This window comes from Microcebus murinus, chromosome 10, assembly GCF_040939455.1.
Source record: "Microcebus murinus isolate Inina chromosome 10, M.murinus_Inina_mat1.0, whole genome shotgun sequence".
NCBI lineage: Eukaryota > Metazoa > Chordata > Mammalia > Primates > Cheirogaleidae > Microcebus > Microcebus murinus.
In genome coordinates, this window is record NC_134113.1 from 90770469 (window position 1) to 90842557 (window position 72089).

Consider the following 72089-nt stretch of genomic DNA (forward strand, 5'->3'; position numbering starts at 1 on the left):
GGCTTACCATGTTTATCTTAGAAAAATTTTGTGACCGTCTATTCTTGTAGACAGAATTAGGTAAGGGTCCCTTGAAACCTTTGGGGAGCCTTGAAACCTCAACGAATGAGCTTAGACACATTTTTAACCCAGGAGTACTGCTTGCTGTAAAAATAAATACTGATGTGGAATTTCACTCAGGGCCTCACAGCTCATGGGCATGCTGGAGGCCCCCTGACTCTGGCACTTCATCCCTGTCTTTGTTATTTCTCTGTCTCTATTATTTCCAAATCTTTTGCAATAATCCTGCCTGGTTGCTGGGAGAGTAGGTAACTCCTGGCTTTAATGCTGGCGATTGTAGGATACAACTATAAACAAATGGCAAAAAACACTTCCCCATTCTAATCATGAAATCACTACCTAAGTGTCTTCATACTGGGAGCTGAACACTTCACTTCCGAGCAGGACTTACTGGGAGGGAGCAGACCCATGCCTATCAATCACCCCACAAGTGTGGGGTGATGCTAAAAACAATTTGGGAAGAGTGAGGTTGTTAAAGAGGTCAGATGGACAGTGAATGATTGGAGTTGGAAGGCATTTCTTTCTCTGCCTCTCTGGACGTATTCCCATTATGAGAACTAATGAGGGAGACTCTTAGAGAATCGCTTGGAAGGAAGGCATCTCCATAGGACAACTTCATGTGGCAGTTGGGTTTTCCCAAAGCAAATTATGAGAAAGGGAGAGAAAGAGAGAGAGAGAGTGTTAAAGTGAAAGATAAAAGATGAAGCCACAGTTTCTTGTATACTCTAATCTCAGAGGTGACATACCAACATTTCTGCTGTATTCTATTGGTCACACAGAACCATCCTGATAGAATGTGGTAGGGACTACACGAGGGTGTGCATACCAGGACGTAGGAATCTTGGCTGTTGGCTAACGCACAATGACAAGTATTGTGATACAAAAATAAAGCAGGCTAAGAAGATTGAGGGGTTTTGGGTAAAGAAAGCTTCAAGGTGGTGACATTTGAGCAGATTTGAATAAGGAGCCAAAGCATTCTTGTTGAAGGTAGGAACAATCTTGGTGTATCGCAGGCGTATAAGACAGCCAGTGTGGCTAGAGCTGAGTCAATTAGGTATAGAAAGGCCAATAAGTTCGGATAGAGGTACAGGCCAATTATGTAGAGTTTTGGCCACAATGACTATAGAGACAGTCTTTTCAAGGACTTGTGAAATGAAGATGACAGAAAAATAGTATCTTAGACAGAGAGGCATTAAGGGTGTAGAGAGAGCTTTGTAAAACGGAGAGATACTCCAGAATATTTGTGCTGATTGTTTCACTCTTATAAAGAAGCACAAATTGAAGATGTAGGGGAGTACCCGGACATAGTTCCAGAAGCAAAATCCTTGATTGGGCGATGTGGTGTGGGGTTCAGTGTGAAGGTAAAGGACAGGAGCAAGGAAGCTTCACCTCTGCTGGCAGAAGAAAAGCCAGGGAACAGGCTGGCTGTATGTGGGTTGGCCCCCTCCGTGGTAGTTATAGTGAGATTGTTCTTTTTTATTTCTTTGAACTTCTCAGTAAAATTTCTGAGGACATGGGTGTGTGTGTGTGTGTGGAAATTTACTAATATTGAGCCATCCTTTCCATCCTCTTTCAACATGATATATTATCTTTTATCAGAGTGTTGACTTGTTTATGTACTAATGAGTATTTTTAGAATGGAATATCTGGGAGGTTTATGTATTTTGTTTAATGAACCTCATAATATAAATTCAGAAACTTGCTAATCATTCCTATATTTGAGAAAAATTTAAACAGTATAGGAATTATGTTTTCTTTATGCATATATAAAATTAGATATTCAATTTGCTGTGTCCTTTTATGTTGGAGATGATAATGAGATGTATTTGGAGACAGTTTCCTGTCAACTTCTTCCATTTCTTTCAAGGTTAATTTTTTTTTTTTTTTTTTTTTTTTGAGATAGAGTCTCCCTTTGTTGCCCAGGTTAGAGTGAGTGCCATGGCATCAGCCTAGCTCACAGCAACCTCAAACTCCTGGGCTCAAGCAATCCTGCTGCCTCAGCCTCCCAAGTAGCTGGGACTACAGGCATGCACCACCATGCCCGGCTCATTTTTTCTACATATATTAGTTGGCCAATTAATTTCTTTCTATTTATAGTAGAGACGGGGTCTCGCTCTTGCTCAGCTGGTTTCGAACTCCTGACCTGGAGCAATCTGCCCGCCTCAGCCACCCAGAGTGCTAGGATTACAGTCGCGAGCCCAAGGTTATTTTCTATTCAACTTGTCATAGCCTTCCTCAGTCAAATTTAGTAGTTTACATTATCTTACAATAATGTGAATTTCGTTGAATATTTTACATTGGAATAGAATTTTACATTGTATTAGGCTACTCTTTTAAAAATCCATCTATCTATGGTAAATTTCCCCTTCACATTTCTGAAGTTTGGTATTTCTGAAGTTAGCATTTTTTCCCTCCCTCCCTCCTTTCTCTCTCTCTTTTTCTCTTTCTCTCTTTCTTTTCTTTCTCTTTCTTTCTTTCTTTCTTTCTTTCTTTCTTTCTTTCTTTCTTTCTTTCTTTCTTTCTTTCTTTCTTTCTTTCTTTCTTCTTTCTTTCTTTCCTCTATCTTTCTTTTTTTTTTCTCAGAGACAGGGTCTTGGTATGTTACCCTGGCTAGAGTGCAATAGTATAATCATAGCACAGTGCAGCCTTGAACTCCTGAGCTCAAGCAATCCTTCTGTTCAGCCTCCCAAGTAGCTGGGACTACAGGCCTACAGGCATGTGCCACCACACCCAGCTAATTTTTTTCAATTTTTTTGTAGAGATGGAGTCTCACTATGTTGCCCATAATGGTCTCGAATTCCTGGCCTCAAGTAATTCTCTTGCCTTGGCGTTTCATAGAGCTGGAATACAGGTATGAGCTATAGCATCTGGTCTGTTTTTCCCTTGATTTGTATTGCAAGAAGCTTTCTTCTTTTGTGATAGTCTAAGCAACAGCTATTGAATCTTTTATAAATTTGGTTGTTGTTCTGTTTTCTCATGCAAGATAGTTGATTCTAATTTGAGTGGTAGACTGACAAACTTTGATATTGTGTAGGTAATATGTCACTATATGAACTAACTAACTATACATGATCTAGGAGAAGTTTAAGATAACTTTCCATTTCAAATTCAAAATGTCATGATTTCAAACTTCCATATTATGTTTATCAGCATACACAGCACACTAGCATGTTTCCCCATAAAAATGCTAATAAGAAATGTAAAAAAAAAATCTAAGAAGACTGGTAAGATGGAAAATGATAAAACTATAGACAAAGTGATGCATTTTTTTTTTTTTTTAACATCTGGAAGAAATGTTGTCAGGGGATATTTTAATGAGAACTTATGGCAAAGCTATCTTAAAAATTTTAATTTGGAAGCATTTAATTCCTTACAATTTTAGTCTACTGTTCTTCCTGAAAATAAATATTAGAAAGTTATGTATGTGATCAAATTACTCTTCATCTTTTTTGGTAGTCATTGTTATTATTGTCATTTGAGATAAGGAAACTGAGGGTCTTAGAGTTTAAGTTAGCTTACTGAGAAGCCAGAGCTAGCAAGCAAAAGAGGACTTAACCTCAAGTCTGAAGGACTCCAGATTTCTTTTCCCTTAACATACATCATGTTGCCTCCTTTATGAAATCCACTCAAGTTTTCTTAAGGAATGATGGGGGAACATAGGAAGGGAGAAAACTGAGCGATGATAAGAGAGGAGAACATGGGCACAGTGGATTTTAGGGAGAAGAGGCCTAGAACCACATTGATTTCTCTAGAAACCAGGGTTAATTATTTTGAAAAATTTAAGAATTTCCTCAGTCTCTGAAACTTCCTCACATTTGTTATATTTTTCTTATTTCCTAGAAACTATAGAATATCGTTAAAAATCTAAACATAATAAGAAACTAGCATGTGTGCTACAGAAGCCAGAGAAGGGGAGGAATAATGGCACTTTTTCCCCTGGCAGTGGCTCAATCAGGATAAAGGAGGGGGGCTTGCTGGCAGCATCAGTAGGAAGAGTTCCTCCAAGTTCTTAAATGGTATCCATACCCCTCAAATCCAGCCTCACAAACACCCAGAAATAAAGATGGCAATCAGAAATTGCATAGTGATTATTTAATTGGTATATCCAAGTTAGAGTTGTGATCACATTGTTCCAGTGTCAGAGCTTCTTGAAAGACTGTTGTCTTCTTATTCACTCTATGAAACAAACAAACAAACAAGAAAGTTTAGAGAGAAGACACATCATGGCAGGAAGTGTCCAATGCCTTGCTGGTATCACTGCAGTGTGGTAGGTGCACGGCTGCCTTCTCTCTCTCTTTCCCTTCTTCCTCTCTCCTTTCCTTCCTAATTTCTCTTCATTCACTCGGTTATTCATTCACTCCTAATTTCTCTTCATTCACTCTCTTCATTCACTCGGTGCACTTTAGTGCACACTATCAGCAAGGTCACTTGCTGATAGTGTGCACTAAATTGCTGCTTACAAGATGAACAGAAAACATTATTCTCGGGGAGTTTATGTTTTGGTTGCTGGTGAATATGTTCAGTGATATGCAGATGGTCACTGCAACACATCCGGTGACAGTGAGAAACTGAAACCAGCCTCAATGTCCAGTGACAGGGGTTGATCAAAGAAATCATGAAAGAAGTATGCAATGGACTAGTATATAATTGTAAAAATAAGTCAATCCAAATCAAACAAATGACAACCAAAATATGAAAATACAGAAGTGATCTACATATCTCTCTGAACTGATATGTCAGTTTTCTAAGAAATATGATTTTAAGTGGGCATCATACAGAACTGCGTTTAAAGTATGATATGATTTATGGAAAAAAAAGAGTTATATATGTTAATCACACATTTGCAAGAGGATTTCTCACAGCAAATGGTTAATGGTGTTGGCTTTTAGGGAGAAGGTGGGGAGCTAGGATGAGGTATGCCTTTAATATTTAGCTTCATGCCTTTCCATTGATCATGTATTAATCGAAAAGCAAGTTTATGAAAAGCTAGATAACAATTAGCAGCATCAAGTTCAAGACTAGTTTAGCTGAAATACTGCACCACAGTGTCATTGTGTGTGGCAGGACTGCAGAAAAAGTGCTCTGGTGGAAACCTGAGAGGGCAAATTATTGACTTTCAGCACAGCAGGCAGAGGACCACAAGGAGAACATGGCTCTACTTCCTCACTACCAAGTCAACTTTAGACACATAATCTTTGAATGAAAACAAGTTTTGGGGCAGTATTTCTCAAAATCAGAATTATCTTGGCAAGCTTGTTATGAATACAGGGTCTTGCTACCCTATCCCAGAATATCAAACAGAAATCTTTAAAATCGGGTGTAGGAATATTCAATTTCAATATGTTTACAGTTGATTCACTGACACAATAAAGTTTGAGCAATGTAGCAGTTAGGGCCTTTGATGAAAAATGAACTAGAAGCATACCTGTCACTGAAATTTAGATTATTGGGATGGCTGGTTTTAGGCAGTGTTTTCTGAAGGAGGTGGTGGTGGTGGCCCTTCAGGTGCTCCAGAAGGAGGTGGTGGTGGTGGTCCTTGGGGCGCTCCAGAAGGAGGAGGGCCAGGAGGATGGTGGTGTCCTCCATGTGCAGGTGGTCCCTGATGGTTTCCATGATGAGGTGGAGGAGGATGGTGATGGCCTCCATGTGCAGGTGGTCCCTGATGGTTTCCATGATGAGGTGGGTGAGGGTGGTGATGGCCTCCATGTGCAGGTGGTCCCTGATGGTTTCCATGATGAGGTGGGTGAGGGTGGTGATGGCCTCCATGTGCAGGTGGTCCCTGATGGTTTCCATGATGAGGTGGGTGAGGGTGGTGATGGCCTCCATGTGCAGGTGGTTTCTGGGGAGGCCCACCAGAGGGAGGGGGTCCAGTTGGGTGTCCTTCAGGAGGTGGTCCCTGGAGTTTGTCTAACTCCTGCTTTAGTTTCTCTTCCTCTGTAAAAGTAATCCCCAAGAATAGCTGAACTCAGTGATGAAAAACTCCCCTCTCATTTCACTTCTCTGACCCTATCACACAGCCCCTTTTCCCCACAACCTGCCTCTCAACGGCCACCCTCCCTTCTATCCACTGCTTCCTTATGCAGATCTCCTCTTAATTTGTACACTTGATATTAAATGTCTTTCTCTTCTTTTTTTTTGCTTGTGAGAAAAGAATGGGTCCTTAAAATTGGTATAAAAGTAGATCTTGAACAACTTAGAATCCCCAGAGGATGTTGCCAAGGTCAGGAGAGAAGCAGAGCGCTCATGAATATGAGTTGTCAGTTACATTTCAGGCTACTGCAATTACTTGCTAACTGTGACTCTAACTCTGGGCACCTGAGCTCGATGGGAAAATCTAGAGCTGGTTCCCCAAGTTCGAAGATCCAAGTAAAGAAACAGAGAAGAGAAAGACAAGGTGATGGCCCACACTGATTCACTTGATAGCTGTGGCACATTTTCACCAGGAACAGGGACACAGCTCAGTGTGTCAATGCAGAGAAAAGAGAACCAGACACTGATTTATTTGCATTTCTCCCTGAAGTCAAGAACCATGAGAGGAACTCTCTGGAGGAAGGAAGCAACTGAGGCTCTCGGGAGGATGGAGGAGTCAGAGTGAGGACATTTCCCCTTCCTCCACCCTCTCTCAGTAGTCAGCCCTGGCCTGGGGTATTAGGCAACACCTATTGTCATCTCAGCCAGGGGATCTGTCACTCAAGTTGGTTGCCCTGCTCATGGTCCTCAGGGTCATGGTTGGGTGAAGTTTGACTGAGTCTGTAGAAGAACTAACAGTAATCAATTCCTGATGAGGAAACGATGGTGAGATGACCCTGGAGAGCTGGAAAATCCTAAGGGAAACTAGGAACAGAGAGTTGATTGAGGATTATTGGAATTTACCTGATGATCCCAGAGAAGACTCTTCAGACTGGACATCTGGGTAAACAAGCACAGGATGAGATTAAAGTCACATCACAAATCTATCAGGGCTATCAAGTATTTCATAGGAAAGGGGACTTCTGTCCATACTCCATGTATCCCCTAAGTTAACTCTCCTCCCCTGTGTGGTGCTGCTAGAAAGGGAGAAGTCATGAGGAGGAAGCAGGGTTGTCACTGTGCAGAGTGTCAACTATGAATTCAAAATAGAAGAGTACCTTTTATCCTCCCTGGGATCATAAACCTAGTGGTAATTTAGGGTGAGTGCTCTGTGTATTTCAATGTGATATTTTAGTATTCTTCTGCTCTCTTTCTTCTCTAATTACTTTCCTTTATTAACACACTTCCTCAAGGAGGTAATCAGGGAGTAGATATTTGGATATGATATTACACAGACTCAGATTGAAATTTTAAATGTGAGTGGGAGAACACTGATAATAATAGGCCCTGATATTTGTGTATCCCTATGGAGAGAGAGACAAATTTGTTATCTGAATGTCCATCTCTGAACTAGCTTGGATGTTTGTTCATCTTCTTCATTGATTCTGCAGCCAATGTACAGGAAGGCCACTGTCCCCACTGTCAACTTTGAATACTATGGTAAGTTACAACGGGACTTCCCTGGATCAGTCTTTTCATCCTCCACAGCACAGTCACAGAGATCTTTCTAGAAATGCAAATCTCAGTTTGTCATTCCTTTGGTCAATGTTCTCCATTGGACTCTAATGTACTTTATTTATTTATTTATTTTTTTGAGTCAGAGTCTCGCTTTGTTGCCCAGGCTACAGTGAGTGCCATGGCGTCAGCCTAGCTCACAGCAACCTCAAACTCCTGGGCTCAAGCGATCCTTCTGCCTCAGCCTCCCGAGTAGCTGGGACTACAGGCATGCGCCACCATGACTGGCTCATCATTTCTATATATATTAGTTGGCCAATTAATTTCTTTCTATTTATAGTAGAGACGGGGACTCGCTCTTGCTCAGAGCGAGCAAGTTTCGAACTCCTGACCTCGAGCAATCTGCCTGCCTCGGCCTCCTGGAGTGCTAGGATTACCGGCGTGAACCACTGCGCCCGGCCTAATGTACTTTAAATAAATTACAAATCCTTCGCGTAGATTGACGACATAATAGCGCTTATCTTTGGCATGACAACACGGTAGCACCTTCCTATCCCCCTGCCCCCTTGCCTTCCTCCCCCTCTGCAGTGTGGTCTCCTAAGCCATAAGCCAAGTCACAGTGCCTCCCCTACTACCTACGTCCCACTTTTTCTCTCTCTTTTGTGCCATTATCTGTGCTCTTAGCTGAGGTCAGGGCCAGCAAGGCCATTGAGATCTCCTAAGCCCCACGCACAGAGACAGGACCTTCTCTCCCCGTTGCTTTACCTTCATTCAGGTTCTGAGCTGCGGTGAGGGCCAGCAAGGCCGCTGAGAGCAGGACCAGCAGCATCTTGGAGGAGGCTCAGGGTTTGCTCCCAACTCTGTGCTGGGAGAAATGGGGCAGCTCCCTTTATGAAGACGACCAGAACAATGGCACCTTTGAGCTCCCTGCTGGGTGGACCTCACCATTGGACAGCCTGAGTTTACTTTTTTCACATCAAGTCAACTGCATCCTTTATTTCTCACTGGGACTTTCTCCAAGCAGGATGGGGTGGGTAGGATGTTTCATTTCTGAAAGGTACAACTTGTGACTTGGGCAAAGTTTTTGAAGGAACAGAATCCCAGCAATCAGCACAGATATCAGAATTGAAGTGGTCATTGTTTTATTTCCACTGTGTTTGTAGGGACTGAGTACTCCCATCGTGTTGTGCTGTGCGTGCGTGTGTGTGTGTGTGTGTTTGTGTGAATGTGTGTGTCAGCAGGGATCCTATAGGAGAAATGAACATGATCATCATCTCTGCCTATTATTGAAGTCCAAACTCCATCATTCATGGTGTGTATGTACATATGTGTGTGATATTTAGCTACTTTTTTTTAAGATATAGGGATCATCTCTGTTTAACTGTAAGACATGTGAGGGCAACATATACTTGGGTATGCATGGATGACAGAACTTTGGCCCTCACCCTGTGAGTTAGTCTGTTTTGTCTTGCTATAAAGTAATACCTGAGGCTTGGTAATTAACAAATTTGTTTAACAATTTAAACAAAAAGAGGTTTATTTGGCTCATGATTGAGCAGAATGTGCATAAGGAGGATGGCACCAGCATCTGTGTCTACTTAGGGCTTTGGGGAGCTGCCAATCAAGGCAGAAGGCAAAGGGGGACCAGGCTTGTCACACAGCAAGAGCTGCAGCAAGAGAATGAGGAGGTGATTCCAGGCTCCTTTAAGCAACCAGTTTTTGTGTGAACCTGTAAAATGAGAACTCACTCATTGTCCCTGGGAAGGCACTGAGATATTCATGAGGGATTCACTGCCATGACCCAAACACCTCCCACCAGGCCCCAAATTAGACACTGGGATCAAATTTCAACTTGAGATTTGGAGGGGACAAATATCCAGACCACATCACCCTGTTCAGACCCTGAAGAATTGTCCAAGACCCTCTCAATCTGAGTACAACCAGGGAAGACTTGGTGTTGTAGGACATAGATGGCCTAAAATACTCTAGGTTTCTTGATATCTTCAGGGCTGGTTAAACCAAAGGGGCCATGCAAACCACCAGGGGATTTCCATAGGTGAACAAAATGAGGATGCAGTGTCTTGAATGACCCATGCTATTTCATGTCGTTAAAGCTTCTTCCAGGCCCTTCCCATTTTCTAGAATGTCCTATAAGATTCACTTAAGGCCTTATTTCTTCTAGGGCATGCTTTAAATCACTACCACTGATTATTATATTCTCCAGTTAGGTAGTCTGATTCTCTGTTCAAAGTCTCAAATGCATTGTGGTGACTTTCTCTTTTCCAGTGTCTATGCTATCTGTTTTCTCAAATTTTTCTTCAACGGGGGATTTTCTCTGTAATATTCTGATACTCATTCCTCCCCACTCTCCTTCTGAAACTCATATGTAGATATTTTATCTTCTGATTTAATCAATCTTGTGTTTATTTTTCCTCTTATATCTAGCTTTTATTTGGTTACACATTTTGGAAGAATTTCTTTACTTAATCTGTTAAATCAGAGCTATAGTATCCTTTACTAGTTTTATTTTTATTTTTTTAACTTTGAAAACAAGGTATTATACCTCCAAAGATCTATTTTTAGCCCAGCTGAACTGGTAACTCTCTTTTTAGCTGACATTTTTGTTGTATCTAGTAGTTGACGGCTCATCGATTCATGAAAGACCTGGATGAGTCAGTATCACTACTGCCACTTACCATTTCAGACATTCTTATGACTTGTGTAATTATTCATTTTTTGTGCAGGGTTGATGGTAATTTGAGGGTAGTTTGGTTAGAGATATGGCAGGAAAGGTCATGTGATGGGAAACCCTAAAGACAGGTCCCTTGACCAGTATACATCAGTGGAATCTACGCTGTGCACATGAGGGTCTCCTTTGGCCCTTCCCAGGGGTTGCAGGTAACCTGACAGCAAGGCTTGCAACAAAATGGGGTTTGTTCCAGATAGCCTTGTCCTTGTACCAGGCAGATTGTTTTTTTTCTCCTGGCATAATCATGGATGTCTCCTGAAGGGGTTTTATATGATCAGTTCTCAAGTCTTCTCTGGTTATGTGAGAAAGGAGAACAGTTCTAGGTGGGCTTTCTGTGCTTTATGGGAGTCAGGGAATAGCTTCTTGGTCCAAGCAAGCCCCACCATGTAATTGGGATGACTGTCTCTACCTTCGCTGGACACTATTTTAAAGGAGGATTGAACATGAGTGGTCCTGCCCAGGTGGCCTATGGCTGATAATCAGGTGGGAAAGGAGGGTCAGAGAGGAGGAGCAGGGAGCAGTGCCAGGCAGACTTGCCTCATTGTGTGGGTGGCTGCAGAGGCGTCAGTCCTGGTGGAAGGCAAGCTTAACTTGGCTTGCTGAATACAGGAAGAGAAGATGTGACACTTCAAATATCACTAAGTGCAGGCCATTTCCCTGACCTTCTCTAATGTCAGCAATATGTGAAAGAGATTAGTGAATCATTAAAGAATAAATATCAGGTGCGAACTCATCAGAGAAAGGCAAAACAGAAGTTACGGAACATTGAAAGAGACACTGTGAGTGAGGCAGGTGGGGTGAGAGTGAGTTGCAGGATTGTAGCAGGAGCTGAGGCTCCTTTGGGTGAGTTGGAGCCCTCAAGCCATCCACTGCCTTCCAATAAGGATGTTCAACTTCAAATGTCCCAACAGGAGTATTTCCACATCCTAATATCTGCTCTCTCAGATATTATTTTGCTATAGATGCCCTTACACAATGCCACAGACTCGATGTCTTAAACAATAGAAATTGATTTTCTTACAGTTCTAGAACCCTGAAATCCAAGATCAAGGTGTCAGCAGGTTCTATGTCTCCTGAGGCCTCTCTCTTTGTCTTGGGATGGGCGATATCTTGCTGTGTCCTCAGGCGGAGTTTCTCTTGTGCACATGACTCCTGTGTCTCTCTTTGTGTCCAAATGTTCTCTTTGCATGGAGACACCCAACAGATGGAATTAGGGCCCAACCTAACAGCCTCATTTTAACTTCAATGACTCTTTAAAGGCCCTGTATCCAAACACTAGAGGTCAGTTAGGGCTACAACGTATGAATTGAGGGTACACAATTCAGCACATCACACCTGCCAAACTTTTCTTGGTTAATGACTGTTGTTTCACCCAGTTATTTAAAAATATAGGAATCCTTTTACCTTTCACTCTCCCCAGGCACTGCCATTAGCAAATCCAGTTGGCTGTACTTTCAAAATACTTCCTAAGTATGACCACTACCTAATCTCTACTTCAAGGCCCTGGTTCAGGCCATAATTCGCTGCTCAGAGGAGCTTCACAGCCTCTGACTGTTCTTGGTAATATTCTTGCCCCATCACATCCCATATCAATTCTCCTCACAACAGCCAGAATGATCTTTTAAAAAGGAAATCAGGTTGTGTCAGTAATTTACTTTAAATCTTGGCAGTTTTCCCACTGCCCTTGTATAAGATATAAATTTCATACCTTTGCTATTTTCACCACCACTTGTTTTCTTCTTTCTTGAAGAATAGGAAGCACTCTGAGTAGGACAGTAAGCAGAATATTCTTCAACCTTCCATGCACTATTTGCCTGGAACACTAAAGGGGAGTTTATCAGGAAAGACGAACTTTGTCAATGGGAAAGAAGAAAAACTCTGTAAAATAATTTAAGGATGTTTGTTCTGAGCCAAATTTGAGGACCATGGCCCAGAGGCATGCCCAAGAAGCCTTGAGCAAGTGGACTCCTGTGGTTGGGTTGCAGTTTGGTTTTATACATTTCAGGGAGATAGGGGTTATAGGTAAAGTCATAAATCAATATTTGGGAGGCATACATTGGTTTGGCCCCAAAAGGCAGGACATCTTGAAGCAGGGGCTTATAAGTCATAGGTGGGTTTAGGGATTCTTTAGTTGACTATTGACTGAAAGAGCAAGACTTTGTCTAAAAGACCAAGAGTCCTTTTAAAGAATGCTTGAGTTAAGGTAAGGGTCTTCTATCTTTTATGTGATCTTATATGGTAATTGGGTTGGGAAGTAAACTACATTATATTGGGCTAAGAAAACCTGTTTAGTGAGATTTAATCATTTGTAGGTGTAACTCACCAGGCCCCCTTAGAAAGGAATTTGGGCAAAAGAAAAAGTTCAGAGTTTGGTTCTCAAAGACTTGAACACATGGACTCAGCTGTGGTTGGGTTACAGTTTGGTTTTATACATTTCAGAGAGACAGGAATTACAGGTAAAGTCATAAGTCAATACATGGAAGGCATACATTAGTTCACTCAGAAAATATGGGACATCTCAAAGTGGGGTGGAGGGGCAGCCTTGATAGACTCTTTGATTTGTAATTGGTTAAAGAAATAAAGTTTTGTCTAAAGGCTTGGGATGTTTTAAGATAAGGAAGTCTGTTAATCAGAGATAAGCCACAGAACATATACCCAGACTCAGTGGTTTGTTATGTAAATCACGGACCTGTAGGTTTGCCTTGTGTAGCCTTAGGCCTGTTAATGAGTTACAAAGAATATCTGCAAGAAGGGAGGGGGCATGATGTGGCTTGTCTGACCTTCCCTTTCATGGCCAGCTACTCAGTTTTAAGGTATCTACTTGGCCAAGAGGGGGGTCCATTCAGTCAGCTGGTGGAGGGAAGCCTTAAGATTTTATTTTTGTTCACAACTTTGACAGAGTGTGAAACTTATGGTGAGAGTGAATGAATTGCACTGGGTCCCTGTGGTCTGGGAGGACTGCAAGTGCATTGGAGGAATTGTGCCCACTGAATCAACTAAGCATTCCAAAGATATAGTTAGCAAATAAACACAATTGTTGCTAGACAAGAGGATTTTGAATGCTCACAATACAAAGAAATGATAAATAGATGAGCTGATGGATATGCTAATTACCAATTTGATAATTACACAATGTACAGAGGTATTGAAATATCACTGTGTCCCACAAATATGTACCAACTAAATTATTATGTATCAACTAAAAATAAAAGTAAAAAAAAGTAAAAAAATCAATTGTTTCTGAGAATTAAACTTTGCTTAGATTTTCCTAAAAATTCTGGCTGCGCTATTATTATGATGCTGATCCAAGTAATTTAATTTGATGTTGGCTCCATAAATATGCATTTCACAATTATTTTACCTTTTATACATTCTATCAACCTTTCCCAGCCTAGACCCTAGACTGTTTATAATAGGAAACATTAAGCATTTACTACATGTCATTTAATCTTTAGAACCATCTTATTAAATAGGTATGATTATTATCATTATCTCAGTTTAATAGATGAGATGGTTAAGGCGCATGCCTTGATTGCCATCAAGTAGTAAGTGGTGTAGATGGCAGGCAGTCTCCAGAGCCAATGTTCTCGCTTACTGTGTTGCAATGCTGTCTGTTAGGGTGGAAAACTTAGTAGGTGCTCAACGCCCAGGCGGAGAAAGATTTCTCACACAGAGATTAAGATATAAAAAGTTAGAAAGTTTATTTTATCCTTTAGAAGGACAGAGAAAAAGAGAGAGAGAGGAAAAGAGAGAGAGAAAGAGAAAGAGAGAGAGAAAGAGAGAGGGGGGAGAGAGAGAGAGAGAGAGAGAAGCAGGGTTGGGGAGAAGAGGGCAGGGAGACAGTGTGGCATCCAAAGGAAAGAGAAGGGCGATGCCAGCAGTGAGGCCAAGTGGCTTGCTGCTGTTATGAGGACAAAGAGAAAAATAGTAATTGTTGTGCAGTAATTAGTAGGCAATCAAGTTGTCAGTCTTTCTTGTTTCTTCGGTTCCTGGAGACTTAGTTATCTCTGAGATGTAGTCAGGCCTATCACCAAGGATGTGATTTTTGCCCCTGAGATACGGTTTTGGGCAGGGAAGGAAGGCCTGGAGTTTATCCCCCAGCTGCCTGGTCTGGGAGCTTCTTTAGGCTATAGAAACAAATCCTAAAAGCTGTTAACAGGGGAAATGTAAAGAGAAAGATTTGCATTTCCTTCCTGGGCTTTTTTTCAGGTGTTTGTGAAAAGACTCCCAGCAGGTTGCCTGCTAGCTTGGGAGAGAAACTAGCAGCAAAGGGTAGGGAGAGCTCAAGGTTGATCTTTGGCTGTTTTTAGAAAATTGGGAGATTCAAGGCCTCCCTAACACTTTCCTGCTATTTACCTATATATGTATATATATATTTGTTTATTTACAAGAAAGTGAGAGGCTTCTTAGTTTAATCATGTCCCATTTATTCTTGTTGCTGTATTTGCTTTTGGCATGTTACTCATAAATTCTTTGCCTAGGCCAACGTCTAGGAGAATTTTTCCTACATTTTCTTGTAGCATTTTTTATCGTTTTAGGCCTTATATTTAACAGAGTAAATAGACAATCTACAGAATGGGAGAAAATATTCGTAAACTATACATCCAACAAAGGGCTAATGTCCAGAATCTGCAAAGAACCTAAACAAATCAGCAAGAAAACAAAATACCCCACCAGAAAGTGGGCAAAAGACATGAACAGATTTTTCTCAAAGGAAGATAGACAAGGGTCCACAAACCGCAGCAAAGGGTAGGGAGAGAGAAAAAAGTGCTCAACATCACTAATTATGCATATGCAAGTTAAAAACACAATGAGGTCTGGCAGGCGGGTCTGGGCATTTGGTAGCAGGAGAGGAGGGGTCGTGGTGACCTGCAGAGATGCGCACACCTGCAGAGCTGGACCCGGGAGCGCGCCTCGCCTGCAGAGCGGGACCCGGGAGCGCGCCTCGCCTGCAGAGCGGGACCGGGAGCGCGCCTCACCTGCAGAGCCCCCCTCACCTGCAGAGCCCCCACACGCGGTCCCCCAAAGGAGCCAGGCGGTCCAAGTGCAGAGACAGCAGGGAGCCAGTGGGGAGCGCCTGGCCGGCAGCTACGACACTGAAGGCGCCCGGCGAGGGTGATCAGGGTCGCGGTGCAACAATTGAGTCCTCAGGCTGGCAGGGCCGACCCTCCCGCGCGGCGCCAAGCCGGAGCCACCGTGTGGTTCGCGCTGGAGGAGACTGTCGAGTAGGACTGGGTGGCTCCATGTGTTCGACGAGCGCGAGAAGCACGAGTTCGACTTTACTGTGGCCTGGGACCAGGTTGAGAGCAAGTTCGCTGTCACCTGTCGCAGCCGACGGCCCAGAGGCTCCCGGAGCGGGCGGTCAGGAGCCCAGGGCCCAGCGGAACCCGGCCTGGGCAGAGGGCGGCTCTCCGGGGAGAACGCGAAGCCTTCGGGGAGACCCGCTGCTGCTGCAAAGCGGGGAGAGTTGTTTCTGAAGCCCATCCCGGCCCCAGGGCACCTGAAGCCAGGCATGCAGCCCGGCTGGCACCCAGAGCGGCTCCCGTGTCCTCCGCGCGGGCAGTGAGCGCCTCCGGGGCTGTGTCCTAGGAGACCGGGGTGCTGGAAATGGCGAGGAAGGACGAGATACCCTGGCGGACACGGAACAGCTGCCCAGCTGCCAGACAGCGCAGGTGCTTCCTGCTGCGCGCGTGCGCCAGCAGCGGCGCTCCGTGAACTTGCCGCTGGAGCCGGGCCTGCAGGGTTCCCGGAGGAACCCTCAGGCGTGTGGCCTGGCTGTTCGGGGGCGCCCTGGAGATGACGAGCAGGAGATCGACACCTTGTGCCACCAGTTCCAGGTCTACGTGGGCCACGGCCTGGACACCTGTAGCTGGAAGATCCTTTCCCAGGTGCCCTTCACAGAGACCACCGACCCCGAGGAGTGGTATGGAAGCCTCAGCGAGCTGCGGCAGAAGGGCTACGAACAAGTGCATCAGCCGGCTAGGAAGCGCATCCAGGAGCTCTTGGATAAGCACAAGTGCCCATCAATTCATGAGTGGATTAATAAAATGTGGTCTATGTATACCATGGAGTACTATTCAGCTCTAAGAAACAGTGGTGATATAGCACCTCTTGTATTTTCCTGGATAGAGCTGGAACCCATTCTACTAAGTGAAGTATCTCAAGAATGGGAAAACAAGCACCACATGTACTCACCAGCAAATTGGTATTAACTGATCGACACCTAAGTGGATATATAGAAGTAACATTTATCGGGTGTCGGGAGGGTGGGAGGGGGGAGGAAGGGGTGGGTATATACAAACATAATGAGTGAAATGTGCAACGTTTGGGGGATGGGCACGCTTGAAGCTCTTACTCGAGGGGGGAGAGGAGCATGGGCAATATATGTAACCTTAACACTTGTACCCCCATAATACGCTCACAAAAGAATACAGAGCAGGGTGGAGCTGATGGACTTGCATCAGGTGGAGGATGAAGCCTACAGCAGCTTCACAGAAGACACAACTGAACTCCAACAATATTTACTATGAGACATGAGAGAACTTGCCATGCCAGGAAGACAGCAGACCAAGATTTCCATGGAGAAGATTCCCTGGGATCCCAAAGAATTGAGAGTCTACAAAAAGAAGATTCTGATTGGCAGCGGAGAGGTCACATGGCTGTACTGTCCATTCAAGATCTTACTGTCAAATACTAATATTTTGAAATAACAGCTGAAGCTCAACAAGCTGTGTATGATGGAATGCAAGCAGATCAGAAGAAATTTGTAAAGCATGATTGGCAGCAGTTGCTGAACGTATGAAAAACTCCAGTATATAATTTCTAAGGAGACACTGCAGATGATGAGAACTAAAGAGATCTGCTTGGAATAGAGGAAACATGCACTGAAGGAAAAGATTCAGTGTTTGCAGCATAGTACAGAAGCTATAGACTGATCGGATCAGTTAGAGGCTGATTATTATGATCTGCAACTTCAGTTGTATAAACTACAGTTTGAAATCTTGAATGTGGAGAGCTACTATTGACAACACAACTAAAAACCATCAAAAGACTTATATTGGAAAAGAGAGATGGAGGCCATGCTGGAGAAGGAAGAGATTGGCAGCATCTGTATACTTCCAGGGAGAAGAGCTGCAAAAACTTCAGCAGAAAGCATGCCAGCTGGAACCAAGATGTGGACAGGTTTCAGCTAAAAAAGCATACCTCATAAATAAAAAGGAAATTTATATTGCAAAACACAATGAAAAATTCCAACAGTGCACTTGGAGTGAAGATGAATATGAACTCTTTACCCAGTACAACTAAAGAGACAAAAATTACATGATGAAGAAGAAATAAAAAGCACCTTGGTTAGCCAAGAGAGATAGAGAATGCTGGATAGACTTTGAATGTTTAAACAGAGGTATCCCAGGCAAGATATACTTAAATCAACTAGATTATGACTGCTTCATGCAAGAAGAAAACGTGTAGTAAGTCCTGTTCCCCAAGAGCATCAGTGTGACTCTTTACCAGAAGTGCTACAAGTAGAAGAGAAAACTAGTAAGGTGGGAAAAGGAAGGAGGAAGCTGGGGCTGCCACGAACAACAAAACTCCAGAGCCTTACACAACTTGAAGACATTTCATTAGCACAACTTGAAGCCACTTCATTACCTCTCAGTGGTGTTACCTCTGAACTGCCTCCGACTGTAACTCTTCCACTTGTGAATAACAACCTTGAACCATGTTGTTACCATAGATCCACTCCCACCACCTCTGCATCCAACATCACCTCCTTCCCCATCACCCTCCTCTTCCTCCACCAACCCCCACCTCTTCCCTTTGCTAAGGACCATGTTCCAGAGACACTGGAGAAAGATCTGCCTAGAAAGGAGGGTAACGAGAAGAGGATCCCGAAGTCTGCCAGGTGCCCCTTCAGCACACCTGTTAGATAGCAGACAGCTTCAGTGCCCAGAAGAAGCTCAGAAAGACAGCTGAAGGTTTGCAAAGGAGGAGGGTGAGCTCACCCATGGATGAAGTGCTAGCTTCCTTGAAGTGTGGTAGTTTTCATCTGAAAAAGGTTGAACAGAGAACTCTGCCTCCTTTTCCTGATGAAGATGATAGTAATAATGTAATATCTTGGCACAGATAAGGAGAGAGGGGTAAAACTGAAGAAGGTACACAAGGAAGCGTGGAGAGAATCATTCACACTTCTGCCTGACATAGACCCTCTCACACGCAGCATCCATGAAGCTCTTAAAAGAATTAAGGAAATGTCCCCGAATCAGAGGATGAAGAGGAGACTCTGCCTTGCACAGACTGGGAGAACTAAGAAGCAACAGAAAGAAGAAAAATATCTACAGCTGAAGATTGGCTCTGGTTCTTTTTGAAAGCAACAGCTTAAGCACTTCGTTCCATAGTTGGATTACATTAGCTCCAAATTGTATTGACGCATTGGTGTGGGAAAAAAGAGGCACGATTGGCAAGTTATCACTTCCCAGTCATTGCGTTAGATGGTGGTTAACATGAGTTTTAAATGTGCAGTGTTCCTGACTGCAAGGAAAAGAAAGGCCTTCTGGGGATTTCTGGGGGTTTTCTTGTTTTTTGTTTTTTAAATGCACCTTCTCCTTCAGTCTACCTGTTTACATCGTTATAGTGGCCAGTTAAGATAGGAGGAACACTGGGTTGACTGGGACTGCTTTGAGAGCCATCTTTTACTGTGCTGAAAGTCATCTAAAAATACAGAGCTTCTTCCATATTAGCTATGCAAATAGTGTGACACTCTGAAAAAGTTTATCATGGTAGCTATATATCAGGAATTAAACTGAGATGGAAATGCACTTAAAATCTCCACATTATTTGTCTCTAAAGGAAGATGATCAACAACATCTGAAAAGCTGCGCAATGTTGGAGATACATCTATTAATGTGTTCACTATAACATGATGCATTTAACATCACATGTTTTTAGAAGATCACAGAGTCTTGTACTTCATAAAGTTTTGGAGTAAAAATTTCCATGCTTTTAAATTGCTTTTAATAATTCTGAATTTATAATAGCTTGAGTTTTATGTGCACCCTTGTTTATGAGAAGCAATACTTTGTAATTTGATATTTCCAATTACTTTTAGTCTTTTTTTGACCTATTGCTTGATTACTGTGACTCACATGACTGAGCTGGAACCCATTCTACTAAGTGAAGTACCTCAAGAATGGAAAAACAAGCACCACATGTACTCACCAGCAAATTGGTATTAATGGATCAACACCTCAGTGGACATGTAGGAATAACATTTATTGGGTGTCGGGCAGGTGGGACGGGGAAGGAGGGGATAGATATATACAAACACAATGAGTGAGATGTGCAACATTTGGGGGATGGCCACGCTTGAAGCTCTGACTCGAGGGAGCAGGGGGTGGGGGGGCATGGGCAATATATGTAACCTTAACACTTGTACCCCCATAATACGCTAAAATAAAAAAATAAATAAATTATGCAAATGAAAAAAAGAATAAAAAAATCAAGATTCAGTAATAGGGATGCAGTGCCCACTTCGGCATCACATATACTAAAATTGGAAGGATACGGAGATTAGCATGGCCCCTATACAAGGATGACATGCAAATTCATGAAGCATTCCATAAAAGAAATAATAATAGGGATGCAGATCTTAACTCTTTTTATCAGCCACCATTTTAATTTTTTTATTTTATGCTTCACAGTGAAAAGCATGTGCTTGATAAAGTAGGCAAGCAGAAAATTCTCCTTGGCTTCAAATGCTTTGAGAATTTTGGGAGAGAGCCGTTGTTATTGTCACTAATATTTTAAACTTATATATGTAGCTGTAGGTGCTGATACATTTGCTATAATTGCGTCCTTAAAGGATACATTTATATGAATGAGGCCATTAAGGATTTTCAGCAGTGACTGTTAATGGGCTTGAATGAAGAAGGTAGACATATTGGATCCAGTTTATGGCACTTTGTAGAGTGTAATTCTGCATAAGTAATATCTTGGCTGTTATATGGAGAGAGTTAAAAACTGAAATAACCAAAAAGAACTTAATTTCTTATAAGGCAGTTCTCTGGTCTAAACCCAGAAAATAGTACTGCAGCAAAAGCCCTCCAATTTATATGAGCTGGCATTCCTGGAGAAAAGAGGAAATGCTCACACCCTTATCATTTTAAAATGTTATTTTCTTTAAAACAATTATAGAGAAAATCTTCTGCCTATAGGTGATATAAAACAACATCTTTTTGTGTAAATGTTGGCAGTATCTTTACTGATAAGACTGGGAGCTTCTGTGCAGCATTTTCATCATACACTGGTGTTAGTCCCAGCACTATTTCCACATCTTGTTTGGAAAGATTAGAAACACAGATCTGAAATAGAGACTTCATCCCGACACAGGGTAGGGGAGGGTGGTGTTGGTGTCCCATATTAATGGATTAAAGCATGTTTTTTCAATCCCCTTCCCCCAAACAAAAGCAAAACAAAAAGCACAATGAGATACCAACTTACCCCTGTCAGAATGGCCATTATTAAAAAGTCAGTACAACAATAGATGTTAGTGTAGATGCAGTGAAAAGGGAAGGCTTATTCACTGTTGGTGGGGATGTAAACTAGTACTTCTATACTCCATACTCTGAAACACAGTATGGAGACTCCTCAAAGAACTAAAAGTAGACCTACCATTCAATCCAGCAATCCCACTGCTTTGTATCTACCCAAAGGAAAAGATGTCATTTTATAAAAAAGACACCTACACCTGAATGTTTATTGCAGCACAATTCACAATTGCAAAGATATGAAAGCAACCTAAAATTCGCATCAACTGATGAGTGGATAAAGAAAATGTGGTGTACATACACCATGGAGTCCTACTCAGCCATAAAAAAAGAATGAAATAATGTCTTTTGCAGCAACTTGTATGAAACTGGAGACCATTATGCTTTGTGAAGTATCTCAGGAATGGAAAAATAAACACTAACATATTCTTACTAATGGGAGCTAAATGAGGGATATATATGGTCATAAAGGGGTGTAATGGACATTGAAAACTAAGAAGGGGAAGGATGTCAGGGAGATGAAGAATAAACGTCTACCTGTTGGGTACGATGAGCACTATTGTGGTGATGGGTCCACTGAAGCCCTGACTTCAGCATGACAAAATCCATCCATGTAATAAAAAATACTCTACCCACTAAATTTTTGAAAAAAAAAAAAAAAAAAGAAAAGAAAAGAAAATGAGAGGGGAATGAAGTCCAGAGAACAAACTCAAGTATTTACATTAGGAGATTGTTAAGGTAAAACATTTCCTGGCATCTAAATAGATAAGGCGAATCTAAACACATTTACCGGGTGTCCATTGTCTTGTTTTACCCTCCTCTTCATATAAAGGTACTCAAATAGATTAATTCCCTTTTTTGGCCTGCAATTATAAAAACCCTGGAAATGAAGATCATGCATGTTCTTCTTTATGCACTTTTATCTGCATTTTTGGGGAGGGAGGCACATTAGCATTGGCAAAATTTGTGGGTGTCTTTTAGAGTCCAAACTTTCATTCTTCTAATCATAATAAATCTAAAATTTTAGAAAGCTAAGAAGGAGACTGGTCATAGAGTGGTCAATGAAAGGATAAATTTGTATAGCACTTGCAGGGCTTTGGTCTCTGCCTGAGAATGTCTCCCCTGCCCTGGTCCCTGAGCTGGTGTCACTTCCTCGGTGTTTGGGGGCTGTAGGAGGAGACATTGATACAGTCAAGTGTCCGTGGCCTCAGCTCATCTCTGCTTTAGCAATGTCAGTGGGAGTTCTGAGACTTTCAGTTACTCTTTCTCTTAGTTCATAAAGAAATACAATCACAACTTTTTTCATATAGGACACGAGGGGACACATATCTCTGTTATACTTTAATGATGATTTACAAAAAGCAAGTAAGCAGATTTTCTTAGAAGAGGGATTTTGTTCACATGATTAATGAATGACTTACTTTTTTTCAAGGTGAATGTGCAGCTTTTCTCTGAGAACAGAGGCGTTGTCCCTCCTTAGGAAGGAACATTGGTAATAACATAAACTACTACCATAGTTTGCTGATTTCAAGACGCGTATTTTTACATATCCAACATGTTGGAAATTGGGATATACAGCAAATTTATTTTCCAAAGAAGGCCACAAAAGTATCCCTCATCTAATGTTTTCTTCTTACAATGGGACCTTGACATCCCTTCTTTCTTCAGGGGATTAGGTCTATTTTTTTTCCCCCTTGAACCTGGGCAGAACTGCCTTGACCAATAGAGTAGACACTTTGTGACTTTTGAGTCTAGATCATAAAAACATGCCATGCAATTCTTAGGAACCTGCCACATCCCGTGAGGAAGTCCAAACTAGTCCTTGCAGGCATGCTACACCCACAGGCCCAAGTGTGAGATGATGGATATGCTCATTGCCCCGATCTTGTCACTATCCAGTATATGTATTAAAACATCACTGTGTACACCACAAATATGTGCGATCATTATTTGTCAATTAAAAATATAAATAAATAAGTCTAAAAAAAGATTAGGAAACTAAGAAGTAGGTGATCAAGTGATGAGAAGATTTATGAAGCTCAAGTGCCTGGATTGCTTCATGAAGAGACAGCTAAGAAAGATTCACACTCTGAGGGACTGTAGGAGGGAAGATTCAGAAGCAAAGACGTTATTGGAGCGCCGAGGAAAAGCACAGCAAAAAGACAGACTGGCAAAATAATTGAGGCAGAAAAGATTTTCTCAGAAGAGAATGTTCCCTTACCAAACTTGCCTATCTTGTGTGTCTCTGACTGGGTGTAGAGAATTTGAGCCAGAATCTGACAGATAGCCTCACAGAAACCTTCAGTGTTTCTCAAACTTGCCTGAAGCGGCTTGGAATCGGATTTTCTCGCAAATTCAATCACAAGCTTCCTAACGGATGTGGTAAGGAATAGGCACATCTCTCATTACCTTTTCTTAGAGATAATTATGTTAAAATTGGAGCATTTTTGGCTGGGTGTGGTGACTCACGGCATTAATCTCAACACTTTGGGGAGCCAAGGCAAGAGGATTGCTTGAGGCCAGGAGTTCAAGACCAGCCTGGGAAACATAGGAAGACCTGCACCCCCCCTTCCATTTCTATAAAAAATAACAAAATTAGGTGAGAGTGGTGACAGACACCTGTAGTTCCAGCTACTCAGGAGGCTGAGGCAGGATGATCACTTGAGCCTGGGAATGTGAGGCTGCAGTAAGCTGTGATGGCACCACTGTGCTCCAGCTTGGGTGACAGAGTGAGACCTTGTCTTTAAAAAAAGGGGGGGAGTACATTTCCCTTATAAACAGGTGTCCACACCTGGTATTTGGAAACCATGGTTCTTCCCTATAGTGCTAAGGACCACTGGGCTCTTTCTTACTCTTCTTGAGAACTGACAGCATCTTAGTAGAGCTACATGAGATTTCTACTGTGACTTTGTCAAAAATTATGCTATCTCTGATGAAACTGTTTTGATTCTTTTGATCCAGTCTATCTTTGATAGATAGGGATTGGAGGGTCACCAATTCTACCTCCTACAACTGAATAATGTGACCTGGTTTGATAGGACTTTTTTTTTTTTTCCTTTCTCTAAAGATGTCATTTGCTGCTCCCTGAGAGGCATTCAGAAATTTTAGTATTATTCTCTATGCTGCCTTCATGTTTCTTCTCCACTTATCTTAATTTCTATTTCCAACTTCCAACAATCTATAATATTTCTATTTCTAGCCCTGTCCACATCCGCATCCATGCAGGATAGCTTGGTATATTTGTTGTTTCTTCTCTGAATATCTTCTGTGACTCCATTATATTAAAGACCACATAAATATACCATTAGGGAGGAACATATAGTTATTTAAATCAGAAAGCCTTCTAAGGACACTCGTATACATGGGAGGTGTAGAGATTATAACTTTAACTTAGTGGGAAGTCTTAGGTCTTTGTAAAGTAAGCGTCTGACAAGAAGAACACTTTCTATCTTTCTCCTCAATGTCATCTACTTTATCCTTACTTCCCTTTATTATGTGGTCTTCACTATTTCCCCTTCAGAGAATCTATCTCTCCTAATAGAAGTCATGACTAAATCATCACTTAAAAAGAATCTAAAAAGCAGATGATGAGACTAAGGCAAGTATTAATTTTTATCAGAGACAGATGGTGTAACTTCACGTGAGGAAAGTCAGTGGTCCAGTAATGTTTTTAAAGAGATGTCCATAAATTATTTCATATTTCTTCTCTCAAGTGGTAGAGCTTAATTACTCTGTCCTTGAAGGTGGACTTGACTTGCTTCAAGTGAATAGAATATGGCAGGCGTGATGAGATGTCATTTCTGATATTAGGTTACAAAAAGACTGTGATTTCCATCATCGGTGTGCTCTCTTGCCCTCTCTTGAATCACAGCTTCCTCTGGGGGAAGCTAGCTGCCATGTCAGAGGGCATCTTGGGTATAGTAAACCTCGTTGACGTGTTGAGAGGACACTCAGCTATGAAGATGTCCAGATGGTGAGGAACTGAGGCTGACCACCAGTCACCATGAATGAGCTTGGAAATAACTCTGTTGGGTATTGAGATGACTGCACCCCTGGCTGACAGCTCAACTGCAACTTTAAGAGACCATGAGCCAGAACCACTCAGGCAATTCACTCCTGGATGCCTGACCCACAGAAACTGTGAAGTAATTGATGTTTGTTATTTTAAGCTGCTAATCACCTCCTGTTAATACTTTGCCCTTTTCAAAACAATAACCCTTGCAAGAAACTCAAAGAAACAACTCTTGTATTAAGGAAAACATTCCTATTTCTTAAGCCTGGTTTATATTATTACAGTCCCTTCACAAGAGGTAATTTTGCATTGTTGTTGTTACCTATGGTAGGTATTGCCAATCCAGGAAGAGGATATAGAGCTTACAATTCCCTTCCACTACAAATGTTCTCCATCAAGTGGGCATTGTTTGTGGTGTGTAGAAAAAAAAAAAAAAAATATATATATATATATATATATATATATATATATATAACCCTCAAAATCCAAAATGTATAATAAGGTAGTAGGAAAATCCCATAAAACTTCAAATAAGTTCATGTTCCCAGAGTCAGCCCAATGGCATCTAGGGAATTTGCAGATGCTATCCTAAAATCAGAAGTACTCGAGACAACAAAGTTCCAGGAGCAATGGGAGGATAAGGACAAGCTTTTAGAACCCCTACCCCAAACAAAACTGAACAAAATAAAAGAAAGGAAAAGAGTGGGAAGGTGTGATGATCCTATGCTCTGATGATGAGCTCTACACTGAAGCCATAGCTTGATATATAAGTTCAAGAAGCTCAGAGGACCCCTGGGAGATTCAATGCAAACAGGAAGACATCACGACATGAAGTCATCAGACTGACCAAAATATCAACTAAAGAGGCCCTTCTAAGAACTGTAAGACGAAAGAAGCAAGTAACATACAAGGGAAAGCCAATTCGAATAACACCAGACTTCCCTACTGAGACTTTACAAGCAAGGAGATACTGGGGCCCATTCCCACCCTTCTGAAACAGAACAATGCCCAGCCTAGAATCTTATTTCCTGCAAAACTAAGCTTCATATATGAAGGAGAAATAAAGACATTCTCAGACAAGCAAAGGCTCACAGAATTCACCAAGACAAGACCAGCCCTACAAGAAGTACTCAAAACAGTGTTATGCATGGAACATCATAATAAAAACTCACGAATATAAAAACAATCAAAACCCAAAGGTTAAAGGCCAGATATTACAATGGCTCAAGAGAGAAATCAAAGCAACAACATCCAACCCAACAGAATGAACAGTAATCTACCTTACCTATCAGTTCTCTCAATAAATGTGAATGGCTTAAACTCTCCACTCAAGAGACATAGGCTGGCTGAATGGATAAGAAAATACAGGCCAAGTATATGCTGTCTTCAGGAAACACATCTAACCTGCAAGGATGCATATAGACTACAAGTAAAAGGGTGGAGATCAGTATTCCAAGCAAGTGGAAGCCAAAAGAAGGCTGGTGTGGCAGTTCTAATTTCAGACGATTTAGTTTTTAAACCAACAAAAGTAGTGAAAGACAAAGAGGGTCATTATATAATGGTGAAGGGCACAGTTCAACCAGAAGAGATAACAATTTTAAATATATATGCACCCAACTTAGGTGCACCCAGATTCATAAAGCAAACCTTACTGGATCTAAGCAAATGGATTAATAACAACTCCATAATCACCGGAGATTTCAACACTCCACTAATGGCACGAGACAGATCCTCCAAACAGAAAATTAACAAAGAAATAATGGACTTAAACAAAACTCTAGAACAATTGGGTATGACTGACATTTACAGGTCATTCTACCCAAAATTCACTGAATATACATTCTTCTCATCAGCTCACGGGACATTCTCTAAGATTGATCACATCCTAGGACACAAAGTAAACCTCAAGAAATTTAAAAAAATATAAATCATACCATGTACCTTCTCAGATCTCAGTGGAATAAAAGTAGAAATCAACCCTAACAGAAACTCACATTTCTACACAAAAACATGGAAATTAAACAACCTCCTACTAAAATGATTACTTCATAAATGAAGAAATCAAGATGGAAATTAAAAAATTCTATGAAGAAAATGACAATGGAGAGACAAGTTATCAACTCCTCTGGGACACAGCTAAAGCAGTTCTGAGAGAAAAGTTTATCTCCATAAATGCCTATAACCAAAGTCAAAAGTCAAAAAGATCACAAATAGACAATCTAATGAAATGACTCAAAGAGCTGGAAAAAGAAGAACAAACCAACCCCAAACCCAGCAGAAGAAGTAAAATTAACAAGATCAAATCAGAACTAAACGAAATTGAAAACAAGGAAGCTATCTAGGAGATTAATAAAACAAAAAGTTGATTCTTTGAAAAAATAAACAAAATTGACACGCCATTGGCTAAGCTAACAAAAAGCAGAAAAGAGAAATCTCTAGTAAGCTCCATCAGGAACAAAAAAGGAGACATCACAACTGATCCCAAAGAGATACAAGATATAATTTATGAATACTATAAATATCTTTATGCACATAAACTGGAAAATGTGGAGGAAATGGACAAATTTCTAGAAACACACAGCCTCCCTAGACTCAACCAGGAAGAAATAGATTTCCTGAACAGACCAATCTCAAGAGCTGAAATAGAAACAGCAATTAAAAATCTCCATAAAAAGAAAAGTCCTGGTCCAGATGGTTTCACACCCAAATTTTACCACACTTACAAAGAACTAGTACCTATCTTGCAGAAACTATTCTACAACATCGAGAAGAATGGAAACCTCCCCAACACCTTTTATGAAGCGAATATTACTCTGATACGATACCAAAACCAGGAAAGGATGCAACAAAAAAAGAAAACTACAGACCAATATCCCTAATGAATATAGATGCAAAAATTTTCAACAAAATCCTAGCTAAACGAATCCAGACACTTATCAAAAAAATAATCCATCATGACCAAGTGGGCTTCATCCCAGGGATGCAGGGATGGTTCAACATATGTAAATCCATAAATGCAATTCACCACATAAACAGAAGCAACTACAAAGACCACATGATTCTTTCAATAGATGCAGAAAAAGCTTTTGACAAAATTCAGCATCCTTTCATGATACAAACACTTAATAAAATAGGCATAGAAAGAACATACCTAAAAATGATACAAGCCATATATGACAGACCCATAGCCAACATCATACTGAATGGGGAAAAACTGAAAGCATTCCCATTTAGAACTGGAACCAGAAAAGCCTGCCCACTATCTCTACTTCTATTCAACATAGTGCTGGAAGTCCTGGCTACAGCAATCAGTCAGGAAAGTGGAATTAAAGGTATCCAGATAGGAGTAGAAGAGATCAAACTTTCACTGTTTGCTGATGATATGATATTATATCTAGAAAACTCCAAAGATTCAACCAAGAAACTCCTGGAACTGATAAGTAAATTTAGTAAAATCTCAGGATACAAAATCAACACACAGAAATCAGAGGCATTCATATACGCCAACAATAATCAAATTGAGAACCAAATCGAAGACTCAATTCCCTTCACAATAGCAACAAAGAAATTAAAGTACCTAGGAATATACTTAACCAAGGACGTAAAAGACCTCTACAGGCAGAACTATGAAACACTGAGGAAGGAAATAGCAGAAGATGTAAACAGATGGAAATCCATACCATGCTCGTGGATCGGCAGACTCAACATCATCAAAATGTCTATACTACCCAAACTGATCTACAGATTCCATGCAATATCTATTAAAATCCCATCAGCATTCTTCACAGATATAGAAAAAATAATTTTACGCTTCGTATGGAACCAAAGAAGACCCCGAATATCAAAAGCAATTCTAGGCAACTAAAACAAAATGGGAGGTATATGCCAGATATCAAACTATATTACAAAGCTGTAGTAATTAAATCAATCTGGTATTGGCACAAAATAGGAATATTGACCAGTGGAACAGATCTAAGAATCCTGATATAAAACCATCCTCATATAGTCACCTAATCTTTGACAAAGCAGACAAAAACATACGCTGGGGAAAAGAATCCCTCTTCAATAAATGGTGCTGGGAAAACTGGATAGCCACCTGTAGAAGGCTAAAACAGGACCCACACCTTTCACCTCTCACAAAAACCAACTCATGCTGGATAAGAGACTTAAACCTAAGGTATGAAACTATTAGAACGCTAGAGGAAAAAGTTGGAAACACTCTCCTAGACATCGGCCTAGGCAAAGAGTTTATGAAGAAGTCCCCAAAGGCAATCACAGCAGCAACAAAAATAAATAAATGGGACATGATGAAACTACAAGGCTTCTGCACAGCCAAAGAAATAGTCATGAAAGTAAACAGACAACCTACAGAATGGGAGAAAATTTTTGAATCCTACGTATCCGATAAAGGGCTGATAACTAGAATATACTTAGAACTCACGAAAATCAGCAAGAAAAAATCAAATAACCCTATTAAAAGTGGGCAAAGGACTTGAACAGAAACTTTTCTAAAGAAGACAGAAGAATGGCCAACAAACATATGAAAAAATGCTCAACATCTCTAATCATCAGGGAAATGCAAATCAAAACCACAATGAGGTATCACTTAACCCCAGTGAGAATGGCCTTTATCAAAAAATCTCCAAACAATAAATGCTGGCGTGGTTGCGGAGAGAGAGGAACACTCCTACACTGCTGGTGGGACTGCAAACTAGTTCAACCTCTGTGGAAAGCAATATGGAGATACCTTAAAGTGATACAGGTGAATCTACCATTTGATCCAGCAATCCCATTGCTGGGCATCTACCCAAAAGATCCAATGACACTCTACAAAAAAGACACCTGCACTCGAATGTTTATAGCAGCACAATTCATAATTGCAAGGCTGTGGAAACAGCCCAAGTGCCCATCAATCCAAGAATGGATTAATAAAATGTGGTATATGTCTACCATGGAGTACTATTCAGCTCTAAGAAACAATGGTGACATAGCACATCTTATATTTTCCTGGTTAGAGCTGGAACCCATACTACTAAGTGAAGTATCTCAAGAATGGAAAAACAGCACCACATATACTCACCAGCAAACTGGTATTAACTGAACAGCACCTAAGTGGACACATAGGTACTACAGTAATAGGATATTGGGCAGGTGGGGGGGGGTATATACATACATAATGAGTGAGATGTGCACCATCTGGGGGATGGTCATGCTGGAGACTCAGACTTGTGGGGAGAGTGGGGAAGGGTATTTATCGAAACCTTAAAATCTGTACCCCCATAATATGCCGAAATAAAAATAAAAATATAATAATAATAATTTGCCACATTTACTTTTTAAGTTCCTTTCTCACACACACACACACATATATACATTTTTTCTAATCAATTTGAGTGTAAGCTGCATATATCATGGCCCTTTTACCTTTTAATATTTTATCAAGCATTGCCTAAGAACAAGAATATTCTCTTGTATAAGTATAGCATAGTAATCAAACTCAATAGATTTAACACTGATAGATTACATTTTATTTAATATGAAGTCTATTAGTTGAAGAAATCATACACACAGTTGACACTTCAGATTTTTAAAAAGTATAAAGTTAACATAGATAAATTCTTAATGACTATTTAATAACACCAAATATAAGTAACTACTGTAGAATATATCACACTGTATGTGGAGGTCATTTTTCCTTCCACTAGACTGAGTTACTGGGGAGCTGTGTCAATTTTATCTTCATATCCTTAGCAATATGCACAACTCCTGATATATATGAGTGATAAATGAAATGAATAAATGGCTGTGAGTGAATGAATGAATGAATGAATAAATGGCTGTGAGTCATATAATATTTTAGAAGTGTTTATTAAATAAATGATTTAGTACCTTAACAAAGAAAACTGTAATCACTAGGATTCATGATAATTTCAAGGCTTGCCAAAATTAAATGATGTATATAACGATTTTTTGAGGGGGGAGGACAGTGTCTTGCTCTGTTGCCCAGGCCAGAATGTTGTGGCATCAGCCTAGCTCAGAGCAACCTCAGACTCCTAGGGTCAAGCTATCCTCCTTCCTCAGCCTGCTCAGTAGCTGGCCCTACAGCCACATCACCATGTCTGGCTAATATTTTTTTTTTTATTATTATTTTTAATAGAGACTGGGTCTCACTTTTGCTCAGGCTGGTCTCGAACTCCTGGCCTCAAGTGATCTCCGCCTCGGCCTTCCAGAGTGCTAGGATTACAGGTGTGAGCCACTGTGCCCAGCTGATAACTAATTTAGAGAATAGAGAATGTATTTATCCATTTGAGAACATAAAGCTGAAAATTCTATTAAATTTGATAGATACCAAAATTGGGATTCAAAATACTCTCAGTTCAAAGCTATAATCAACCATGTATGAAGTTTTCTATTAGATTAAACATTAACTACTCAAATAGCAGTTTAAACAAAAGCTACTTATTTCAGTTCATTGCTAGCCCAACACAAGTTACAGTAATAGTGTGAGACATTATGTTAGAAAATAAAATCAATGTTGGCGTCCATTAACCAAAGTATAGCAACTAAATCTCTGGAGTTGAGCATGAATCTGACTCTGAAGGAATGTTCCTCAGCTCCCTTCCTCCCACTACATGAGATTTGTCAGTCTCCCTGAGATGTCCCTGAATGGGTTCTGTGCCACCGTAGAGAGCCACCTGGGTAGATTCTCATCATTCTGTGCTATTTCAAGTTAGAAGAAGATCTAGATGAAATCCATATTTTCTTTTCCCACTTGAGGTCAGAAACCCCAATGTGCAGATTTCTTTTTTAATACGATTTTATTGTGCCTGTTGTAAAAGTGTCATTTAGCCCAGGCACTTTTCAACGATGGGAATTAGCAGAAGTTATCAATGGACCATAACAGAATAAATATCAGTAACATTATCACCCAAGGAAGAGTGATACGAGCTTCCTGCCAAGGATGAAGGTCAAGGTCAATGGAAATTAGAGAACAATCATTTGTAGCTGGGCACAACTTAAGCTTGTTAAGACTCCCCAGCTGTCTGGCTTCAAGCCCTTATTCTACTCATTTGTGAGAATCCAGTCTTTTTGCTTTTTCATCTGGAATATTAGAAATTTGTTGACATACTCTTCATTATATTGAGGATTTGCCCCTCAATAATTGATTTTTAGGGGTTTCTATCAGGCATAGGTGCAGAATTTTAAACTAAAACCTTTTCTGTGGTTAGTAAGAGGCAATGTACTGAGCACAGTATTTAAGAACAGCAGAGGGCAGTTCTGTTGATGAAGACTTAAATGACTATTAATTCTGAATATTTTGTTTTTCTTAACATAACACATAAAATATATCTGAGTATATATAACTATATTATTATGTCTTTGAACACAATCTAATCAAATGTGCTTTAAATACTTATTAATTATATAATTACATAAACTTTTCTATTCTTGGCTAATAGATTTCAGGCCTACTTTTCCTCAGGTTTCTATTATTGTTATTCCATTTTTGTTGAGATGAATACTTAATACACTTATTTTTAACTATCTGAAATGTATTTTCTTATAGCAAGACATAGGAATTTAACCATTTTTTTATGAACACCTTATCTAGGTTAATTTTTTTATATTAATAGCAATAACTAATCAATATCTACTAAGTTCTCCTTTACTTACACTACAAATCCTCTTTGTTGTTTTTCCCTCTTCCCCCACTATATCACTTTCCACTCTTGTTTTGTTAAAATTAGGTAGAATTTTATTTCCAGATTTAAAAGACGTCTTCACAGTCTTGGTAATTATTTCTGATTTCTTTAAGTTTCATAGCTATTTTATTAGTAATTCTTGACACTTATTTTTTATATTGCTTTTTTCCCTTATTACCATTTTCTTGGTCCTTTCTGTGGTTGTTTTAGTGGACAAATTCTTTTGTAAATAAATCATTGCAAGTCTGAAATGTCTTTATTTGCTTTCACATTTAGGTGTTGGAATCTTAGTTTAGGAAGTTATCCCTCAGGAATTTGCAAAAAACTTACTTTAGTATTACTTTTTAGTTCCCAAAATTTCAGATGAGAAGTCAAAGGTCAATATGTTGCTAAGGTTTTTGTTGGCAATTTCTACTTTTTGATTTTCTATTTTACATGTTAGAGGCTTTTTAGAATTTTCTCTTTATATTTTAATTCAGAAATCTCTCCAGGATATTTCTGGAAGTGTTTTTAACATTTTTTTTTTCTCATCAGTTAGTGAGTCTGTAGTCATTTTCACTTAAAAATATTTTTCTTCTATTATTTCATTGATCATTTATTCCTTAGGACAGGCGTCCTCAGGACCACCTGAGGACCACCTGGGCCACATGTGGGCCACCTAGCACATTTATCCAGCCCTCTGGGGGGGGTTTGCCGCTGCTACCTGTCCTCCTTAGCAGCCGACTGGTCCCCGGCCCACAGTGCACACTCTCCAGCGGGACAGTGAAATGGCCCCCTGTTTAAAAAGTTTGAGGACCCCTGCCTTAGGATCTTTATATTTTCTTATTTTGGAACTCATAATAGATAGCTATTGAAACTTTGAACTTGTTCTGTTTCTCTGAAATTTTCTTTTATGCTTATTTTCTCTTTGCTCGTTTCTAATGTATTCTGAGAAAATACTTGAACATTATGTTTACCTCACTAATGCAATCCTTATCTGTTCATTCTGCTATTTAGATCATCTACTTTAAAGCAATGTTTTAAATTTATTACAATTATTTTCCTTCTATTATGGCAGCCTGCTTTTCTAAATTTTGTATTCCCGAGAATACAATTTTATTTAAAAATTTTTTTTAGTTCTCTCATTCAAGGTTTAAAGACAAAGAAAAAAAAATTTTTTTTTTCTTCTTTTTGTATCTGTTTTCTGGGGTCAAAGGTGGTGTAGAGGTGGGTTTGTTTTTGAGGTTAGCAAGTCCTGTAAATGATGTATGTTTCTTCATATGCTTGATAAAAAGTTAGGGAATCTTCTGTGCTGATGAAGAACGATCTAGACTGAACTCTATTGATAGCAGGAGGATGTATTCTCAGTCAAGAAGAGAAATCCCATTTGCCTTTCAGTGAATGCAGTTCCTAGTAGTAAGATTTTATTTAAATGTGTTTGTAATGCAACATTAAAAAAAAAGATTCCATTAAAGAAAAGCTATTATTGTTGGTGTCTTAAGCTCATGCTGCCATTGTGTAGACTTAGCCTTTCTTTGACTTCTGTCTTAGGGATATTGACAAACATATCTGGCTCACTACTCCCAACCCTCCCACAACTATTTGATTATCAGGGTCTAAAAGACACTACACTTGTCCTCGAGAACTCCTTTCAAAACCTCTAATAATCACTATAGAGATTTTTTTTTTTTTGAGACAGAGTCTCACTTTGTTGTCTGGGCTAGAGTGCCGTGGCATCAGCCTAGCTCACAGCAACCTCACTCAAACTCCTGGGCTCAAGCACACTGTACAGATTTTGAAGCTGGCATTCCAAATTTGGGGACATGTATGAGCAATAACCCATTTGGCCAAAAGAGATTGTGAGAAGTTATTAATTTTACGATATAGACTGATGTCAGAGATACCATAAGGAAAAAATATATATATTGGAGGCAATGAAATATTATATTTAAGCAAAAATTATTGGAAGAAATGAGCAGAAACATTATATTAATAATATCACACTAGCTTTATACATACATATTGACAGTTTTTTCTTAACAGATGCTAGAGACATGATGGGCTATAGATGACCTAAATAACAAACAAGACTGCTCCACTTATGTTAGTTAATGTATCCAATAATATTCCCTAAAGGAATTGCATCATCTTCTCCAGCATCTATGAAATAATTACCAACATTGACCATTTATTATAATATTCCTTAACACTATTGTTTGTGGATCATCTGTATCAGAGTCATTTGGGATATTTGTTAAAAATACAAATTTCCAGGTTCCATTAGAGACAGACTAACTCAGTATCTATGGATTTAGAGCTCTGGAAACTTCATTTTAAACAAATACCCAGGTGGTTTTGATATACTTTAAAATTAGAGAACTACGCAATTAGACTACCAAGAAAAACTCAACAAATTCTAACAAAGAAAATTAGTAAGTTGCTTTTTTGTTCACCATAAAACACAACATAGAACTTAGTAATAACTATCAACAAACACTTCTATGAACTAGAAAATGAAATGGAAAATATTTCAAAGAAAATCTTGGGTTTAAAAAAGTCAAATGTGAAAACACAGACTACTCAGACATTTATAAAAGTGGAAACCCTCTGTGTTAAAACCCATGGATTCAGGATTCAGCCAACATCTTACTCATAAAAATTCATGGAATTAAATACTCTTATTACAAACAAGATACTAGGAAAATAAGTGAAATTGATGTTAAATTCAAGAAACTAGCAAAAGAACAACAAAGTAAACCCAATAAAATAGACAAAAATCAGAATAAAAATATAAACAGAATGTTAAACAAATCCAAGGCTATTTTTTGGAATAAATAAATACAGTTGAACCATGAACAATGCAGAAGTTAGGGGTTCCAACCCCCATGCATAGTCACAAATTCACCTGTAACTTTTGACTCCCCCCAAACTTTACTATAATTATAGCCTACTGTTGACCAGAAGCCTTACAGAGAACATAAACAGTCGATCAACACACATTTTGTATGTTATATGTATTATATACTGTATTCTTGCTATAAAGTAAGCTAGAGAAAAGAAAATGTTATTTAATATTAAGAAAACCCTAAGGGAGAGAAAATATATGTACCATTCATTAACTGGAAGCAGATCATCATAAAGGTCTTCACACTGAGTAGGCTGAGGAGGAGAAGGAAGAGGAGGGGTTGGTCTTGCAGTCTCAGGGATAGCAGAGGTGAAAGAAAATCCACATATAAGAAGACCTATGTAGTTTGAACCTGTGTTGTTTAAGTGTCAACTGTAAATAAAGCAATAAGCTAACCTAATTAAGAAAGAAGTTCATGATAGATGCAATGAAAGGGATTTAGAAAATATATAGCACAACTCTATGCCAATTAATTGCAAATTCTGAATAAAGTAAACTACTAATAAAACATTAATATAAATTCACATAATTGGGTCAAGAAAGTATGATTTATGTGAATAGATCAATATTCATGGATGCAATTGAGAAAATTGTTAAAAAATATCACCTCTGTTAGAAAGGACAGGTACACATAGTTTTAAGTGTTAGTTTTTTAAATCTTGAAGAAACAGGCAATTATTAGACTATTTAAACTATTCTGCAACATAGAAAAAAATCACAGCTATTTTTATAAAGCTATCATTCTGATAATAAAATATTTTGTGTGAAGTATTTAAGGTATAGGCACCATAACAAAAATATACATGCTTACAATTTTCTTTGAGATTTTCAAATAATGAAAAATTGAAAACAACCTAAATTTTCTTCAGTCATTTCATATAACCATTAAAAAAATCATTGTACATGAGATTTGATCAAGAAAAGAAATTGAACCCATGTGTTTACACTGCCTTTTGACCCAAATTCTCGGAAATGATAGAAAGTACTTTTAAAAGAATGAATTCATAGCATTTCTGGAAAATAACCGAGAGCATTGACTGTAGATTAGAAATTTCTGAAGAATTCCTAAAAGTAAAAAGCATAGGATGTAGATTAACAGAGAAACACAACAGAAGGAAACATAACTGAAAGCACACACAGGAGAAGACAGCTGCGGAGGTGGGAATGGGTCTGTTTCAAGCTCAGAGTTCAGTAGACATCAGGAGCGGGAGGTAGCCTTGTAGAAAGTGGCACGATGAATAATTGAGATACACTCCATGTTTGAGAATTTAGGTCTTCAACACTCTGCCTCCCCAACCACGTTAAAATGATGAGTGTGAGTTTTCTGTCCTAATTCCTAGTACGAGTGCCTAGTGACTAGATACCTAAAATTACACACCTAGAGATGAAGGCAGTTGTTTTGCAGACATAATCGGAAGTCTTGAAAAATTTTCTGGAACTAATACATAATTGAAATGTATATATATATAAAAAAAACAAATATGGAAACTCAGAGGTCATTGCTACTTTAGTGACTGTTAAATGGATGGTGCAAGACAACAGGAAAGGACTCATAACCAAAATTTTTAATATTCCTAAGAAGATAGTAAGTGACATCTGAAGATTCAGGAAGGAAATTGAAGCTTTGACAGAGTTTATTGAGGGGTTTTGTTTCCTTATGATTTACAGGAAAGCACCAATGAAGAGAAGGGTATGGAAAATACTTTTTTAAAAGACTCCTATCTCAGCTTCTACATTTTTAAAAAATAGCTTATATAAAATAGTGCACACAGTAGCCAGTATTTTTGCTGTAGAATTGAGAACAGAAATATACTTTATGCCTAAGCTTCGACATGACAGGTGAGGTTTAAATGTTGAAGTATCAAGGGAAAGTCATTCTGCCAATAATGGTTACAGTCAACCGTAAACACAAGGGTGTTTCCAAGGCGTGAAATTTCCTTGTTGGGAAAGAGGATATTAGATCCTAAGCTTAAGCATTTGGTTGAGAGGCAGAATTGGCAGGTATGCCAGGCCAAAAGAAGTAGGTACCCAATGGCACGTCCTGCTTATTAAGGTCATTAAACCATGTAACAACAGCTGTAGTGTCTTCAGGGCCTGGTGAAAACTGGAGAGTAAAAATTATTCTTTTAAAATAATCAATGAGGTGGAAATTTCAGAACATCAGAGGATCTACAGGTTATTCAAAGGGTTCTTCTATTACCCCTTTGTTCTCTACTCAAAGAAATATTACACAACATTAGATATTGCCATATTATTTTCAGTGTTTTGCATGTGGGTTTTTTTCTTAATGTCTGAGAATATATGGACTCTTGATTTGACAAATTAAAGAGACATACAGGATCACAGAATATCCTCAGATTATGTAAACAACACTCTCAGAATATTAATACTACCATCATCAATATCATTTCTGAGGGCAATTAAATTTTATTTTATTTTTTTTTTGCATATGCTCTCCCTATTCTGTCCTATTTTTTAAGTGATTGTCCCATATCTACATTGTCAGATCATAGAACTATCACATAGTATATTTTTTCCCTTAATCTTCACTCAGTCTTAGTTCTACAAGTAACTTTGTGTTTAATGCTCCACCAATACTCGTACTGATGTCTTTCTAGGTATTTTGGTCATCTGAAACTCGTTCTATAGTAAATTCTTCAGGAAGAGCTTTTGAGAACAGCATTTCCTTAGGTAATAAGAATTTGTTTATGCCCTTTTACTCCTAAGTCAGTTTGCAGATAGAAAATCAATTTTTTTTTCTTTCTGCAGATTCAATGATATACCATTTTCTCTTGGAAAGAGGGTTATTGTTGAAACTCTTAGCATAATTTAGTTTTATTTCTGTTGTAAGTGACTTACAAGTTTTCACAGATGTCCAAGGAATTTTTTCTTTTTCTTTTAAGTTCAGTTACCATATTAAGATACGGCTTGGTGTTGGTTGATCTGAGTCAATATTCTCTGATAAGTAGTTTATTTTTTCAATTTCTAGTTTCAAATCTTCTTAAAAGAAAATTTCAGGAAAATTTTCTTGAGTTAGTGTTTTTAAAATTTGTTCTATTACCTTGCTTTGGTTTTCTTCTTTAGGAATTCCTAGTAACTGTATGGTGGCTCTTCTTCAGCTATTTTTAAATATATATATATATATATATATATTACTTTCTCTTTAATCATTTTAATCTCTTTCTTCATTCATTTATGATATTAAAAAATTTCTTCCTTTTTACCTTCCATATCTCTTAAGACACCATTCCTTGTGTGTATTTATTTTTGTGTTCCTTCTAGTTCAGACTTTGTGAAATTATTTTTTTCTTTTATTTCTAATTTTTTTTCTGAGCTCTGTTGTCAGAGCTCAGAGTTTATGTTATGAAACATAACCTTTCATGTTTCATATCCTTTCTGTGGACATCTTTTTAAAGTGCTTTCATTGACTATAGCATTGTTTTTCTGCTTCTTACTCTCCTTTTTTCTCCATGATAATTTTATGAAAGATTTGATTTAGATGATGATTTTTGATTTAATGATTTAATGATTTTAAATTTTTATATGATATCGCTTTTATATACACCTAAACTTTTAGAAGGAGGCATACATCAAGATAGCTCTTCTAACTTCATAAAGCTTCCTCTTCTGTTGTTTTCTTATAGTCCTAAAAAATGCGATGGCATGCTTTATGAAATTTCTTGCCTATGTTTCTGTCCTCGATTTTTATCTGGAACTTCTCTTTCTTTGTCCCTTTTGTCCCTGCTCAATTTGGAGTACTCTAGCAATTTCTCCTCTCTGTGGGAGCCTTTGGGGTTCAGTTTCAAGTGCTCATGTGGCCAGATCCTTCCAACCCCTTCATACCTCACTCAGGACTGTTGCTCCTGGCTGTCACTGGAGCCAGCAAAGTCCCTCACAGTTTTAGGGGCTTTCCTTACACTGACCCTCTGCTTGTTCTCATGATTCCTGGTTGGCCCTTAGGACATGTCTTGCTCTCAGGCTGATCGAGTGCTCTCTGTTGCTTCCCTCCACTTGCTACACACGGTCAAGAACAGGCAGTTGTTGAGAGCGCTTGGATTTTTTTGTCCTTGTTCACTTATATTTTTGGGTTATTGTGGAATCTTGCCATGTAGGTTCATGGCAAATGTTGCCCATGGGTTTCTGGTTTTGCTATCTAGTTATTTAGTCAATTTTTATGTGAGAATTTGAAAAGATTAAAAAATAAAACTCTATTGCCCACATCTTTGCAAAATTCCATAAAGTTAACTTTCTCTAATTAAAAAAAAAAACTGCAAGCATGTGTTTCTGGCTTCTGGCTGGAGACTCTGCTTCCCAGCCCACCAGAATGGCAACCTATGGCTACCTAAAAAATTTTAAAAAAATAATTTCATGTGTAGTTAATGTTTTATCTGATGTAAACTAAATGCAAATATATTTGACTTAATCTTAAGTTATACAAATTATATCAAGGGGACACTACATTAGTTTCTGATAAAAAAATATTAGGCTATTTTCCACATATTGGTAAAGATCCTGAAATCATTCATTCTGAAAAACCAACATATTAAAATTGAAATTTTGTCATGGTTTCCAATTTAATGCACAATGTTATTGCTGTTTTTCTTATTGGGTTGACTAATGCGTAGATAAGGAAATGTCAGTCTTATTGGACCAGCTACATCAAAATCATTGTTGTATCTTAAACAAAATAAAATTCTTAGGCCTTACCTCTAGAGATTCTGATTTATTAGATTATAGGTTAAATTCTACAATCTGTATTTTCAACTAGTTCTCCAATGATTCTGCCAGTACCCATGTTTGGGTGTTGAGGAATCATTGTGTGCCATGGAGGTAAACTATTGAGCAAGTGGAATCAGTGATTCTAAGTAATTATATCTCAAAAGATGAGCTTGTGCAATCCAAAATTTTATGTAATATAAATTTTTTTTCAGTAGGGGAGGAAGAACTCCTCTTATGCACATATATCCACTACCACATAAACCCTTAGCTTTTCACACCCAGACACAATCAACCAAGTGCGTCAGATTTAGGCCTTTAATTGACAGTCTCTGCCACTGAGATCAGTAGGAAATGAAGTCTCTGAGAATTCTGTCTTATTATTTATTGCCTCCCAAGCTAGGATTTCTCATCCAGAGCAAGAAACTCATAGCACAATCACAATTGGATCAGTTTAGATATCTTCTGTGCTTCCTCATAATTCCAAGAGTGATACAAAATAACTCATATAAATTGATGGAATAAAATAGCAGAAATAACAGTGAGAAGCAGTGTGGTATCGTGAGCAGGAGCACAGATTCTGGAATTAGGCTGGCTGAGTTTGAATCCTTGCTCTTCTCTTTACTAGCTGTGTGAACCTGGGCAAATTATTGAACATTTTTCTCTGTATCACAGTTTTGATATATGTAAAAATGAAGATATTGATAGTGCTTACCTCATAGGGTTGTTGGCAGGACTAAATAGGTCAACATATGTAAAGTACTTATCCTGTCACATAGGATATGCTCTATGAACATTAAAACTACTAAACGTAGTTTTATAGAGGCATCAAGAATAGGGGACAGAGCTTCAGGATGTCCCTAAAAGAGGAACAGAATAGGATGAATGACACAGTATAAAAGAGGGAAAAGCTCAATGCCATGCTAGGTGGGGAGACAACCTGGCCTCCATAGCATGGGATTCCTAAGAAGAGTGGCCTTTGAACAACAGCATTCTTCACTGTACCCTTGGAAAACTGACTACAGTAGGCACAATAATGACCTCCAAAGGCATTTATGTCCTAATCTCCAGAACCTATGAACGTGTTATCTTATGTGGCAAAGGGGGTTGCAGTATGGAATTCGAGATGGGGAAATTATCCTAGATCACCTGGGTGGGCCCAATCCATTCATCCAAGTCCTTAAAAGCAGAGAACTTTCTCCCGCTATGGTCAGAGAAAGAGATGTGGTGATGGAAGAAGGATTAGAGAGATGCTATGCCGCTGGCTTTGAAGGTGGTGGAAGACAATGAACCAAGAAATGTGGACAGCCTCTAAATGCTGGGAAAAATCAGGATCATCTCCTGGAGCCTCCAGAAAAGAATACAACCCTGACAACACCTTGATTTGAGCCCAGTGAGCGAGACCTGTGTTAGACTTCTAACCTACAGAACTGTATAGTAATAAATTTGTGTCTGTTTTTATTGTGGTTAAATATCCACAACGTAAAATTTACATTCATATTGTTGTGCAACCATCACAACCGTTCACCCATCTCCAGAATTTTTTCATATTTCTCTACTGAAATTCTGTACTTATTGAACACTAACTCCCCATTCGCACCTCCCACGGCCCCTGCGACCACCATTCTACTTTGTGTCTCTATGAATTTGACTACTGTAGGTACCTCATATAAATGGAATCATATGGTATTTGTCCTTCAGTGACGGGCTTATTTCACTCTGTGTAATGTCCTCAAGGTTCATCCTTGTTGTAGCATGTGTCCGAGTTTTCTTTCTTTTAAAGATTGAATATGTTCCATTGTGTCTTTTGTACCATATTTTGTGTATCTTTCCATCTGTCAATGGACACTTACTTCCACTTTTTGCTATTGTGAATAATGCTATCAATGTGGGTGTACAAACATCAGTTTGATTCCCTGTTTTCAATTCTTTTGAGTATATACCTAGCCGTAAAGTTGCTGGATTATGTGACAAGTCTGTTTCATTTTTGGAGAAACTGCCATACTATTTTCCACAATTTCCACAACAGCTGCACCATTTACTATTTTGTATTCCCAACAGCAATGCACAACAGTTTCCGTTTCTCCACATCTTTGTCAACCCTCGTTATTTTCCTTTTTTCTTTGATAATAACCATCCTCCTGGGTATGAAGTGGTATCTCATTGTAGACTTTCATTTCTTTAATGATTAGCAATGTCCAGCTTGTTTTCATGTGCTTATTGGACACTTATATTTCTTCTTTGGAGAAATGTCTATTCAAGTCATTCGTTCATTTTCATTGGGCTGCTTTTTTTGCTTTTGCTTTTAGTTGTAGGAATTCTTTCTATATTCTGGATGTGAATCACTTAGTAAATATATGATTTACAAAAGTTTTCTCCCATTCCAAAGGTTGCCTTTTTACTCTTTTGATAATGTCCTTTGATGCAGAGAAGTTTTTAATTTGATGAAATTCAATTTGTTTTTTTCTTTTGTTGCTTGCATGTTTGGTGTCAAATTCAATAAAGCATTCTGAAATCCAAAGTCATGAAGTTTTTCCCCTTGGATTTTCTTCCAACAGTTTTATATTTTAGCTCCATGTTTAGTTATTTGATCCATTTTGAGTTTATTTTTGTATATGGTGCAAAGTAAGGATATAGCTTCTTTGTTTTGTTTTTGCATGTGGAGTTCCAACTCTCTAAACACTCTTTGTTGAAAAAAAACTGTCCTTTCCCCATTGAATCATTTTTGTACCCTTGTTAAAAATCATTTGGCCATATATATGGGATTTATTTCTGGACTCTCTACTCTATTGAAATTGTCTATCTGTCTGTCTTTAGGCTGTACCATGCTGCTTTGATTATGATGGTTTTGTGGTAAGTTTTGAAATTAGAAAGTGAAAGACCTCCAAATTTGTTCTCCTTTTTTAAGATTATTTTTTCTATTTGATGTATCTTGGGAGTCCATATGAATTTTAGAATAGCTTTTTTTCTATTTCTGCAAAAAACATTGTTGGATTTTTAGATCTGTAGATCTCTTTAAGAAATATTGACACTTTAACAACGTTAAATCTTCTAATCTACGAACATGGGATGTCTTTCCATTAAATTTGTATTAAGACACTAAATTTGTAGTAATTTGTTTCAGCAACAATAGAAAACTAACATACTGATTAAAGCAGTAAACCCACGTTCATTATGTCCAGAGGGTTTTTTTTTGTTTGTTTGTTTTAATCACATAAAGATGGAAAGCAGAAGTTATTTGTGGTTAATGTGTGTGACTTCTCATTCATCTCCCTTTACTGAGCCCATCTTCCTCCCTTGCTGCTGGGAATCCTTCTGCCATTAAGTGTGGGGAGACACTCAGGGACCCATCCTGGCCAGGCCTCAGAGCTGTGAGTGAGGCGTCCAAGATCATCCAACCCCAGATAAACCAGCCTAGATGAAGATTGCTCAGCCATCTCAGAGAGTAACAAGTACTGTAGTGCATGTTCACTGTGTTAAGCTGCTAAGTTTTTACGTGGTATTTTGTGCGGTAGCTATTAATCGATACATTCTCTCTGATTGCCCTAGATAAAAAGTCCTTTGACCTTTAGAATCAGTCTGTCCAGGTATTCTTCTTTGTTTCCTTCAAGGCCCTTATAACTGTCTGAAATTTTACTTTTAGTTTATTCCTTTAGTTGTTTAGTTTATGCTAGTTGCATTCATCAAGTAGCATAGAAACTCCACATGAGCAGGAGTCTGATCTGACTTGTGCTTGGTGATGCTTCCAGCAACTAGGGTAGTTCTGGATACTTTGCAGGTACTAGTAAATATTTGTTTAATAAATGCCTGAATTAATAACATGTGCTTTATTTGTTTTCAAATAGCTTTTATTTAATGAGATAAACTCTTAAGTATACAATAAATTACATTTTAAAACCAATGACTTAGTTTCATAACCAATAAAACTTACTCCTGGATTATTTTCAACAGTTTTAAGGTATTGTTGATATTCAATATGATTGTACTTTGTGCTTTTATAATGGCTTTGCAAATAAATTTACTGAAACTTGGGAAAAGCTGTATCAGGGGTTGCTTCTCAGTTATAATTTTAAACTAGAAATCAAATTATGACTTCTTAATACGTGAGACAGATTATCTCATCATTTAGTTTTACAGATATCAACCTTGAGTTTATTTCCCTAAAATCCTGTCTTGCAGGTTAAAAAATCTTGCCAGTAGGTGGCACTCCTGACCTACAACCTATTAGTCTGCATAGCAACAAGAAGCTATTGTATATTATTTATGTTCTCTGTAGTCCTCCCAGAGTTTAACAGCAGCTGCTCCTTCTGTAGACTGAGACAAAACAACGTGCTATGACACTATGCTTTCTAGTTTTGTATGTAATGATCCTTTTCCTGATTCCAGCTCTCGAGACCTTGGCCTTGGAGAGTCACGATTCGGACTATGGGGAGGGAGGCTCTCTCTGCTAGGTGCTAGGAATACAGAAGTGAACAAAATAGACAAAAACCCCTACTCTCATGGAGTTTGCATTTTAGGGTCAAGAAGAACAACAAACAAAAACAAAAGCAAATCTAATTTATGTCTGATATTATTAAATAATAAATACTAAAGAAAAAAGAAAAACACCAGGGAGGGGGGAGTATGATTTATCAGGGATGGGTGACCATGGAAGGCCTCACTGAATTGGGGACTTTTGCATAAAGACATGGAAGCTAGGGGTGAACCATGTGGATTGCAGTCAGAGGGAATACCCCTCAAAGGCTGGTGTGTTTGAGGAACAGCTCAGAGGGCAGTAGGACGGGGGCGAAGGGGAAGAGTGGTCAGTGATGAGGTCAGATGGGGTGGGGGTGGGGCAGTGGGTGGATCTTGGGTCTTGTGAGCAGCGAGAGCTTTGGGTTTTGAAGCTGTTAGAGGGTTTGGGGCAGGGTGCTGATGTGATCTGACCTGCATATTAATGGGATCACGCCATAGGGGCCACAGCAGAAACAGGGAGACCAGTAAGGAGGTGAGGAGGCTGCTGCAGCAATCCAGGTGAGCCATGAGGGTGGGTTGGACCAGCCACTACCACAACCTGGTGACAGCAGGTGGGATGGAAAGTGGTCAGATTTGGGTATATTTTGAAGAGAAACGAAGACAGATTTGGTGGTTCACTGTATGTGGGTGTGAGAAAAATTCATTCAAACTGTGATGATTTTGTCTCATACCCCAACCAATATAATTTACATTTGTGATTTATTTTCACTTTGTAAACCACTTTCACATGTAATTATTTATTCGATACTTAACCCAACCCTGTGAGACAGAAATTATCTTGTTTTTGGTAATGTCACAATAACGATTTAGTAAAAAATTAGCTTTTTAACAACTTGTGAAACAGGTCAGGTTCTTTACTCTCTCCCTAATCTCATCTGGGAGATGCCATATAAGTGAAAGAAGAATATTTGCATCCTAGGAACTGAAGTAAAAACCGAGATACCTTAAAAAGACAGAAGGTGGTTGTCACATTGTGTGAGAGAAAATATCTTGAGCCTGAGGTAGGACAGGAAACATGGTTGAGAGAGATATTTTTATTTTCCTCTTGTCTGTCTACCATACTGCAAGATCACGTTGTGGCCCATCCACTATAAGGCAGATAAATAGCAGCACTAGCCCAGGGCTGTGGGGCCTGTGGTATGGCATATGGGCTCTACAGCCCACAGTGGTGAAAGGAAGAGATGATAGAAAGTTACAAGTGAGCAAAGAAAGATTTGGGGAAGGAGCAATGGCGAGTGTGTAGGTACAGCAGTTCCCCAAGGTGAATGGTCATTTGGTGAGGGGTCAGCAGGTAGGGTGGTCCTACCCTGCCACATGAATGTCCTCTGGAGTGCACATCCTCCACCTTATGAAAACCATCACCAGTGTCAAAACCTTGGGTCTGAGCTTTGGCTACTCCTTGGTACACATTTCCAGACAAAATAATTGATATCCTCAGGGGAGCATGAGAGCCTGGAAGGAAGTTATCAGACAACTGAAAAGAACATCCACTATAAGAAAAAGACAAAAATTTTGAAGAACCTAAACTAGATGAATGAGAATTATTTGAACATACAGGTAAGGAATTTAAAATATGCTTAATAGATATTCTCAAAAAGAGAAATGGCCAGGGGCTTACAGGAGAGAAAATAGAGAGATGCAGAATAATTTAATGGGTATAGAGTTTCAGTTTTGCAAGATGAAAAAGATTTGGAGATGTGTTACCCAACAATGCAAATATACTTAACACTACTGAACTGTACACATAAAAATAGTTAAGATGGTAAATGTTACTTGTCTTTTTGTTAAACCACAATTAAACATTTTTTATAAAATCTAAGTGGGAAAATTGACAACATAAAGTAAGAAGAAAGAGTTATGAAAAAGAACAAGGTAGAAATATTGGACATGAGAAAATAATGATATAAGTAAAGAACATAATGAATGAGATAGATAGTAGAATAGATCCAGCTTCAGGCTGGGAAATAGGTGCAGACCTCTTCCAGAAGGTATCATTAAAGAATAAAGAGACATAATTATAGAGAAGAGCAAAAAACAATAGAGAAGAGCAATAGAATATCATTATCCATGTAATGGTAGTCCTACAGAATTAAGAAGAAAAAAAGGAAGCAAAGGACATAATGGAAGAAAAAAATGGCAAATTGTTTTATGGAATTAAAGATGAAAGACTCATTATTAAGAAAGCTCATAGAGGTGCTAACAGGAGCAATAAGAAAAGGACAGCCATACCAAAACAGGTTATAGGAAATTTGAGAACATCAGAGCTGATGAGAAAACATTAACAATGTTTAGAAAGAAAGAGCAGATCATGTATAACATTTAAAAATCATACTGACATCAGAATTCTCAACAGCAACACTGGAGGCAAGAAGGAAATGGGGTAATATTTTTAAGGTACTGAAGGAAAAGACTTTAAAGATGTAATATATATCCAATTGATAGAAATTAAATACCTATTTAAATTGGAGGGGGCACTAGGTATATTTTCTGGTATATAAGCCCTCAGGAGACTTTCTGAAAACCCTTTTTGGAGGAAATACTCCAGAAAGAAGAAAGCTATATTTAGGAAGTGCCAATGAGCTATATGGTCTGTAATGTGAGGTAAATCACTTAGGAAATTTAATGTTTGCTTAAAAAGATGATTCCCTTTTCTTGAAATTATAGCCCTAATGATTGAGAACTGAAATAGGAAGATAACAAGATAGTCTGTGGCAAAAGTGGGAAACACTGAATAATGACACCAATGGAGTAGACAACATGTTAAGGTTTATGTTAAGTTATTCAGTAACTTTTGAGTAGAATATATGACTCTCAAACTAACATAAAAACAATTTGATCTATGTAATGGAAGGCAGGAAAGAAGAAAAAAGAAACAGGAAACAACAGAAAATGGAGAATAGAAAATAAGCTAGTAAAAAAATACCAAATAGTAATCAAAATAAATTAAATAATTATACTCACAGATCAAAGACAGAGACTCTTAGATTGATTAAATACTGTCAGGCAAAAATGTGTCTTGAACTACTTCTGTAGTTAATTTAATGGTATCCTCAATACTCGTTCCTGGAGATCTCTATTTTCATTTCTTTTTTTTTTTTTGGAGACAGAGTCTCACTCTGTTGCTTGGGCTAGAGTGTCATGTATTTTCATTTCTTTATTGTTCTATCTTATAAGAGGATCTAGCAGTCTATTGTCTTCTCCATTTCAACCATATGCTTTACCTTTGTTTTAGTTATTTTTAGTTGTTGTGTGAAAGGATTAGATGTTCTGTTTCTACTCTGTTAATTATTGTAATACCAAGTTGTCTCTTTCCTGCAACCATATGGATTTTAGATTCTGCTGCCATGTTCTTCATTTCCATGAAGACATTTCCTTTCTCATTGTATTTCTTTATGTTCTGTAACACAGAGACAGAATTTTTCTGATTATTGTGAAGAACTCAAAGTCAATATTTTCAAAAATATTCTCTTCCTTGCCATAGTTCTCTTTTCTTAGGAAATGAGTCCTTGGTGTGTGGGGCTTCCTCACCAGCACAGCCAGGCAGGTGGGGCTGCCTGAGGCCTGGGGGCCCCACCCCTCCCCAGTGTGTCAGATGGGAGTGGAATCAAAGTTTATTCTCCAGACTTAGGATTTAGTGTTGTTTGCCTTGCTGGGTTTTGAACTTTCTTGAGATCAGTGATCCATCTTTTATTGACTATTGCTCCCTTTTGCAAATGGAACCTCTATCTTATACCTGTCCTGCATCATATTTCAGAAGGAGATAATAACTTGTTTTGATTCCACCGGCTCTCGGCTGGACAGCAATTTGCCTCAGGATGACTCAATCCCACCTTGAGTCTCACTCATAATTGATTTAGAGGAGACTCTGGACTTTTGAGTTGATCCTAGAATGACTTAAAAGACTTTAGGACTATAGAGATTAAGTGAATGTATTTTGCATGTAAGAGGGACATGAATTTTGGGGGTCAGGGGTAGAATGTTGTACTTTAAATGTGTCCCTCAAAACTCATGTCTTGAAAACCTGATCCTCGGTATTGAGATGTGGGACCTTTAACTGGAGTTAGGTCCTGACAGCACCCCCCTCCTGAACGGACTGATGCTGTCACTGCAGGAGTGGGCTCAGCATCACAGAAGCAGGTTCCTTAGGAAAGTGTGAGTTTGATGCCCTTTTCTCTCCACCCCTGCCCCCAGCCTTAGCCCTTCTCTCTTGGGATGATGCAACACAAAAAGGTCTTTGCCAGAGGCCAGCACCCTGATATTGTATTTCTCGGCCTTCAGACTGGGAGAAATATATTATTCTTTATAAATTTCCCAGTTTGTGGTATTCTGTTACAGCAGCACAGAGGAAGATGCTGCCTAAAGTTGTTTATGATTCCCCCTCACATATCCTATGGTTTCTTCTCAACTAATTTCTTGGCTCATTTCTAAAATCATTCAGGTATTTTAAAAGAAGTATGTGAACAAGTGGACATAAATAATATATCAGTTCCTACCAGAACCTCCACAAGAACGACTTTCATTAGAACAAACATCCTTTATGCTACCATAAGAATGGTAACTTCTGGCAAACTAAATTTCCTTGGCTGTTCAGTTCTTAGACTTATAGATAAGAGGATATTGTAGATGTTTTGTATATTGACTCTAGCGATGCTTCCCATATAGAGCTCCCTGGTACTTGCAGAGAAAGCAGAGAATAAGGACTGCAGTGCAGCACAATTAGGTATAGTTGTAAATGGTCAAACAACTACTCAATGACAGACTGCAGGGTATGCTGCACACTGTATTCCTCCTCTTCGGGACCATAATCCAACCAATATTTTTCCCATGTACTTGTACAAAGAGACATTTAGGGTGAATTTTAAAATTTGCAATCTTTAAATTCTTTCCCTTATCTTCTACAGCAAAAGCTCCAGATGCAAATTTGTTAGGCAAACAAAATGCAAAAAGAGGAACAATATCAGTCTATATTTGCACATTAGCAAAGGAGAGACTAACTTGTCACCTATCACCTGACATTAAAAATTACAGCTTATAGCTATGGTAAACTGGCTACACTAGGTGAAAGGAACAGGGCTGGTATTCATGGAGATACAAATGGATACTATATTAGTGCCTACTCAAGCCGACCACTGGATGACTTACAGATATTCCAAAATGTTCAGGACAGAACCCATCGTCTTCCAACTTCTCTTCTGTCTCCTACTTTTTAGGATCTAAACTTGCTTTTCCTCCAGTGGTCCCCTCACTTCACAGAACTCCACGCATATGGGTGCAAGCAGAGCCTGTCATTATTTGACTCCTCCTTTTCCCAGCCCCCAAATCCATCACACAGCCTACAGATTCTTCCTCTGAAATGCTGCTCCTAGCCACAAATTTCTCTCCATTTCTAGCCATTAATTTGGCCAAAGTTATCATTCTCCTCTCTAAAATACTACCAAATTTCTTCCTTTTCATTCAGCCTTCCTCTATCTGATAATCTCACTTCTTCCCTCCTTCCCCTTCTCCCTCCATCACTTCCTTTTTTTCTCTCTTTCTCTCTTACTGTAATTTTAAATATCTGTCCTAAATAAAAGCATTTTTATAGGAGATTATTTACCAGTTTTTTATACAACATCATTCTTGAAATGTACATATTTGAAAGTCAATTAATAGAATTTAATTGGTGAATGTGCCTGCAATATTGCAAAGGGTCAAATTTTAAAAATAAATTCATTCATTTCTTCATTTGTCATTGTTTCCTGGCATCAGTAAACACTAATCCCATTTCACAGCTTTTCAATTTTTCTTTTAAAAAAAAAAAATTAAATATAAATGCAGCCTCAGAAGACTAAGGGAATGCACCATCATTGGTATTTTGAGCACGAGACCCTAATGTGTGCCAACATGGGGACTGGTGTTAGTAAGTTAGACCAGCCTTGTCTTAGGTTTGTTATGAGGAAGAGCCAGTGGGAATATTTCCCTCTAAAGACTTGTTTGCAAAAAACTACAGCCCTCAGTTTAGAAATGAAAGGATTATGCTAAGTGAAAGAAAAATTTACAGTGAAACACGAAAGGAATATGTATGGATGACAGAGAGGAAGCTGGGCAAATATCCCCCACATAGGAAAGACCAAATCTCTGTCCCTTCAAGCTGTGATCCTGGTCCTCGTTGGCTGCTTCTTGGGGTGAGATTCAGCCAAAGAAACCCTGACCATCTCTTTCACCTTAAAAAATAAAAAGATCACAACTTCAGTGACCTTCAAAGGAGTTATTGCTAATTTCAATGTTTAAAAGTGCCAAGTTCTGATTTAAACAAGAACCAGACGACTACTTTTTCCTGGCAAATAAGTGGGAAAGTGTGGTATTGATGGGACAAAGAAAGCATCATGGGTACAGGAGCACTTGTTTCTGGCAACTCTGGGATTATTGGGAGGCCTAAAAATGTGGGTTAGGGGAACAGAGGGACAATAGAAGGAATCAAATATAAAGATCGGGTATGGAGATGTCACATACACAGGTAGGGAATAGGAGGAATTTGAGAAGACCGCATATTCAAGCCAAAACAAAAAGATAGTGTTAATGGCGGGAGCACATAAGATCTTCAGCTGACGTGATGCAGGGGGTGTCCCAAGGAAGGAGGAAAGCCCCCTGAACTCACCAAGTGGTTTTTTGGCTTTATGTGGGAAAGAATTCAAGCACAAGCCAACTAGGAACAGAAAGATTACTCGAGGGATGGACAGCAGATCCTACTCCACATACAGACTTAGGGTCCTCTCCCAAGCAGATACCGACTCCCTTTTGGCAGTGGTAATGTTTTAAAACGTTCAAAAACTGGCTTGGCAAACAGCCGTATATGGCCATAAAGGGTAATTATAAGTTGCTGTCACAGAAATAAATGTAAGCACAAACAGTTTATAAGCCTTCTGGCGTAGTCATTAGTCCACACTGGGGTGGTCTTGGCTGCCACTTGCTGCCAATGACTTCCTGGTTCAGAGCGGGCAGGGTCTGGTGTCGGTCAAAAGGGCAGCACTCAGCCTCTCTCATCCTTCCTGATCAGCCTTATCCGTGCATTAGAATCACTTTTATTTACAATCACATACTCAGTAGTTCCTGAGCGTGTATTACTTAGTATCAGTCCTGAGGCCAATGTTTGGATGAATTAGGTCAAAGTAAACTTCTGAATGTATTTTTTCACTCTTCTTTGGGGATAATGCCATTCTTTATATTGATATATTATGAAATCAATGTTTATAAATTTCTGATTTCTTTTTATTTATTTATGTATTTATTTATTATTATTTTGCCTATTCACAGGCATGTTCCCACTACTGATCGGCACGGGAGTTTTGACCTGCTCTGTTTCCAACCTGGGCTAGTTCACCCCTCCTTAGACAACTTGGTGGTTCCCCGGCTCCTGGGAGGTCACTGTATTCATTCCAAATTTAGTATGGACACCCGATCGGCATAGCGCACTACAGCCCAGAACTCCTGGTTTAAAGTAATCCTCCCTCTGATTTCAATTATAGTCACCGTTATAAGTTTTGACTAATTATTTTGCATCGTCACTATAGCAGATACATAAATTTAATTCATTGTTATTTACCCCATAGTTTAAACAATGTACCTTATGTTTATATGAAATAAAATTCTTTATCATGCATAACACAACCATTTGAAGAATGAAGCATATGAAGGCAGTTCAATCCAGGAGCTGATGTGGAATATTCTCAAATATTCTTTACTGTCTCTCTTGACTAACATGGTTCCTGTATTTTTTCACTGCTATACCCTCCCTATTAAGGGAATTTTCTTCTTAAATATCCTTTATATTAAACAGTACTTTCAGAGAATTTCTGAAAACATCAGTGAACTCTGGGGCCATCTTGCTTCTCACGCCACAAAATCTAGAGTTTTGTAGCCATCTCCAACTCTCTGGACTAGAAGTAGTTCCTTTCCCTGAGGAGAAGTCAAAAGGTTCCCACGTCTTGGGTGCTAGACCTGCATGCTCCTTCTAATTCTGTATGAATTATGGATTGAATCAGAAAGATTACAGAACAGTGTCGTTTTTTCAGGATTAGTACAGAAATTTTTCATTAGTTCATACATTAAGTTGTACATTTTCTCATATTTTGAGGGGGTTACTTTCTTTTTTTTTTATCATATTATGGAGGTACAAATATTGTTAGGGTTACTTTCTTTTCTTGTTCTAATACTTGTTTCACAGTCAAGCTTTATTCACTTTTCCTTTTACTGAGCTCCCAGTGGGCTGATCAACTAAGTTAGCTCTCATTCATTTAACAAACAGTTATTGAGGACCTATTGCTTGTCAGGCTTTCACTGTTCTATGAATTGGGAACAGACCAATTAACAACAGCAACAAAGTTCCTTCCCTCACTGGGCTCCAAGTGATTGCCAAGATAATTGGATGACTGCTAAGGTTATTTGCCAATTAGAGTCAAAACTGACCAAATCAGAAATACATTGTCAGAGAGCAAGAGGGAAAAATCCTGTGTTGTCCTTGGAGTATCACAGATTTGCACCTTGTGAGTAGAAAGACTTTTTCCTGGGTTTGGGAGGTGCAGTAAGGCTCACTTCAAAGACCTCTCAATGAGTGCAAATAATGTATCCCAGATCAATTAAATCCAAATCTTTGAGGGTACCTAGAGGACATCAGTATGACTTTTTAAAGCTCTAAAGTTAATTCCAAAATGCAGTCAAGGTTGAAAACCATTGTATTAGAGTTACAAAATAATACAAATAAGTAATAATATAAAATTAAATATATTTTAATGTGAATTATTATTATTCTTTTTTTGAGACAGGGTTTTGCTCTGTGTCCAGGGCTACAGGGCAGTGGCATCAGTACAGCTCACCGCAACCTCAAACTCCTAGGCTCAAGCAATCCTCCTACCTCAGCTTTCTGAGTATCTGGGACTACAGAATCCCACTACCATACCCAAGTAATTTTCCTATTTATGGAAGAGATAAGGTCTTGCTGTTGCTTAGGCTGGTCTTGACCTCTTGATGCTCCAACCTCGGCTTTCCAAAGTGGTCTGATTATAGATAGGCATGAGCTACCACACTTAGCAGTGTAAATTAATTTTTATGAGACAAAGAATTTTACCAATGGAAGAATTAATAAAAATGATAATTTCTTTCTTATTCTCTACTTTTCTTTTAAAAAAATTTTTTTTTAATTTTTCTAACTTTTTCTTTTTTTTACTTTTGTTTTCCATCTCAGCTGATAATAGGCTATTCAGAATCAAATATGCAGAAATGTACTGGAAACCAGTGGTTCTAATGAATAATGTGTACATCATAGAGATTATTTTTAGAGAATTCTATTAAAATTAAGATACTTGAATCCAAATGGTATTGAGTTTCAGTTGAAGAGGAAAATACAAATCAGTGTAAAGAAATCTCTCTTCTTTTTGCATGTGTGGAGACCTGACTTCATGCTCCCAGATGTCCTCACAAGTAGGAAATGGCTGCCAGAGCCAATGATGAGTGGGCACATTTACTATTTAATTTGGAAGCCAGCAGCTGATTAAAAGTAATGTCAGAGTGTTTCATTAAGCTCTGTGAGACTAGATCTCCTTGGACACATATTTCAAGCCTATACTGGGATTACTTTTAAAAAAGAAAAAGATCTTTCATGAAGATAAGGTAGATGGTATTGAATAGCAGAACGTTCTGAGTTACTTTGAGTATTTTTAATATGAAGTGAGAAATATCAAATTGGATATTATTTTGAAAAATTTTGACAGCAAAAGTATCAGTGAAACCATATTAGCTTTCTGGACTTCTTTCTGCAGAAATGCCATCTGGAATTGAAAATACGTTTCTCATAGTGGAAATAGGAGAATTCACAGTTGGATTCTTGGGGAATGGGTTCATTGTGCTTGTTAATGGCATTGACTGGGTGAAGAGTCAAAAGATCTCATTGGCTGACAGAATCCTCACCAGCCTTGCTCTCTCCAGAATCATTCAACTTTGGATAACACTATTTGGTTCATTTCTAATAGTGTTGTGGCCACATCTATATGCCATCGGTAAACTAACAAAATTTCTTACTAATTTTTCGGTACTGACTAACCACGCAGCTACCTGGCTTGCCACCTGTCTGAGTGTGTTCTACTTCTTCAAAATAGCCAATTTCTCCCACCCCTGCTTCATCTGGCTGAGGTGGAGAATAGGCAGAGTGCTACTTGTGCTCCAACTGCTGTCTTTGTCCTTACTATTTATCAACTTAGTGTTAGCAGACACATTAAGTGGCTTCTGGGTTAATGTCTATAACAAACATGAGAGAAACGCAACTTTATCTTCAGATGTAAGTACAACTGTATATTATAACATCTGGATTGGTTTCAGTTTGACCTACCTGATCCCCTTTCTTCTGTCCCTGACCTCACTGGTCCTTTTATTTCTGTCCTTGATGAGACATATCAGAAATCTGAAGCTCAACTCCACGGGCTCCAGGGATGTTAGCACCCAGGCCCACAGGAGGGCCATAATAGTGGTGACGTCTTTCCTCCTCTTCTTCATAGTTCACTTTTCTTCTTCTATACTATCAGGTTGGATTTTCTTTATGTCCCAGCAACAACAGGCCAATTTCTTTGTTGTGTCCACATTAACTCTTTTAACTTCTGGACACTCATTTGTTCTCATTTTGGGAAATAGCAAGCTGAGACAGACTGCTGTGGGACTACTGTGGCATCTTAAGTGCCATCTAAAAATAGTGAGATTTTAGGTTCCTAGACTTTTCCAGAATGTTCCATAATCCAGGGGAATTAAAGAGAAGACATTGGAAATCCATTTTAACTTCTGTTTTTCTCACCAGATTCTTTCAGGTCCATTGAGCATCACAAAATTTCCCTAGAATGGCCTATAAAACAAAAAATTTACTCACAATATTTAATTTTAATTTTATTTTTATTTTTGGAGACAATGTAGCTATTGTCCCCTGTAGCTAGAATACAGTGATGTCTTTATAGCTCACTGCAATCTTAAACTCTCGGGCTCTAGCCATCCTCCCACCTCAACCTCCTGAGTATCTAGGAATATAGGAGCACCCCACTGTGCCCAGGTAATTTACTTTTATTTTATTTTTTTTATTAGAGATAGGATCTCATTCTTGCTCAGGTTGATCTTGAACTCCTGACCTGAAGAGATCCTCTGGCATGGCCTCTCATGGTGGTAGGATTATAGGCATGAGCCACCACGTCCAGCCACAATATTGGATTTTTTAAAAAGTAAGCATCATTGTCATTATAACATTTGCTAGTAAGAAGGAAATACTTGAGACCCAATATGAAGGTAAAATATAAAATGTAACCTGTATTAATTTTATATATGTTGGCAAATGTGTAATTCCACTTGTATGTGAGAAGAAAAACATGCGTATTTAGAAATGAAAATCCCTTCCAAGATGAGTTGGTGAAATATTTTTAAAATAGTAAGTGAAAAATAAATTACAGATCAAAAATGTCCAAAGCACATAATCTCATAACAACAGGTATAAGTTTTTTTAAAAAATGAGCATTCTATCATTAGGAATCCGGATAGAAATTTAAGCTATCCTACCTTTGTAACACAAAAGAAAAAAATCAACCAAATTTATAAAAAGATACTGAATAATTATCCCTAGGTGCATAATAATGCTTATACTTCTACTTTATAAAAATAAAAATCACAGTTTGACACTGAATTTGTGTGTGCAGGGATGAGTGCACATGGCTGTGTGTAAGGATAAATTTCTGTCATGCATAAATACTAGTGTCCTTTGTCAGAGAAAACCAACACAACCAACTCACTGGGGATAAAAATAAAAAGGAAAGTTTATAAGAGAATATCACATTTGCTTAAATTTTGGACGTGTGTGTGTGTGTGTGTATAGTACTGGGTTGACTTTTATAATAAAATAATTTAAATTAAATCAAAGGAGCCAAAAATGTACATAAGCTTGAGGTTAGCAGGTGATAAAATTGTACTTCCTAGTGATATTACAATATTGACTAGTGTGTAAATAGTAGTTCTTAAAGATTATTATGATAAATACATTTAAAAACAATCAATAATGAAGAAATCTTTGTTAGGATTTACAGTTACCATAATTTTTCAATGATAGAAACAAAACCAAAAGGAAACTGTGGAAAATAAGTGCTGAAAATATGTTAGTTGTTAAGTTAATTGTGATGGAGAATGGGTCGGTGGTAGATGCTGGGAAGAATGTAAGAACCATAAAGTCTTTGTCAAGGGGTATAGCTCAGGGGTAGAGCATTTGACTGCAAATAAAGTCTTTGTCAAATGTGCTCTATACCACGTTTCCCTGAAAATAAGACCTACCCATAAAATAAGCCCTAGCAGGATTTCTAAGCATTTGCACAATATAAGCCCTACCCCAAAAATAAGACCTAGTGATGGGCGTGGCTACCCAGCATATCTGCACAGCCCGTGCATTTTGTAGCAGAGCGGTAAAGGAGACGAGCAGCCCTTCTCATATGCCCCACCATGACAGCTGCTATCCCAGAGGTGACCAGAAAGGTGCGGACAGCCCCACCAACAAGGTCGGCTCCCCGTGTCAGGTCCCGGCCATCCTGTGCGTGCTGCAAGCTGAGGCTTTGAGGGGAAATTCTCCCCAGTGAAGTGAGGAGCGGGACACTCTGCTGTAGGTAGAGGGGAAGAAGGAAAGCTGTGGCTGCCATTTTACTCAGCACTGTGGGCCTCTCTCACCCCCACAAACACCAGGGGATAGGGGGAAAGCAGTCTCCTACTGAGCCCAGAGAGAAATTTCTGCTCGACTGTGCAGATTGGACCCAGTGCTCACTGGATCTCTGATAAATAAGCCAGCCCTTACACATCAGCTTTGCTGGCCTATTTCCGCTTTTCCTGCGTATCTGTACCCCCAGACAAGATGAGTGCAAAAAGAAAGAGCTAGTCTGGTGAGTACAAGAAGGAAACTGTGAAGGACTCCAAGGGCAAGAATCTTATGGCTTTCTGCAAAGAGAAGTTGGATATCTGAATGGTCCAAAAATGGCACGCAGAATGTGATAACCTCAGTCTGCATGTGGATAGAGGAAACGCTAAGAAGCGCAGGTGTGGTTCAGGTCGGCAACCTTTATTTCCCGAACTGGAAGACATGATCAGTGAATGGATCGCTGACAGGAGAGCAAAGCCTTTGGTTATGCGCAGGGCTGATATTCAAAGATTTGCCCTTGCAATGGCACCACAATTAGAAATACTCCCAGAAGATTTCAAAGCATCACAACACGGGCTGGATGGCTTCCTTCAGGGATATGAACTGTCTCTAAGAAAATCGACAACACTGTTTAAGTTGGAAGATGCTGAAGTTACTAAGCGAGCACTTGCATTCAAGTCCTTTGTTGATGGCATCGACTTTTCTAAACACCACCTTTGCAACATGATTGCTATGGATGAAACTGCAGTGTTTATGGGTCAAGGAGCCTAAACGACAACTGAACAGAGGGGTGCATGCTCATTCTATGTTCCCTCCACTGGTCACAAAAGATCACACATTATCTGTATTTTGGCAATTCATCTGGATGGAAACAAAGTCACACCTCTTGTCATCACTAAGGGCAAGAAAGATAAGATTGAAAGTGTTTCCAACATTTATGTTCTTGAAACCGAAAAAGCCTGGTACACACAAGCAGTTATAAGGAAGTGGCTTGATTTAATGCTGCCACTTGTTTTGCGAGGTGGCCAAAGAGGTCTGCTAGTCTGGGATTCACCAGCACTCACAATGCTAAAGACATGAAGAACTTCCTTGCAGAGAGAAGAATAGATCGAATAATGATTCCTGCAGGAATGGCTGCCTATCTGCAGACTCTTGATATTGCAATGAACAAACCATTCAAAGACGATTTGCACGTGGAAATTAATGAGTACATTGAAAATAGAATGACAAGAAATTATCTTGGAAACTTTGTGAAGCCCAGCCTGCAAGAGGTTGTGATTTGAGCAAAGAATTCATGGGATAAAATCACTTACAGTGTTGTTACCAATGCATTGTGAGCAGGTTACATGGATAAGAGCTGCTCATTTAATGAGAGCTCTATTGCTCGACATGAGAGATTGGGGCCAATGGTTCTAAAGGAAATAGAGTTGCAAGAAATTCAGGATGGGATTCAGGCTTTGAAGAGTTATGATGATGTTCCAGAAGAAGACGACTTAACTATATTTGAATAAATGTAAATTGTTGTACCGTACCTAAAAAAAATAATACATCCCCTGAAAATAAGCCCTAGGGTGGAAAATTAAGGAAAAATAAATATAAGGAAAAATAAATATAAGACCTTGTCTTATTTTCGGGGAAACAGGGTACTTCAGGAAACTGTCCTGTGGTATATCAATGTATGATGATGTATTGATAATGATGATGATGATAATACATATATATCCAGAACTAGACACATTATGATTTCTAAAACTCCATTCATTGTGTTGGACATGGAATAAGAAATGTTCTAACAATTATCATTAGGATTGTTTTGCTTTAGGGAAGATAATATTAAAATCAGACTGGCTATATTTAGGTTCAGATAGTGAGGATAAATTTAGTTTAGAATGTACTCCTTTCAGTAAAAATGTTAAGGGATACTTTGTACTGATTAGAAGATGCTGAGAATAGTTAGTTGTAGTTTTAGCTTTACACTGTGGTATTACTAAACTTTTCTTTAATGACCAAGATACAGAAGATTGAAACAGCTCTGCACCACCTTCCTTCTTGTGAGTGGGACTTTGCAGTAAACGTCTCATTAGGGTTAAGTCCTCACTTCTCATGGACTAACCTTGGAGAGATGGAGCAGTAAGCAGCAGGGGCCTATTCCTGAAATAAAGGCACAGAAAATGACTACTAAAAGATGAAGCCTGGGTCATAGGCTGGAAGAGTGGCCACTATTCTCCCAATAACAATGGCATTTTGCAATTAAGCTCTGCAGCACCATCTTCCACAACAAGAGCCTGGGTTGGAGCGACAAGCCGAGAAAACTAAAAAATCTGAGATACAACAAATAACACATTCAGAGTAAATCTTAAGTAATCTGGAGAGAACTGTAACCTATCTTGGGATAAAATTACTGCTATAATACAATGATTGTCATTGCTTTCTTGCCAATCACTTTCCCCTAAAATAAACACTTTATAATCTAGATGTCATGAGTTCCCCAGCCCTGCAATTTGGTCACGCCATTGATTTAGAGAAGAGTTGCAAATGATCTTTTTGAATGCCCAAGAGGCTTACACATGAGCCCTGTTGTAGGCTTAAAACAATCAGTCAAGGTATTTTAGACTGTGAAAGCCATGTGGTCTTGAACTGTGCTGAATGAAAAAGTCCCAGTGGACATATGCATGGATCAACATATATGTGGGAGAATGCGATAATCTCTGTTGAATCTCAGATGGTTCAGATGCTTTGTTGCTGTTCTTGACTAATGGCATGTCCTTTCAGCCAGGGTTTCCCTTAATTAAAGTAAACAAACAAGGAGGCCACCTGCCAAACCCAAACTACCACAGTCTACTCAGCTATAACAATGGTTAGTGCTGTCTACAGTGACGTATGTGCTGAGCTGGATTGCCAAGAATAAGTCTTTATTTAAAAAATTGATCAGATAGTTGGTGCGACAAAGTCAGAAAAAAGTTACACAATTTTTGTATCTGTTACGTGTAGATTCAATTCCAGGTGAAAGATGGACTATTTTAAATTTTAACCATTTTGGGGGACACCAATGTAGATGCAGCTGAAAGAGACAAAGACACCATCCTAACTTGTATATTGCTACACCTATTCCTTAGCCCCATGTTTAATAAAGAAGTTAGTTCCAGAAATCATGTTGTTTCCCTTTCCTATAGATATAACCCGGTCTCTGAGTTTTAAAGCTTCTATTAATTATATTCCTGTTTGCCTTCGGTTTCAGATATTTTCAAACTTTTCTCTTTATCAGTTAAAAAGCTAAAATGGTCTCTTAAAAAACAGCTTTTCACTTCAAACACTTTTTTTAAAAAAAATCTACTGAACGCAATCTCTATTTCTGTGCCTATGATCTAAGAGTTCAGACATCCTAGGTACAGTATTTTATTATTTGGTTATTTGATGACTTACTCTCCTAGTTTTGGTTCATGAAAAGGGATACCTAACTCTGCTCACTAATATATATAAAATCTCCATTCCTCTTTATTGTTCATTGATGCCACTATCTTAATGTGAATAAATTCACACAGTTGGTGTTGACAGCCATGAAGATGGTCAAGATTTTCTAATATACACTGCAGATACAAAATCAGGATAGAAACTGGCAGGGCTGCCCTCACATGTCCTGCCACACAGCTACCAAGATTTCCATAGTTTCTTCCCTGCTCCACTCAGAGTAAAACCCAAAGTTCTCACTGTTGACATGTTCCCAGGTATGCCCCACCCTCAGCCACCTGTCTGACCTCATAACAGACCACTCTTCCCTTTATCCACCTGAGACAAAAGAAATACAGTTGGTGCTTGGGTATAACTGAATACTTTCAGCAATCTAGGAAGACGACTCCATACTGAAAAGAAGACATAGTGTCTAATCCGTAAACCCAACACATAGCTTCAGATTTAACAAACCAAGAACAACTTTGGAAACAGTATTTACAGAGTTGTGTGTGGATATGTGTGTGTAGGTGGTCAGTGAGGACAGGACCCCAAAGGCGTCTGACAGCCTGCAGAAAGACTTGATAAGAATTGACGTAAAGAATTCTCTGTCATTGTCCACCTGCTAGTGAATGTGACAGTGGGCCAGAGGGACTAAGCAACAGCCATCCCTGGCACTCTCCTCTGGTTGCTTGTGTTCTCTGTGCTGGATCCAAACTCCCAGGGTTACATGTGCCAACTGTATGTTGGTGTGTTTTGAATATTGACAGCAGAATTGGAGATTGTTGGTAAGGCTATATATCTTGTTTATATTTTAACATATTTTATTTTAAACTCAATTGTCAATATCAGTTGTCCAATGTGACATTTAATGGTCCCATGATTAAACTTTTTTTTTAAAAATAATCAAGAGGATCCTTTATTTTCAATATAGATAGTATCATAATTCATCAAAATAATTTATAATAGTCAACTGCCTCTTAAATATTGCCTTATAAATGATGCCTTTCTGAAGCTAAAAGTAATGTGGATTCAGTTGTTTTAAATTATCTATTTAGAACATATTCAATAAATGATAGAAGTAAAAAAAAAATTGTCTCCTATGAAGTCTTCTAAGAAAAGAAATCACATGTTCCTGATCAGATAAAAACCATTCCATCATTAAAGGAAATTTTAAAAGAGGCATGAATTTGAATAGAAATGTCCATTTCTTGGGTTTTGTCCTTCTGTACAAACCCGTCTTTAAAATTATATTCTGGTTTCCCTCTATAATCAAGAAATTCTTTACTAGCAGCTCAGACATGATCGTAGTGAAACACACTTCTTCACCTGTGGTCTCAGATCTGTCAACATGCCCAGGCATCTCCAGGACAGGGAGATGGTCGTCCTCCCCAAGCTGGCTTGCAGAGGAAGCAAAGCCCAGTGGACCACCATTCCAGCCATGGCGCCCACCTTAGCCTTCTAAATGCCACTGCTGGGAGGAGGAGCCGTCGCAGATTGCCATAGCAACAGAGCCTTTTTGACCCAGTGGATCCACCGCTCTCAGGCACTGTCCAACTGACACCTGGTATAGCTGATTATTTTTCCCAAAGGTCCACTGCTGGGACCCTCCTGACCCGTGGCACTTCATGAGTCGTGGTGGGTCTGACGAGCGAGTTTCCGACATATCTAGACACAGGAGGTTATTTAAAACCAATTCGTGCTCTTCATTATAAATCCAGATCTGATTTGGGTCACCATAGTCACAGGCCTTGAGCACTACTAGGCTTCCCTTCTGACTTGGACGTCCCTGGGCCACCAAACACTTGTTGGTCTGAAGGTGATAGAGCCTCCACGTTGAAGGACTTTGGGGCGTTTCAGCCCTCTGTTGATAAAAATGGGTTGCTGGGGTTTGGCATGGGGCCCAGATATCTGCATCTCTGGGTAAATATTATCCAAATACCATTTAAATGATTTGCAACCCAATTTCTTCCTTAATTCAACACGCTCACTGATATTTCCATAGCTTTTGGTCTTGAGATCAGGTCTTAAGGAAAAATACTGCTCCTTGTATTCATCCAACCAGACGTGTGCCAGTCTCAACGAGTTGTGTGTCATGGTGTCCTGGCCTTCAGGAGATCCATATGGTCGTCTTTTTCGGAAAATGTGTCCCACTCTGGAGCAAGGGATGATGAAGAGCTTACCTCCACACATCCAGATCCGAAATGATATTTCCAAATTTTCTCCTCCCCAGATATCCATGCCACTGTCGTACTGCCCAAGGTCATGGAAATACTGTCTGTTCATGGCAAATAATCCTCCAGCCATTGTAGGTGACTTTATGGGGGCAGTGGCTCCTTCTGCTCCTCCTAGCTCAGAAAGGGGAACAAGGTCCCATTTGAAGTGCAGCCCCCAGTTGAACCCTCCACGGACAACAGGGGACGAGCTGCAGGCGAGGGTGTCAGCACTAATGATGTCGATCACTGGGCACACCACGGCCTGCCTGTCCTCGCGGATGGCGGCCAGCAAGGGCTGCAGCCACACCACGTCCACTTCACAGTGGCTGTCCAGGAACACGAGCACTTCTCCTGTCGCATGGGCTGCTCCGATCATCCTTCCTCGAATCAACCCCTCACGCTTTGTATTTCTTATTGTTTTAATTTTTCCAGGGAGGTGTTTATGAACGTATTCATCTAGTTCTCCTTTCAAATCATCAAAGTCACTGTCATCATCCACGAGGATGATTTCATGAGGAAGATGTGCGGGAGTGCGGCCGATGACACTGCACGGTCCGGAGCAAGGCGGAAAACGCTTCCTTGTAGAAGCAGATAACAACACTAGCGACTGGCAGGTCAGTCGGGTAGGGCTGTTCTTTACACGCGGCATTCCTTGTGTCCGGCACATCTCTAGGGTAGCCAAGCGGTTACTGATAAGCATATTAAAGGCATGTTTCTGATAGCCCAAGTCTCTCAACTCCTGATCGCATTCATTAAAAATCATACCTAATTCAGAAGAGAATTTCGGATGGCCGTTTTCTGGATCTTCAATATGACCATCTATCACATCATCAATTTTGTTTCCTTTGAACTGTGGCTCTAATACTCGATTTGGACCATGAGTAAACCGGGGATACAACTTTTTGGGAAATGGTCCATGGGGCCTAGACCCCTTGATGGGCACATTCTTAAGTGGCTGAGTCACTTCACTGAAGTTGAAATAAACGAAAAGTAAAACTGTCCAGGTCGCGGATGTAAAAAGGCACCCATAACAGAAATATCGAACTGTGGCACTTCCAATTATAGACCTAGCATAGCTGAAGGGCCATTTTCTTTTTTTTTTATTTTTTTCTTTTTTTATTTTTTAAAATTTTTTTTTTTATTTTGGCATATTATGGGGGTACAGATTTTAAGGTTTCAATAAATGCCCATTTCCCCCCCTCCCCCCAAAAGTCTGAGTCTCCATCATGACCATCCCCCAGATGGTGCACATCTCACTCATTGTGTATGTATATACCCGCCCGCCTCCCCCCTCCCACCTTCCCAATACCCTGTTACTGTAGTACCTATGTGTCCACTTAGGTGCTACTCAGTTAATACCAGTTTGCTGGAGAATATATCTGGTGCTTGTTTTTCCATTCTTGGGATACTTCACTTAGTAGTATGGGTTCCAGCTCTAACCAGGAAAATATAAGATGTGCTATATCACCGTTGTTTCTTAGAGCTGAATAGTACTCCATGGTATACATATACCACATTATATTAATCCATTCTTGGATTGATGGGCATTTGGGCTGTTTCCACAGCCTTGCAATTATGAATTGTGCTGCTATAAACATTCGAGTGCAGGTGTCTTTTTTGTAGAGTGTCACTGGATCATTTGGGTAGATGCCCAGCAATGGGATTGCTGGATCAAATGGTAGATTCACTTGTATTGCTTTAAGGTATCCCCATATTGCTTTCCACAGAGGTTGAACTAGTTTGCAGTCCCACCAGCAGTGTAGGAGTGTTCCTATCTCTCCGCAACCACGCCAGCATTTATTATTTGGAGATTTTTTGATAAAGGCCATTCTCACTGGGGTTAAGTGATATCTCATTGTGGTTTTGATTTGCATTTCCCTGATGATTAGAGATGTTGAGCATTTCTTCATATGTTTGTTGGCCATTCTTCTGTCTTCTTTAGAAAAATTTCTGTTCAAGTCCTTTGCCCACTTTTTAATGGGGTTATTTGATTTTTTCTTCCTAATTTTCGTGAGTTCTAAGTATATTCTAGTTATCAGTCCCTTATCGGATGCATAGGATGCAAAAATTTTCTCCCATTCTGTAGGTTGTCTGTTTACTTTCATGACTATTTCTTTGGCTGTGCAGAAGCTTTGTAGTTTGATCATGTCCCATTTATTTATTGTTGTTGCTGCTTTGATTGCCTTTGGGGACTTCTTCATAAACTCTTTGCCCAGGCCGATGTCTAGGAGAGTGTTTCCAACCTTTTCCTCTAGAGTTCTAATAGTTTCATACCTTAGGTTTAAGTCTGTTATCCAGCGTGAGTTGGTTTTTGTGAGAGGTGAAAGGTGTGGGTCCTGTTTTAGCCTTCTACAGGTGGCTATCCAGTTTTCCCAGCACCATTTATTGAAGAGAGATTCTTTTCCCCAGCGTATGTTTTTGTCTGCTTTGTCAAAGATGAGATGGCTATATGAGGATGGTTTTATATCAGGATTCTCACATCTGTTCCACTGGTCAATATTCCTGTTTTTGTGCCAATACCATATTGTTTTAATTACTACAGCTTTGTAGTATAGTTTGATATCTGGCATATTAATGCCTCCCATTTTGTTTTTGTTGCCTAGAATTGCTCTTGATATTCGGGGTCTTCTTTGGTTCCATACAAAGCGTAAAATTATTTTTTCTATATCTGTGAAGAATGCTGATGGGATTTTAATAGGTATTGCATTGAATCTGTAGATCAGTTTGGGTAGTATAGACATTTTGATGATATTGAGTCTGCCGATCCACGAGCATGGTATGGATTTCCATCTGTTTACATCCTCTGCTATTTCCTTCCTCAGTGTTTCATAGTTCTCCCTGTAGAGGTCTTTTACGTCCTTGGTTAAGTATATTCCTAGGTACTTTAATTTCTTTGTTGCTATTGTGAAGGGAATTGAGTCTTTGATTTGGTTCTCAATGAGATTGTTGTTGGCGTATATGAATGCCTCTGATTTCTGTGTATTGATTTTGTATCCTGAGACTTTACTAAATTCATTGATCAGTTCCAGGAGTTTCTTGGTTGAATGCTTGGGGTTTTCTAGATACAATATCATATCATCAGCAAACAGTGAAAGTTTGATCTCTTCTGCCCCTATTTGGATACCTTTGATTCCATTTTCCTGTCTGATTGCTGTAGCCAAGACTTCCAGCACTATGTTGAACAGAAGTGGAGATAGTGGGCAGGCTTGTCTGGTTCCAGTTCTATGTGGGAATGATTTCAATCTTTCCCCATTCAGTATGATGTTGGCTATGGGTCTGTCATATATGGCTTGTATCATTTTTAGGTATGTCCCTTCTATGCCTATTTTCTTAAGTGTTCGTATCATGAAAGGGTGTTGAATTTTGTCAAAAGCTTTTTCTGCATCTATTGAAAGAATCATGTGGTCTTTGTTTTTGCTTCTGTTTATGTGGTGAATTGCATTTATAGATTTACGTATGTTGAACCATCCCTGCATCCCTGGGATGAAGCCCACTTGGTCGTGGTGGATTATTTTTTTGATAAGTGTCTGGATTCGGTTAGCTAAGATTTTGTTGAAAATTTTTGCATCTATATTCATTAGGGATATTGGTCTGTAGTTTTCTTTTTTTGTGGCATCCTTTCCTGGTTTTGGTATCAGAGTAATATTCGCTTCATAAAAGGTGTCGGGGAGGTTTCTGTTCTTCTCGATGTTGTGGAATAGTTTCTGCAAGATAGGTACTAGTTCTTCTTTGTAAGTATGGTAAAATTCAGGTGTGAAGCCATCTGGACCGGGACTTTTCTTTTTAGGGAGATTTTTAATTGCTGTTTCTATTTCAGCTGTTGAGATTGGTCTGTTCGGGGAATCTATTTCTTCCTGGTTGAGCCTAGGGAGGCTGTGTGTTTCTAGAAATTTGTCCATTTCCTCCACATTTTCCAGTTTGTGTGCATAAAGATTTTTGTAGTATTCATAAATTGTATCTTGTATCTCTTTGGGATCAGTTGTGATATCTCCTTTTTTATTCCTGATGGAGCTTATTAGAGATTTCTCTTTTCTGCTTTTCGTTAGCTTAGCCAGTGGTGTGTCAATTTTGTTTATTTTTTCAAAGAACCAACTTTTTGTTTTATTAATCTCCTGAATAGCTTTCCTGTTTTCAATTTCATTTAGTTCTGATTTGATCTTGTTGATTTCACTCCTTCTGCTGGGTTTGGGGTTGGTCTGTTCTTCTTTTTCCAGCTCTTTGAGTCGTTTCATTAGATTGTCTATTTGTGATCTTCTTGTCTTTTGGTTATAGGCATTTATGGAGATAAACTTTCCTCTCAGAACTGCTTTAGCTGTGTCCCAGAGGAGTTGATAACTTGTCTTTCCATTGTCATTTTCTTCATAGAACTTTTTTATTTCCGTCTTGATTTCTTCATTTACGAAGTAATCATTTAGTAGGAGGTTGTTTAATTTCCACGTTTTTGTGTAGAAATGTGAGTTTCTGTTAGGGTTGATTTCTAGTTTTATTCCACTGTGATCTGAGAAGGTACATGGTATGATTTCTATTTTTTTAAATTTCTTGAGATTTTCTTTGTGTCCTAGGATATGGTCAATCTTAGAGAATGTCCCGTGAGGTGATGAGAAGAACGTATATTCAGTGGATTTTGGGTAGAATGTTCTGTAGATGTCTGTCAGACCCAATTGTTCTAGAGTTTTGTTTAAGTCCATTATTTCTTTATTAATTTTCTGATTGGAGGATCTGTCTCGTGCCGTCAGTGGGGTGTTGAAATCTCCGGCGATTATGGAGTTGCTATTAATCCATTTGCTTAGCTCCAGTAAGGTTTGCTTTATGAATCTGGGTGCACCTAAGTTGGGTGCATATATATTTAAAATTGTTATCTCTTCTTGTTGGACTGTGCCCTTCACCATTATATAATGACCCTCTTTGTCTTTTACTACTTTTGTTGGTTTAAAAACTAAATCATCTGAAATTAGAACTGCCACACCAGCCTTCTTTTGGCTTCTATTTGCTTGGAATATTGATCTCCACCCTTTTATTTTTAGTCTATATGCATCCTTGCAGGTTAGATGTGTTTCCTGAAGACAGCATATACTTGGCCTATATTTTCTTATCCATTCAGCCAGCCTATGTCTCTTGAGTGGAGAGTTTAAGCCATTCACATTTATTGAGAGAACTGATAGGTAAGGTAGATTACTGATCATTCTGTTGGGTTGGATGTTGTTGCTATAATTTCTGTCTTGAGCCATTGTAATATCTGGCCTTTAATATCTTTGGGTTTTGGTTGTTTTTATATTCGTGAGTTATTATTATGATGTTCTGTGCATAACGCTGTTTTAAGTACTTCTTGTAGGGCTGGTCTTGTCTTGGTGAATTCTCTGAGCCTTTGCTTGTCTGAGAATGTTTTTATTTCTCCTTCATATACAAAGCTTAGTTTTGCAGGGAATAATATTCTAGGCTGGGCATTGTTTTGTTTCAAAAGAGTGAGAGTGGGGCCCCAGTCCCTCCTTGCTTGTAAAGTCTCATTAGAGAAGTCTGATGTTATTCGAATTGGCTTTCCCTTGTATGTTACTTGCTTCTTTCGTCTTACAGCTCTTAGAAGGGCCTCTTTAGTTGATACTTTGGTCAGTCTGATGACTGCATGTTGTGACGACTTCCTGTTTGCGTTGAATCTCCCAGGGGTCCTCTGAGCTTCTTGAACCTGTATATCAAGATTTTGAGCAAGGCCTGGGAAATTTTCCTCTACTATATCTTCAAACAGCTTGTCCAACCCTTGAGTGTTGTCTTCTTCCCCTTCTTGTAACCCTATGACCCTCACATTAGGTTTCTTCACATAATCCCACAGCTCTTGTAGGCTTTGCTCTTTTCTCTTGTTTCTCTGCTCTATTTCTGTGACTGATTTATTTAATTGGAGGGTGTTATCTTCAAGCTCTGAGATTCTTTCTTCTGTTTCATCTACCCTGTTCTTGAGACTTTCCACTGTATTTTGTAGTTCCTTGAATTGATTCTTCATTTCCAGGAGTTCGGCTACACTTTTCTTCAATGTGTCTATTTCTTTTCTCATATCCTGGAGATTTTTTGTGGTTTCTTGGTGTTGGTTATTGAGTTGTTGTTGCAGCTGGGTGAGTGTTCTTATGTTCCACATACGAAATTCCTCTTCTGTCATATTGGTTGCCTGATTTTGGTCAGTGTCCGTTTCTAGGGGGCTGGTGCTCCTCTTTGGGGGTGTGTTTTCCGTTTGGTTCTTCATATTTCCTGAGTTCTTTCGCTGATTTCTTCCCATGTCGATCAGTTGTTGTTTCTTTCCTTAGGTTATTGTTTGGGTATTCACATACCTTGTTTAGTTTCTGAGGCGTTAGGTGGTGCCTGTGTGTGAAATTGGACCACTCCCTGTATATTGAGTCAGTGGGTGCCGTGGCAAGGCTGTGCAAGATGCCGTCCCTGTCAGTAGGTGGCGTTTGCTTGGAGGAACAGGCTATGGTGTTGATTTTGAGTCCTGTTATCAGCTCTCGTTCTGGGCGGAGCTGGGTTGGGTAAGCCTGCCCTCAGGCCGTTAGTAGGGGTCAAAGTTCTGTTCTCTGCTTCCAGGGAGAGCTGTCAGGGCGGGGCTGGAATGATCCTGCTCAGCCAGAAAGTCTGGGTGTGGGGGTGGGGCTGTCTGAGACCCACAGTCTGCAGCAGGCCTCGCTTCTTTCCACCCTCCCCAACTCCGCAGCTACTCCTGGGCCTCTGCCAGCAGGCCAGACCACAAGCCACCAGGCCTCCCCGTACTGTGATACCGGCGGGGAGATTCCCTGCACAGGAACGCCACCTGGGTTGGGCGCACGGCCTCCTCCTGGGAGGAGGGTTGCCTTCTAGGACGCCGATCTGCCCTTGGAGGCACACAGTCCTCTGTAGGCTGTTCACATATAACCCTTCTGTGCCCTGGGCAATGCTAGCCCTCGGTGCAGGGGATCTGGTCTGCAGGTCCGACCTCTGGGTCCCAGAGTTCAAACTGTATTCCCACCAGGGAGAGGATTTCCGGTCCTAATTCACCCACAGGGAGCCCAAGCTGGGTCTATGTCTCTCAGCCTCTGAGTCGGCACTGTTTTCCTGGGTACACGGTGCCAGCAGCACCTGGGAGGGCGGGCGGGGTCCCAAACGGGAAGGTCCCGTTCCCTGGAGGTGCCTCCGGCTGGTGACTGTATTGTCTCTCTGGGCAGCCGCGGGTAGGATCGGCGGAGGGGAGGAGGAGGCAATATGGTGCCTGCCGCATGGCTCGGGTCCGTGCACACGGAGGTGCCCGGAGGAAGTTGGGAACCTGGTGCCACGTCTGCTACAGGCTCACCGCTGGCTGGCGGCGGCAGTCTCTGGGCTGGTGTCCGCAGGTCTCCTCACCCGCTGGGGAGCCCACCAGCAGTCCCGAGTGCAGGGGAGGGGAAACGGCAAATCCACCTACCCTTGCCGCTGGTCTCCGGGCTGCTCCGGTGGTCTCAGCCTCCAGTTCTCCTCCGCAGCCTCCTCCCGTGGAGTCTCCCGGGGTCTCAGGTACCCCTCCTTCCGGCCCTCATCCACTGTATGCTAGTCTTCTTGCTTCTTTCCTCTAGTTTCTGCTAGAATCTGTCTTTTCTGCAGGGACCCTCTGTCTGGCGGTGTTATTCCTATTCCCTTCTTTTGAAGTATTGGTTTATGCTTGTACTAAAGCCTCATTTTTCTGATAATAGCAGATTTGTTGTATATTTTAATGTGTGGAGTGTCAAGTCCTACCCCCAAATTCTTTATATTTTATAGTTTTTCTTGCATTTCTCACCTATTTATCTTTTTTAGTTCAACTTCATCATTAGCTTTGAATATCCTTAATATAGAAAATGCATGTATTTCCCAAGTGATTTGGGCATGACTAAAAACATCTTAACAGTATTTAATCTTTTCAAAAAGAAAGATAACATGATACTTAGTCTACTTAAATTTTCCCCCATAAACAGATTTTTATAGTTTTTGAAATAAACCTTAGTAGATCTTGTGGTACTAAACATTTTATTCTCATAAAAGCTTTATTGAGATATAATTGACATAAAATAAATTGCACGTATATAAAGTGTACAATTTGACACATTTTGCCATATACAGACCTCTCTAAAACCATCATCATTATAGTTCTGATACTTGATTCAGTTTATAAGCATATTATTTAATATTTAGAAATGTATCCTTAGAATTGTGATTCGCTCATGTTTTTCTTTTTTATGTCTCATAGATTTTGAAATTAATAATGAGTGTGATAGATCAAATCTATGATTCAGATATAAAAGGCAGCGTACTCTAATGATTTAATTTAGTGTAAGCTCTGAATGCCAGGACTTAGTTTCCAATTTGTCCATGTTTCCAGTCGTGTGAAATTTAGCTAGGTACTTTATATTTCTAAGCCTCAATACTTCTGTGTTTATTATATGTTTGTGTATATAGATAAGCAGTGACAATATAGAACCTAAGGAAATGGGGCTATTTGAAGATTAAATATGCTACTTGTTAGAGGCTAGGAAAAATAGCGAGAGCTAGTTAAAACTGGTACTGATATTATTACTGCTATTATTATTTCATCTAGCAGTCTATTATCTTCTCCATTTCAACTATATGCTTTACCTTTCTTTTAGTTATTTTTTGTTGTTGCATGAGAGAATTGTATGTTCCATTTCTTCTCAGTTATTTTAATTATTGCAATGCGAAGTTTTCTGTTTCCTGCTACCATATTGATTTAGATTCTGACACCATGTTCTTCTTCTCCATGAAGCCATTCCCTTTCTCATTGCGTTCCTTTCTGTTCTGTAACACAGAGATAGCATTTTTATGATTATTGTGAAGAACACAAAGACATTATTTTCACAAATCTTCTCTTTCTTGCCATAGTTCTATTTTCTTAGGAAATGAATCCTTGGTGTATGGCAGGTACTCTCTTGAGCCATAGACTACATCGCCTGACCTTGTGGGAGGATTTTTGTTTATAGTGTATTTCTCTGGATAGGGAGAAAGTTGTATTGTCCTTGTGCTGGCTTCCCATCAAGGAGGAATTGAGCTGTATTTGTTA

The 72089-nt window shown here is 39.3% G+C and overlaps 1 non-coding gene and 2 pseudogenes across 1 annotated transcript; 2 read left to right on the plus strand and 1 right to left on the minus strand.

Annotated features, from left to right (window-relative positions):
* Positions 1-15210: 15210 nt before the first annotated feature.
* LOC105863864 (junction-mediating and -regulatory protein pseudogene) lies at positions 15211-18641 on the plus strand (annotated as a pseudogene).
* Positions 18642-19853: 1212 nt separating this feature from the next.
* Positions 19854-19957, plus strand: LOC142873557 (U6 spliceosomal RNA). The gene has a single exon (XR_012921569.1). It is a non-coding gene; the product is annotated as a U6 spliceosomal RNA (small nuclear RNA).
* Positions 19958-62098: 42141 nt separating this feature from the next.
* On the minus strand, positions 62099-63824 carry LOC142873297 (polypeptide N-acetylgalactosaminyltransferase 11 pseudogene; annotated as a pseudogene).
* Between the last annotated feature and the right edge of the window lie 8265 nt (positions 63825-72089).